General features: G+C 44.0%; 2 protein-coding genes across 4 annotated transcripts in view; both read left to right on the top strand.

Annotated features, from left to right (window-relative positions):
- The first annotated feature begins 16697 nt into the window (after positions 1-16697).
- On the top strand, positions 16698-57662 carry LOC115128521 (CMP-N-acetylneuraminate-beta-galactosamide-alpha-2,3-sialyltransferase 1-like). 3 transcript variants are annotated; one of them, XM_065017783.1, is made up of 7 exons: positions 16698-16972; positions 40153-40656; positions 44187-44380; positions 54036-54215; positions 55844-55889; positions 56113-56232; positions 57049-57662. In XM_065017783.1, exons 2-7 carry the CDS (start codon positions 40366-40368, stop codon positions 57220-57222), a joined length of 1005 nt encoding a protein of 334 aa, XP_064873855.1. In that variant the 5' UTR covers positions 16698-16972; positions 40153-40365; the 3' UTR covers positions 57223-57662. The 3 variants fall into 3 exon arrangements, with proteins under 3 accessions (XP_064873855.1, XP_029514280.1, XP_064873854.1); XM_029658420.2 differs by having other exon boundaries at positions 39833-40656; XM_065017782.1 differs by lacking the exon at positions 16698-16972 and adding an exon at positions 30170-30302 and having other exon boundaries at positions 39833-40656.
- A 7533-nt stretch (positions 57663-65195) lies between these two features.
- The window catches only part of LOC115128520 (protein mono-ADP-ribosyltransferase PARP10-like), an 18280-nt gene continuing 11386 nt past the window's right edge, over positions 65196-72089 (top strand). The window contains exons 1-5 of the mRNA XM_029658419.2: positions 65196-65771; positions 67045-67220; positions 67454-67696; positions 69128-69358; positions 71046-72089. The exon at positions 71046-72089 is cut by the window's right edge and continues 2 nt beyond it. Of these exons, the coding sequence (XP_029514279.2) occupies positions 67046-67220; positions 67454-67696; positions 69128-69358; positions 71046-72089 (1693 nt within the window). The 5' untranslated portion in view covers positions 65196-65771; position 67045. The remainder of the gene's footprint in view (positions 65772-67044; positions 67221-67453; positions 67697-69127; positions 69359-71045) is intronic.

Raw genomic sequence — 72089 nt, 5'->3', positions numbered from 1 at the left:
GGTGCTAAAGAGTCCTTTTTACAATTCCTTGTACATTTTTATTTAGACCTTTTTGGCATTACATGCCAGCCATAACAGGAGTAAATTAAGATAGTTGCTCAGCGAAACTCCATATTTGGACATTATAATGCTTGCAGAGCCGGTGAATGGGAGTTTGAATCAGAGTTTCCTGGGAGTTAGCTAGTTCTCTAACGCACAGATACTGGTTCAATGAACACCCAGCACTGTTATTATTGCAGGCCAGTCCTCAGGTCTCTGTGTGAAGCTACTAACGGGCCAGTCCTCAGGTCTCTGTGTGAAGCTACTAACGGGCCAGTCCTCAGGTCTCTGTGTGAAGCCACTAACGGGCCAGTCCTCAGGTCTCTGTGTGAAGCTACTAACGGGCCAGTCCTCAGGTCTCTGTGTGACGCGACTAACGGGCCAGTCCTCAGGTCTCTGTGTGAAGCTACTAACGGGCCAGTCCTCAGGCCACGGGCCAGTCCTCAGGTCTCTGTGTGAAGCTACTAACGGGCCAGTCCTCAGGTCTCTGTGTGTGAAGCCACTAACGGGCCAGTCCTCAGGTCTCTGTGTGAAGCTACTAACGGGCCAGTCCTCAGGTCTCTGTGTGACGCGACTAACGGGCCAGTCCTCAGGTCTCTGTGTGAAGCTACTAACGGGCCAGTCCTCAGGTCTCTGTGTGAAGCTACTTACGGGCCAGTCCTCAGGTCTCTGTGTGAAGCTACTAACGGGCCAGTCCTCAGGTCTATGTGTGAAGCTACTAACGGGCCAGTCCTCAGGTCTCTGTGTGAAGCTACTAACGGGCCAGTCCTCAGGTCTATGTGTGAAGCTACTAGCGGGCCAGTCCTCAGGTCTCTGTGTGAAGCTACTAGCGGGCCAGTCCTCAGGTCTCTGTGTGAAGCTACTAGCGGGCCAGTCCTCAGGTCTCTGTGTGAAGCTACTAGCGGGCCTCAGATCTCTGTGTGAAGCTACTAGCGGGCTAGTCCTCAGGTCTCTGTGTGAAGCTACTAGCGGGCTAGTCCTCAGGTCTCTGTGTGAAGCTACTAACGGGCCAGTCCTCAGATCTCTGTGTGAAGCTACTAGCGCCTAGCCTAGCGTACTGCTGCTGCCTCCTTCCCTTCTTACCAGGGACTCCCTCCTTCCCAGGTGTACACGTCAAACACACTTTGATGTTCTCACCCATCTGGTGAAAGAACATTTTAGGAATTACTGCTGCTGCACTTCCAGTAGTCTCTTTCTTTTTTTTTAGAAAGTTGAGAGAGATGGTCTTGAAAAAGAAAGAGACTCCTGGCTGGTGCTCCTTTGAGAGTAGAACAGTTCTTAGAGGGGGAGGAGGAGAGGGAGAGGAGGATGGGAGGGGGGGAGAAGGAGGAGGGGTTGGTGCTTATGTTCTCTGATGTTATGTGAAAGATGCTGCTGTCGAGGGAATAGATCTGTTAAGAAGCGTTTATATCCTCAGTCCTGTCAAGACAATTCTGGTCTCCTCACAATCATGACAATCTTGACAGCTCCACTGCAACTCTCCATTTTAATAATAGATGATGAGCTTTAGTGCAGCTTACCATTGTAATAACACATGCTGAACTTGCACTGTCTATTGTACTGTGCTATCCTCCAAAACTAAATCCTGGTTTCAAACCCGTCATAAAACACCTCGTTACAATAATAATACCCCTTACTCGTATTGTTCAGTTACTGCATTTTTTATTCCTCATTCATTATATAGAAGGGTAAAACAGACGAGGAGCACGTTGTGGCAGTGATTATATAGAATAGTAAAGAACTACTGAACAGATGGAGCCGAGCGGACGATGAGAATTGTTAGGATTATTACTGATTTGTCTCCATGAGAGTAATTATCTCATATCTCCACATGTATCCAACGGTGCCATTAGGCCATACCTTGTTTATGTGCATGGGAGAAAAGAACGCATTTGAATCCTAAATAAGAAAGAGAACAAAAACATGGGGACAAATAAATAATATTATTTTCACTTTCACGCAAAAGGAAGGCAATTATGTTCTTTCCGTTTCTCTCTCTTGAATGTAAACCTTGAAATAACAGTCATGTGGCAAGCGCAGGCAACCTGTGGTGCTGTCAATAACTACCACAATAAGGAGAATCACAATGACTTGTTGTCCCTTTCTACTTCCTTGACATTATTCTTCAATAAACGATGAAAAGGTTTCAGTAAAATGGGTATTAGGGTTAGGGTTAGGCAAGAGAATGGTGGTGCACAAGCAACGTACAGTCCAACAGGTATAGAAGGGCAGGCAGATTCAAGGTCAGGACAGGCAGGATGATCAGGCGGGCGGGAAAGTAGTCTAGAGTCAGGCAGAGGTCAGAACCGGGAGGACTATCAAAAAGAGAATAGAAAAGGAGTACGGAGAAAAACACGCTGGTTGACTTGACTAAACATACAAGATGAACTGGCACAGAGAGACAGGAAACACAGCGATAAATACACTGGGGGGAAAAGCAACACTTGGAGGGGGTGGAGACAATCACAGGGACAGGTGAAACAGACCAGGGCGTGACCGTTACAGACTGGTAATTTTGTAAAACAGCCACCATTCTCCCAGTAACAAATAGCATAATAAACTTAAACTGGAGGTCTCATAAATGTCCATTAAAAACAGTACACAATATTCACACTGCTGTTGTAACGAAGATAGTTCAATGAAGACTTGCGTTAGCTCCCCAAGCCAATGCCTATAGACTTTCGCTCAGCGGCCGAACACCGTGTTGTTCCACAGCAGGTCTCTTGACAGAACCACCTGCACTCTGTTCCACTGTGTCAGATGAGACAGAGCATACAAATGAATCTCATTTAATAATGAAAAAAAAAATGTAATTGCCTCAATCCTAATCCTGGCTGAGGCTCTCCCCTCCACAGAGATTCTGTTCCTGGCCCAAACATCAAAGGAGGAAGATACACACACACACACACACACACACACCAGACGTGTGTCTGAACCCAAGGTTTTATCTGGGGTGTAGACACATTCCCCCTTGGTCTGAATGCTGTTGTTTAGGATGCTGTAGTAACACCTGGTCCTCAGCAGAGGAACAAATCACAGTGTTTGGTGTCTGTCCCTCCCTGGAGGCTCGTCCTTCTCTCATCATGTCTCCTCAGAGACAAGAGGGAGCTTTCTTCACTGGTTTTCAAGAAGGATTTGTGTTGTACATTAAATGCTACTTTAAAATTCATATTTTCTCTCTCCCTCTTCCCTTCTCTCCCCCTCTCTCTTTCTTTCCTGCAATTGGAATATAATTGGCCAAAGATTTCAAATAACGGCACATCCCAGTGGATTGCTAGCTTTTCTCCTGGCAGTCAGCGGTGAATAGATGATCTGCTCTTTTAAAGGCTTCTGTGGTCTCCTCTTTTCGCTCATCCGCCTCTCCTCTCTCATCATGGGGCTCAGCGCCAGGCTGGCTGAGACGTTTTCAGGGCCACAGCCGCCTGGATCTCAAGCTGTCTAATCCTAATGACAAAGTCGCCAGAAAACATGGCCACAAAACAACAGCGTGTAAACACATGATTAGAGACTTTACACTCTGAATTCTGTATCTTTGTCCTCCGTAACGGAATGGAGTCCTCTGGGATTTCCTTACAGCGGGTTGTTACAGAATGTAGGAGATACAGTTCAAGTGTGACTGACTAGACGAGGCAGTAATCCTTGAGTTCTCTGTCTGGAAGCAGCCTACAGACAAACTTCACCTCAACAATCTCACTAGTCGCTGGTGAACATTGCCATTTCAATGCTCTCTGATATACAGTATCATCTCATCCAAGGGATGAAGCGGTTTTAGAATATTACTTTAAGTAGAACCAGCACCTGGTTTGAGGGACAGCACAGAGGCAACAGTACAGGACCAAAGTGGAGAAGAGAGGAGAAACCAACCAATAATATTCATCCATCTGAAGGGACTGTTAATTTAAAGCACAGTGATAAGGATGAAGGGGAGGAATAGGAGGCACTCATGAAGAGAGGCTTGGCACAATACTGTTAATCCTTCAGCATTGTGATGAGATGAGAAGAGAGATGCCAGTTCGCCAGATGACCTTGGTGCTCAGTGAAAAGGGTATTGACAAAGGGCTGTAGGCTACATGCTGCTCAGTAGTTAAACCAGAGGCCTGTATGCTACACGCTGGGAGACAGAGTTTTGGTTCACATCCATCCTTCTCTCTCTCTCTCTCTCACTCACTCACTCACTCACGTTTGTTTTACTATCATTGTGGGGACCAAACAAATTATTCCCATTCAAAATCGTATTTACCTTAACCCCTAACCCTTACAGCAAATTTATGCTTGATCAGAAAATGTGATCAGAGTCGCCTTATGGATGGTGTGACATAACTGCGGAGTCTCCGGAGTCATGCTCAATACTCAGTACTGCGCCTCTCAAATGTTTTGACAATGCGTAGGGCTCCATATAGCTCCACATTGACATGATTGGTTGAAGAGGAAGGCCCAAAGAATTGTCAAAGACTCCAGTTACTCAAGTCATAGACTGTTCCCTCTGCTACCGCACGGCAAGTGGTACCGGAGCGCAAAGTCTAGGTCCAAAAGGCTCCTTAACAGCTTCTACCCCCAAGCCATAAGACTGCTGAACAATTAATCAACTGGCCACTCGGACTATTTACATTGCATTTGATTTAATTTGAAGGTAGGTAGGTGTGGTATGTCCTGTTTAACATAAAATAAATTTCCTTCACAACAGCTCTGCGCTGCTCTGCGGAGCGCAAGACTTCTGCAGAGGCTGTGTCATCATAAATGCTGCACGGCCAATGCAGACGGAATGACCATGCAGCGAGTTTTACTCTTAACCTAACCCGTACCCTAAACCTAACCCCTAAGCCTAAAACAGACTTTTTCCTTGTGGGGACCAGCGAAATGCCTCCACTTGTCCAAATGTTCCTTGTTTTACTGTTCTTGTGAGGACTACTGATCCTCACAAGGACAGTAAAACCAAAAACACACAGACACTGCTGCTATAACGGTGTCAATCTCCTTAATTTTCTCATACAACCTTTCCGTACAAAGAGCTATGGACAAATATGCCAATGTTGTAACTTTATTAGAAGTAACCTATCATGTATACCTATAATGCACTTTATCAGGGCTGAATAACAATGCACTCTTTCATGATAATGAGCTGCAATGAGTAAAGTTTTTCAGAAGTTTGAAAGAAGACACTGTTCCTCTGCTCAGATGATGAGGAGAAGGTGGCAAAGAGCTTCCTAGGGTTAGAGGCAGATGCTTGGAATTTAGAGTGGTAGAAAGTGGCTTTAGCAGCAGAGACAGAAGAGGAAAATGTAGAGAGGAGGGAGTGAAAGGATGCCAGGTCCGCAGGGAGGCGAGTTTTCCTCCATTTCCGCTCGGCTGCCCGGAGCCCTGTTCTGTGAGCTCGCAATGAGTCGTCGAGCCACGGAGCGGGAGGGGAGGACCGAGCCGGCCTGGAGGATAGGGGACATAGAGAGTCAAAGGATGCAGAAAGGGAGGAGAGGAGGGTTGAGGAGGCAGAATCAGGAGATAGGTTGGAGAAGGTTTGAGCAGAGGGAAGAGATGATAGGATGGAAGAGGAGAGAGTAGCGGGGGAGAGAGAGCGAAGGTTGGGACGGCGCGATAGCATCCGAGTAGGGGCAGTGTGGGAAGTGTTGGATGAGAGCGAGAGGGAAAAGGATACAAGGTAGTGGTCGGAGACTTGGAGGAGTTGCAATGAGGTTAGTGGAAGAACAGCATCTAGTAAAGATGAGGTCGAGCGTATTGCCTGCCTTGTGAGTAGGGGGAAGGTGAGAGGGTGAGGTCAAAAGAGGAGAGGAGTGGAAAGAAGGAGGCAGAGAGGAATGAGTCAAAGGTAGACGTGGGGAGGTTAAAGTCGCCCAGAACTGTGAGAGGTGAGCCGTCCTCAGGAAAGGAGCTTATCAAGGCATCAAGCTCATTGATGAACTCTACGAGGGAACCTGGAGGGCGATAAATGATAAGGATGTTAAGCTTGAAAGGGCTGGTAACTGTGACAGCATGGAATTCAAAGGAGGCGATAGACAGATGGGTAAGGGGAGAGAGAGAGAATGACCACTTGGGAGAGATGAGGATCCCTGTGCCACCACCCCGCTGACCAGAAGCTCTCGGGGTGTGCGAGAACACGTGGGCAGACGAAGAGAGAGCCGTAGGAGTAGCAGTGTTATCTGTGGTGATCCATGTTTCCGTCAGTGCCAAGAAGTCGAGGGACTGGAGGGAGGCATAGGCTGAGATGAACTCTGCCTTGTTGGCCGCAGATCGGCAGTTCCAGAGGCTACCGGAGACCTGGAACTCCACGTGGGTCGTGCGCGCTGGGACCACCAGATTAGGGTGGCCCGCGGCCACGCGGTGTGGAGCGTTTGTATGGTCTGTGCAGAGAGGAGAGAACAGGGATAGACAGACACATAGTTGACAGGCTACAGAAGAGGCTACGCTAATGCAAAGGAGATTGGAATGACAAGTGGACTACACGTCTCGAATGTTCAGAAAGTTAAGCTTACGTAGCAAGAATCTTATTGACTAAAATGATTAAAATGATACAGTACTGCTGAAGTAGGCTAGCTGGCAGTGGCTGCGTTGTTGACACTACACTAATCAAGTCGTTCCGTTGAGTGTAATAGTTTCTACAGTGCTGCTATTCGGGGGCTGGCTGGCTAGCTAGCAGTGATGATTACGTTACGTTGCGTTAAAAGAACGACAATAGCTGGCTAACTAACCTAGAAAATCGCTCTAGACTACACAATTATCTTTGATACAAAGACGGCTATGTAGCTAGCTATGTAGCTAGCTACGATCAAACAAATCAAACCGTTGTACTGTAATGAAATTAAATGAAAATGTGATACTCCCTGTGGAGCGAAGCGGAATGCGACCGGGTTGTTGAGTGCGGAAGTTCTATTCGGTAGACGTTGGCTAGCTGTTGGCTAGCTAGCAGTGTCTCCTACGTTAAGGACGACAAATAGCTGGCTAGCTAACCTCGGTAAATTAAGATAATCACTCTAAAACTACACACTCTAAACTACACAATTATCTTGGATACGAAGACAGCAAAGACAACTATGTAGCTAGCTAACACTACACTAATCAAGTCGTTCAGTTGAGTGTAATAGTTTCTACAGTGCTGCTATTCGGTAGACGGTGGACGTTTGTTAGCTGGCTAGCTGCTGGGCAGATAGCAGTGTAGACTACGTTAGGACGACGAAATACGATAATTACGCAATTATCTTTGATACAATGACGGCTATGTAGCTAGCTAAGAAGAAATTGCTAAGATTAGACAAATCAAACCGTTGTACTATAATAAAATGTAATGAAATGTAATGAAAAGTTATACTACCTGCGGACCGAAGTGCGGATGAGACCGCTCGCTCCAACCCGGAAGTACATCAAAGGTAAGTGAATATTTACAATGCTATTTATGACTTCTGTTGACTACGCAATATGGCGGATATCTTTTTGGCTGCTTTGTTGTCTGAAAGCTGTACTCAGATTATTGCATGATTTGCTTTTTCCATAAAGTGTTTTTCAAATCTGACACAGTGGTTGCATTAAGGAGAAGTGTATCTATATTTCCATGTCTAACATTTGGATTTTCATCAACATTTATGATGAGTATATCTGTAAAATGATGTGGCTCTATGCAATATCACCAAATGTTTTTGGAACTAGTGAACATAACGCGCCAATGTATACTGAGATTTTTTTATATAAATATGCACTTTATCGAGAAAAAAAACATATGTATTGTGTAACATGAAGTCCTATGAGTGTCATCTGATGAAGATCATCAAAGGTTAGTGATTCATTTTTATCTCTATTTGTGCTTTTTGTGACTCTTTGGCTGGAAAAATGGCTGGGTTTTTCTGTGTCTTGGCAGTGACCTAACATAATCGTTTGTGGTGCTCTCCCTGTAACGCCTATTTGAAATTGGACACTTTGGTGAGATTAACAACAAGATGACCTTTAAAATGGTATAAGATATATGTATGTTTGAGGAATTTTAATTATGAGATTTCTGTTGTTTGAATTTGGCGCTCTGCACTTTCACTGGCTGTTGTCATATCAATCCCGTTAAGTTTATGATTTTTTTTTGTAAAAGATGAATACATCATAAAAGTAATTGTTCAAATCTACACAATCGATTACAAATAAAAATACATGATAGATTAGGAATATCAAAGATGAAGACATGTTAGGTAAATTAATATTATTACAATCCATTTCAATCATTATTTTCAAAGATTTGAGACACCTTTAAGAGAAAAAAAACTAGGCCTGGTTATCTGAATGACATGTTATTGTGTCTGGGCTATCATAAGACGGGTCCTATTAACTGGGCCAGTCCTGTTAACTGTCATCTCTAATCAGAAACACCAATACATGGTTCACATCATCCAGAATGTTGCCAAAGGTCGGGTTTCCAAGACTGACCTTTTGAGTAGCTCGCCAATTCTGAATTGACATGTATTTTTCACTTGTTCCAATGCAGACTGTCATAAACAATCTCACCAGTATCATAAACAAATCTCCCAGTATACTATCCAATCAAAGCCACTTTGATATTATCCCACCACAGGTTAGCCAGAATAGGCTTAAATAGCCAAACGTAACACAATATCCAGTGGTGTAGTGGTGCCTGGAAAAGTGGGTAAACTCAAATTTTGCCAAACATTTCCCAAATAACCCACCCAGCGATGCCCTGTGTGAAAAAGTATGTTTTCCTATAGCTTGTTCAGGTTCACTCTCAAAATCACACTTTACATTTTTTTTTTTTAAGAAGTCCACAACAATACTTAAACTATACCAGGAGAACATATCTGAGGTCTGGGAAAAAGTTTAAAAATATATTTTTTTGCTGTGGGGTGTAGCTGTTCTTTAATTCAATTGCACCTAGCAAGAGACGATTTGGTTGGCGGTGTTTCTGTACTGTACAATGTTGGCCTACACAGGCGCGGTTCCAGGAAGACATGCCTGAGGGAGCACAACTAGAGCCCCAATAACACAGGGTAGATTGGTCCTACTACTGATCAAACGTACAACAAGGCATCTGAGATGTAGCCGCACACATCAACAACCATCACTTTCTATGGTAACACAAGAAAGACATGCGCCCCACTAAGATATGTGTATCCGAAATGCAGCAGTCGCTACAACATACACAGATCAGCTCGACAGGGTGAGCACCACTAGCTAATCTAAGATTCTTACAGGCTTCATAGCCTAAACTTCAATCGTTAGAACTATAGGAATTTGTGACACTAAGATGCCACTTCTCCAGGTGCGCAATATTGTCTGTGTTGGAGAGTGCTTATGTGACGTTTCCTACATGACAGTAGCTCATTTGAATCTGCTGCGAATAAAAGTAAATGCCCGTTCCGAGAGCAACAGACACACACTCACGCTATAACAAGAGAGCAGAGGGTGCACAAAAGTAAGCTGTGTCGTTTTCATAGTATTGACATCATTTTTACAGTAGCCTATCACACAATGACTGTGTAATGCAAATGAATGACATGAGTGAAAGTTTGCCTACTTGTTTTAGTAGGCTACACGTGGTATTGGTCTTACAAACAATATGTACAAAAATGTAGGACTATCTGAAATGCAGCCATATTGACAATAACTGTCATTTTGCACACAAGAACACACTCAATGTTGAAGAGAAGCCCCAATGAAGACTGGTAGCCCCAGCTGCGCTCATTAACGGCCCACACCATAGCCATCGATTCAGGACCATGGACAGAAGGCTACCGCCAGTCAGCGTCACCTCATTGTCCCTAAACCTGTCTAATAAGGAAAAGCTGTATATCTGTCAATAGAAATTAGACCCGCAAAAGCAAGCAATGACATCAAGAATGAACGCAAAGGACACAAATAAAAGCAAAGGCCTAAACTATACATTAGATTTAAAAAATGTGCCAAGCAACCTGTAGGCTTACATATGAGAAGACCAATGTATGAAATGTCTATATTTCTTAGTGTTTTAGAATTAGTTGTTTATTAGGCTTTATATCGATGTGATGCCGCCCCTCATCTCTGATTCTCCGCTGGGTGCGCAATAACAAGTGTGCCTATAGGCTATTTAGTGTGGTCTCAATCAAATTATCCATAGCATATAGGCTACGAAGTGCATGTTTGGAGAAGCATAGGGCAAAGTTGCATTTCAAAGATTGGTGCTGGGATGGTGTAAATAAACTAGGCTGCATTACACACCACAGTGGATATTCCAACCCTGAGCCCCGGCCTGCTTTGCTCTTGCTGATCACATTTTTTGTGTGTGCTAACTAACCAATGGCTGTGCTCTGTAGGCCTAAGGTGGCAGGTCAGTCAAAGGCTTCTTACAAAAATCATTTTGGATTAGGCCTATTCCCAAAAAATCACTATCTTGCTCGTGGACAAGCCTATAGCCTATGTTCTGTTCAGTTTGAGAAGGAGTGTGAAGATGAGGAGGAGCAGAGGTCAACTTTGATATTTTGCTACTACTGTAATAGATTTTATTCAAAACAATATGCTTCTTGCTCATTTTATGTATTTATCAGAGTTATTGACCTCACAATAAGCCAGATTCGAGTAACTTACATTGTGGTGCTGAAAAAGGGTGAAAGGATCTGATCGTAAACTACAGGAAAGGGAGGGCTTCAAGTTCCTTGGTGTCCACATCACTAAGGACCTATCATGGTCCAAACACACCAACACAGTAGTGAAGAGGGCACAACAATGTCTATTCCCCCTCAGGAGGCTGAAATTTGGCTTGGGACCTCAGATCCTCAAAAGGTTTTATAGCTGCACCATCCCTGGGTCCAGCACCGCTTAGTATGGCAACTGCTCGGCATCTGACCATAGCTCTACAGAGGCTAGGGCATACAACCCATTACGTCACTGGGGCCGAGCTTCCTGCCATCCAGGACCTCTATACCAGGCGGTGTCAAAGGAAGGCTCTAAAAATTGTCAAAGACTGCAGCCACCCAAGTCATAGACTGTTCTCTCTGCTACCGCAAGGAAAGCGGTACCGGAGTGCCAAGTCTGGAACCAAAGGCTCCTTAACAGCTTCTAAAGGCTCGATGTACACTCATTGGACCACACACTCATGACATACTACACTGACACTCCAACACACACGCACACACAAAACACACACATGCATATTGACACCACACACACATACAGTACATTCATATTTATTTACACTCTTCACATACGCGGCTGTTACTCTACATACCTATCTACAGTTAATATCATGTTTCAGGTAAGACCCAGATGCAGACAATGTCGAATTAACAACAGTTTATTAATCAAACAGGGGCAGGCAAAAAACAGGTCAAGGTGCAGGCAGAGGTCGGTAATCCAGATAGGTGTGCAAAGGTACTGGACGGCAGGCTCAGGGTCAGGGCAGGCAAAATGGTCAACAGTGGGAAAACTAGGAAACAGGAACAATCGAGAGACAGGAGCAGAGGGGAAACCACTGGTAGGCTTGATGAAACAAAACGAACTGCCAACAGACAAACAGAGAACACAGGTATAAATACACAGGGGATAATGGGGGAGCTGGGCGACACCTGGAGGGTGGTGAAGACAATCACAAAGACAGGTGAAACAGATCAGGGTGTGACAGTTACATATTACCTCATGTACCTTGACTAGCCCGTACCCCCGCACATTGACCCGGTACCCCTTGTACACAGCCTCGTTATTGTTCTTTTATTGTGTTACTATTTTTCCTTTAGTTTATTTAACAACATTTTCTTTCTTACTTTTTAAAAAACTCTGCATTGTTGGTTTAGGGCTTGTAAGTAAGTATTTCACGGTAAGGTGTATTGGTCTGTTGTATTGGTCTGGGGGTAGAAATTATTGGCCAGTCTTCCAGTTTTTGCCATAATGCTACCCGCGTCTGAGTAATGGAAACGGGTAGAACAGGCCATGGCTCGGATGGCTGAGGTACCTGATGTTCTTCTTGGCCTTCCTGTGACACCTGGTGTTATAGGTGTCCTGGAGGGCAGGCAATGTGCACCCAATGGTGCGTTCGGCTGCGTGTATCACCCTCTGATACAATATAGTTTATGAAATGAATTGAGGCATTGAATAAATACAAAAAAGACTATAGCCTGCCCTACACAATATCACAGATCATTTTACCAGACTCACAACATTTTCCTTTCTCACTGTGCCACCAAGTGATTGCAAACTACTGGTAAAGTGAACAAGTTTTGCAAATACTGTAACATTATGGAACAATGTTTTTAACATTTTAAAAATGGTTAGCGGGAGAGGCCATATGGACAATCCTGGCCTACAAAACGATGATTTATGTAGCGCAGATGAGAGCCAAGTGAACCGAATCAAACATAGGATTGTGACAGCGGAGGACACAGTGTCCTGGTGTTTTAGCCATTTATGCTCTCCCATTGAGTAGACTATATCACGGTGACATCTAGATGGCTACCAATATTAGTAATTTATTGTGTCCTGGGAGGGGAAATTCACCTCGACACAATATGGTTCATTCGCATCAGCTTTAGCGGCTTATGAGTACGGCCCATAGCGTGGTTTGTGTGTGAAATGCGGCCCGTCAATCCGAAAAAATATGGGTAATCCTTTGAACTGCTAGAAACAAGCCATTTTCTCTGTAGTAATATTGGAAACATAACGGCCACGAGTCTGCACTAAGAGTATTCTTTATAGCACTCAGAGGCTGAGATACAGAATATAATTACAATATTCTTTCAGTGATGTTTTCTATGTCGCACAGCTAGATATCTACGAGCAATTTAGAGCAGACCGAAATGGCTTTTGTCAACTTGAGCTAACAAACGTTAGCCAACTATCTAGCTAGGTTAGCTAAGGAAACATGCAGCAATTCAACGTTGGCTAGCAATAAATATGCTTATAAACAAAGCAAGGTACCTACCCAGCAGCTGCTTAAATTATTCTTCCTCTTCACAGCCGCTTCAAGAAGATATTTACTAAAATAGACTGAGCTTCATGTGTCTCACCTGACAGCATAAGTTTGGCGCCTGAAACAAATTATTTGAATCTACAGTAGGCATAAGCTATCACTGTAAATAAATACAGTATGTTAGTCATTTTTACAGGAGGCTTCTGAATTACAATTACAGTGTTTTTCAGCTTTTTACCCACAATGCAGTGCAATCCACAGCATGAATGCTGTAAAACACATGTATGGTATTATACAGTGCATTCTACAGTGTTTTACTGTTGAAATGACAAAAGTCTTAGGCCTACCTGTTTGACAGACACAATTAGGCTATAGGCAGCTACTGTATGGCTTTTGTCGATCAATTCCTTCACCCACCATGCACTCCTTTGTCGATCAATTCCTTCACTCACCCACCATGCACTCCTTTGTCGATCAATTCCTTCACCCACCATGCACTCCTTTGTCGATCAATTCCTTCACCCACCATGCACTCCTTTGTCGATCAATTCCTTCACCCACCATGCACTCCTTTGTCGATCAAATCCTTCACCCACCATGCACTCCTTTGTCGATCAATTCCTTCACCCACCATGCACTCCTTTGTCGATCAAATCCTTCACCCACCATGCACTCCTTTGTCGATCAATTCCTTCACCCACCATGCACTCCTTTGTCGATCAATTCCTTCACCCACCATGCACTCCTTTGTCGATCAATTCCTTCACCCACCATGCACTCCTTTGTCGATCAATTCCTTCACCCATGCACTCCTTTGTCGATCAATTCCTTCACCCACCATGCACTCCTTTGTCGATCAATTCCTTCACCCACCATGCACTCCTTTGTCGATCAAATCCTTCACCCACCATGCACTCCTTTGTCGATCAATTCCTTCACCCACCATGCACTCCTTTGTCGATCAAATCCTTCACCCACCATGCACTCCTTTGTCGATCAATTCCTTCACCCACCATGCACTCCTTTGTCGATCAATTCCTTCACCCACCATGCACTCCTTTGTCGATCAATTCCTTCACCCACCATGCACTCCTTTGTCGATCAAATCCTTCACCCACCATGCACTCCTTTGTCGATCAATTCCTTCACCCACCATGCACTCCTTTGTCGATCAAATCCTTCACCCACCATGCACTCCTTTGTCGATCAATTCCTTCACCCACCATGCACTCCTTTGTCGATCAATTCCTTCACCCACCATGCACTCCTTTGTCGATCAATTCCTTCACCCACCATGCACTCCTTTGTCGATCAATTCCTTCACCCATGCACTCCTTTGTCGATCAATTCCTTCACCCACCATGCACTCCTTTGTCGATCAATTCCTTCACCCACCATGCACTCCTTTGTCGATCAAATCCTTCACCCACCATGCACTCCTTTGTCGATCAATTCCTTCACCCACCATGCACTCCTTTGTCGATCAATTCCTTCACCCACCATGCACTCCTTTGTCGATCAAATCCTTCACCCACCATGCACTCCTTTGTCGATCAAATCCTTCACCCACCATGCACTCCTTTGTCGATCAATATCCTTCACCCACCATGCACTCCTTTGTCGATCAATTCCTTCACCCACCATGCACTCCTTTGTCGATCAATTCCTTCACCCACCATGCACTCTTTAAATCGCCTACCTCCATGTCAGTGAAGCGCTGTTAAGTTCAAACCAAAACTCGAACTGAAGGGGTTTGACAGGGTATGCCATAGGTTATTTTATTAAAGAAAATGGAAAAAGGCACAGGCCTACCCTTCGTTAGTTTAAGATTTTGAAGAAAATAAAGCGGATCCTGTTATATAAAGTGATCTATAACAGCGCTTTGGTCCGAGATGCTTTCTACTAGAAACAACCTGTAAAATTCCCTGGAATGACGTGACTCTGATGTATATGGAATATCATTGTTTTATTTCTTTGACATTCAGAGGCTGAGCCACAATCTTCTGTAGCCGAGGAAACAAAAAACATGTACTTTGATTGGAAAGCAATCTAATTCTGTCACTATCAATTGATTATGTTTAAACCAAGATGTTTAAACCAAGACAGCTTTTAGGGAAACACCTGTGACCAAGCCATGAAAGAAGAATAGCCAGCAGTAAATGCTTACATTTTTCTGTGTCAGTAGGCCTATTCTGTCTGGGGTGGAAAGGTCGTCGTAACTTTGAAAGTACCATGATCAGCAACCTGTTTTCAGAGCATTATTATTATTATTCTTAACGTAAATCCGAGACACTCAATTTCGTATGGTATGTATTAATTGGTGGATGTCCATCACCCATTTCATATGATATGTCACGAATTACAATTTGTATTATATGTTACGAATTTGAAAAACGTACGTGTTACAAATTCGCAAAATGTGTTACAAATTTGCCAAACGTACAGTATGTTACGAATTTGCCAAACGTATTATATGTTACAAATTCTAGCTAGGTGGCTAACCATAGCTAGGGATTAGGGGTTATGTTTAGGGCAAGTGTTGGCTAAAAGGGTTAGCTCACACGCTAAGTAATTGCAAAGTAGTTAAAAATAGTAAGTAGTTGAAAAGTTACTAATTAGCTCAAATTGTCTGTGATGAGATTCAAACTCGAAACCTTTGGGTTACTAGAAGTTTGCATTATCTAAATATTCTGCTAATTATGTAAATTGAATGAATTGTTTGTAGAACGTATGTTTTTCTTGGACCTGCAAATACAATGATAGATTCATGCAATGCTTTTACTATAAAGGAGAACGGTGGTCTGCGAACCCAGAATCTTCTGGCGGCAGCCCTGTGTGCTATCAAAATAATAAAACAAAGAACAGTTTCTAAAACTGCATATATAAGGCTCTGGTCTGTCTAAGAAGTGAGAGTAAATGGTAGACATGTTTTCTGCTATCCACTTCGTTTCAATTATTTAATTGAATTGCTGATTATTCCGCACACCTGTCACCATCGTCTCGCGCACCTGCGACTCATGACACTCACCTGGACTCCATCACCTCCTTGATTATCTTCCCCATATCCGTCACTCCCCTTGGTTTTTTCTTCAGGTGTTATTGACTCTGTTTTCATGTCGGTGCGGTGTTTGTGGCTCGTGTTCATTTGATTGATTAAAACACTCACTCCCTGAACTTGCTTCCCGACTCTCAGCGCACTCGTTACAGTTGGGTACACCATATGGCTGCCAGTCCACCCATTCGTCACATTCCACGGGGCACAGAGGTCGTTTCAACCTCTAGTTTTGATTTACTTTTGGATTAGTTCTCAAATAATATGAAATCAACTAAATAATCGCCATGTCATTGGAAAAATAAAATGCGTGAAAAAGAGACGAATGCCCTTACTTTAACGACTTTTTGCAAATCCAATCAGTTTTCCACGTTGATTTAACGTCATCGCAGGGATTTTTGTTGTTGTAATGACCTAGAAACATGATTTAAACCGATTTTGCCCAGGGGCATAACTTGAATTAGAGAAACCTTTTCTATGATTTGAGTTGTTTTTCAAAGACATAGTATATCATTACTGGAAATTAAAAAGTTGCCTAGGCCTACTCCTTTCATTTGCTTATTTCAATGTTTCCAACACATCCTATGCAGTCAACCCCATTATTACACCTCTGTCCAAACCGCTATACCTAGTCAGGATGAAAAGGGGCGTTGCGTTGCACTGTTGTGCCTCGCCAATCCACATGGCCGCAAGACCGCTTGGTCGCCACCAGTAGGAGAATAGCGGTCCACTAGCTCTCCATGCGTCGGGGAGGTATCACTGAATAATAACTGACTTGCCGCTTCCAGCCATCCACTCGCAGATATACCTTTTTAGTAGCTTAAGGGTGTGAACATTTCGACGTTCACTGCTCGGTCTTTTAAACTAGGCTACTGTATTCGATGAATATCGGGGTGGTTTCGCTCAGCAGCTCCTTGCTTGGATAACCTTATCGCTGTGCTGTGTGGATGCTCTGGATAACGGGTCTCCCTACCATTCCGATCAGAGCTGTCTTGGAAATGAAAGTAAGTAGCCTATCCAGCCATTGAAGCGTTTTGCATGATCGAATATGCATTTTGTGATTCTTTGATTTGAAATAATTAGTCAGATTATCACAGGACAAATAATAATATCTCTGACAATTTACAAATAATATGTTTTAATCTATAGCTTATACCCTTGTACTGCAAGGGTATTGGGCAACTCTCCTATTCGTTGTATTTCAAACCAATGTTCAAACTTCAATATTGAAACTTTTTTTTTCATCTGATAGAAAGTCTATTAAAAAAAACGATCAAATGCTGGCACCTTTTAAACGGTACCCAGGCTTTACAGCCTTACCATATCTTGGAGTTTCATGTTTGCCTTTATTTAACTAGGCAAGTCAGGCAGTTGTTCTGCCTGTTTTGGGGCAGAACGACAGATTTGTACCTTGTCAGCTTGGGCATTTGAACTTGCAACCTTCTAGTTACTAGCCCAACGCTCTAACCACTAGGCTACCATGCCACCCCGTATTGATCAGGTGAAATTGAAATTGTTGCAACAATGTATTTATTTCCTAAACGCAATGTAGCCTATACATTTCTTTGAGAGTAGTGCTCCCACCCCAAATGTAGTTATGTTGAGTAGTCACCAGTAGAGTTATCTAGTTAGTATCAGCAGTGCAAACTGTATGGACATTTCTACTGCCTCAGTGCTATCTTTTCAAGAACCGTGTTCTTGGGCTAGAGGCAAAACATTTTTAAAATGTAGGCTTTCAGACATCTTTACTAGTATAGAGGCCAGCTGTAATGCTGCATGGCTTAATATCTCTGTAATATCTCTGACAATTTACTCTTAACTGCTCAATGGCACGGTAATGACAGTGAGAACAGACCAACATCTGTTGACTGTATTATCTCTAGCGTAGTAGGGTATAATGCTGCTCTCTCTGCATTCAGTCCACACAATAGTACAGAACATCAGACATTATGCTGTCATCCGAAATGGCACCCTATACCCTATATAGTGCACTACTTTTGACCATGGCCGATGCTTTGGTCAAAAGTAGTGCACTATATAGGGAATATTTCGGATTCACTCTAAATGCTGCTATTATAGACCTCTTTGTCTTACTGGGATTAAAACCCAGGGTGGTTATGTTATGGTTATGTGTTCTAGAAATTAATTTGAAATTGCATCTGAATTATTAATCGTCTTTCCCATTCTATTTGGAGTAATGACTGAGGTCCTTTATGTATACTAATGATAGTGTGTCCGTTAGAAGGGTTACCTTTTCATTCAATCTCCATTAGAAGTAATAAGCAAGTACAATGTCATTGCCAATATATTGTATATCAAATCACATTTTATTTGTAACATGCGCCGAATACAACCGATGTAGACCTTACTGTGAAATAAACTAACGTAAAAAATACAATTAAAAGTAACAATAACAAGGCTATACACAGGGGGTACCGGTAGAGAACAGTCTATGACTTGAGTGGCTGCAGTCTTTTACATTTTTTTTGGGCCTCCCTCTGACACCGCCTGGTATAGAGGTCCTGGATGGCAGCAAGATTGGCCCCAGGGATATTGCTCTCCTTCTGTGATGTGACTGGCTACGGAGTGACCTTGGTGGACCAGTGTGTGCCCAGAGAGATGGAAGTGGAGGCCAGGTGTCATTTCATATTAAGGAAGAGTACAGTGTAATTACAGTAGGCCCTATGTAACTGGTGGTAAAAACAATTCAGAATGTTGCTGATGTTGGAGAAACTCGGAACAATAACCCTCACCAACTGTCGATCACTCGTGCGGCTCCGTTGGTAGAGCACGGAACGCCAGGGTTGTGAATTTGTTTCCCATGGGGGACCAGTATGAAAAATGTATCCACCGGATAAGAGCGTCTGCTAAATGAATGAAATGTCAAATGTAACCAGAGAAAAAGACAAGCTGTCTGATGAGCATAAAGAGTTAGATTTACAGTAGTTGCCATACAGTTAGACACAAAGCTATAATTACACATTTAGGTACTGGCCTAAAAACCTTTCCCAAGATACTATAATTTATTCCTTTGATAAAACAACTATGTTCCCGAGACTACTGTAGGCTGAGCCCGACTCAGTACAGTTGTTATGCTGAAAAAAGTATCGTAGTCATAAGTCACATTGTCATCTAGTCAGCACTGTAGTCATAAGTCACATTGTCATCTAGTCAGCACTGTAGTCATAAGTCACATTGTCATCTAGTCAGCACTGTAGTCATAAGAGCCAACTCATGTGGTCTATGCAGCTCAGCATCCTACACTGTGGAGACTCCATGCTTTAACCACAGAGCCTTTCAGAGCGTTTCAGCACATCATTATATTGTACTGTAACTGCACGGTCTGGTCTGGGCACCAACCCTGCTGCAAAGGAGACGGAAAAAGAGAGAAACCCATCCTGTGAACAGTCAGACCTCATAGCTGTGGTTCCTGGATGTGGTTATCTGAAGTGGTTACAGACAGCTTGTGAGGTGGTATATTTCCCTAGTAACCAGAGCCTGCGTCCCAAATGGCACCATATTCCCCATATAGGAATATATATTCTGTAAGGTCGCCCCGGCAGAGAGCTCCTGTACATTTTGTAAATGTGTTTAGGTATTTGTTCTCTGAATCTTTGAACTTTATTTTTTGTTTTGAATAGCCAAATGTGTATGGATGACATCTATTTGTTTCCTGACCGTGAATTCATGGCAAATCAGTTTTCTCATGATAGCTAGCTAGCTATGCTACCAAGCCAGCTAGCTAGTGTATTTTGATTTGAATGCACCAGCCTATTTCTGTTATTCCTACGGCCTCCTGACACAATGAGGAGTAGTTCAATGCATGCCAAGCTGACAGTGGCGATTGCATCCCTAAGGAGGTTTCCTCCAAAGTTCTGAGCGGGCTATCACCGTCCTCATTATCAAAAAACAAACTTCATCTTGTTCTGCAAGACCAGAGAGAGTCAACGGCTACAGAGAAGTTGTAGCCAGACGTCGGGGACGGCAAGGCGCCGGTGAAAGGGAACTGTGCTGCTGGCTTCCGGATGACCTGCTCATCTCCCGGCGTTTACCACCTCCCTTTGCTCAAGACATGTGTTTCCCTCTTGACTGTCACCATCTTTTGGGGGCTTGTTTTGCTTTTTCAAGCGCTTTCAGAATCAGACTTGATGTTCCTTTTATGAAAAATGTGTCAACCGCTACAAAGACGTCCAATAGTTCTAATCCATATAATCTCATTTCCTGTTGCAGCAGGATTATTTTCCTGCTATAGCAAACTGGCTCAAATTAAGATCCTATATTAGTAGGGAATATGGTGCCATTTGGGACACATCAGAGTCTCCCTCCAGACAGCAATGCCATAGTTGTCTCCATTCTAACCACTCAGAGCGGTCACAGACACTATTTTCCCTCCACAGTTTCTCTCAAGAGGAATTCTCTCCGGGCTTTTGGTTCACCCTCTGTTTTCATTTACAGTCTTGGCTCTTTGCCAAACACACATTTAAAGCACAGTGTCCTGCGTGGCACACTTTACATACCAATACACAGCTTTTTACAGCAGACTGACGTCATAAAAAATACATATTAACGTATCATTGTCCTCTTTCCCAGACGTCAAGGCATGACACATGCAATTAATTGTATTGTCTTGAATATTTTAATAAGCGGTTATAAACTGCTGTTGTGTTGAGAGAATGACCAAATGTCTGTTTTCCTTGGTACTAACCACTGTTTCTTGGAAGTGTTTTTACCAATGCAATCAAAGTGAACCACGTCTCTCAATTAAGACTGAATACTACAAAACTTCTGTCTCCAAATAAACAAATGCGGTGCCCATTTGATCACACTAGAAGACGGGCAGCTGATTAAGGAGAGGACGTGTTTAAAAGGCTTAATACAGCTGCTCAGTTTCAGGCTGTATGGATGCATTATGTAGAACTGTAGATACCACCAGATGTTGTATCCTTTTGATGCCCTCACATCACATTTCATAGATTGCTGCGAGGAATGAGATGAGATTGATGTTTTTTTCCTCTCGTTTAGGTGGACAGATGTTCTGTCCTTGACTTGTATCAGGCTGATGTGTGCATCCCAAATGGCACCCTATTCCCTTTATAATACCTTACTCTTGACCAGAACCCTATGGGCACTAGGGTGCACTAGGTTGCCATTTGGGAAGCACCCACTGTCAGGCATAGCCATTCTCGTGTCATTATTTCATCGTGTGTGTCTTGTGAATTGGCCAAAGCTTACATAAAGCTTCTTCCTGAACTTTTTTATTCTTATTTAAAGTCATGTTGAAAAGGTCACACAGACCCGGACCCTGTCTGTCAGATCAAATGAAACACATTTATGCTTCCTATTATAGACTGACTCCATTTAATAGCACACATTCTGCCTGACAAAGATCGTTGAGTGGAAACATTGCACAATCAACTATAGCAGCATTCCTCAGTTTGTGGGAATGTCTTTATTTCACACTCGTTTAAAAAAAAAATGGGTGTAGGACAGATTGATACTGAACACTTTCTGATCACCTTCACCCGAGGGCAATAGTTACATGGCCTTTCTTTGCTTCTAATACTGTACATAGAATTCACACGACATACTGTACAGTACAATGTAAGGTCAATAAACACATCATTTCAAAGGATGTGCATAGAAATACTGTAGGCCTTCACTAATCTTAAATAAATTATGCCTTTCCTGTCAGCAAGAATCATTCCATTTACTTTGTCATGTGTGAACATACATTTATAAACATAAGACCTCTATGGCCTGATCACCAACGGCGATGAGACAGCATACAGGGAGGAGGTAAGAGAACTGGCAGTGTGTGTGTGGAGGGGGGGGGGGTCAATAGCTAAGTTCCTCAGTGTCCACATCACTGAGGACTGAACATGGTCCTCTCACACCAGAACACAGTCATGAAGAACGCATGGCAACGCTTTTTCTCTCAGGAATCTGAAATGATTTGGCATGGCCACTCAGATCCTCAGGAACTTTTACAGCTGCACTATTGAGAGCATTTTTTTTTTTTTAAGTTCGTCAGCAATCTACACACAATAACATATAATGACAAAGTGAAAACAGGTTTAGCAATTTTAATAAATGTATTAAAAATGTAAAAAACAAATAGCTTTCATAAGTATTTAGACTCTTTGCTGTGAGACTCGAATGTTGAGCTCAGGTGCATCCTGTTTCCATTGATCATCCTTGATATTTTTCCACCTGTGATTCCACCTGTGGTAAATTCGATTGATTGGACATGATTTGGAAAGGCACACTCCTGTCTATATAAGGTCCCAAAGTTGACAGTGCATGTCAGATCAAAAACCAAGCCATGAAGTTGAAGGAATTGTCCGTAGAGCTCCGAGACCGGATTGTGTCTAGGCACAGATGTGGGGAAGGGTACCAAAACATTTCTGACCAAGCCCCTTCTCCCCAGATTACTCAGTTTGGCCGGGCGGCCAGCTCTAGCAAGAGTCTTGGTCGTTCCAAACTTCTTCCATTTAAGAATGATGGAGGCCACTGTGTTCTTGGGGACCTTCAATGCTGCAGAAATGTTTTTGGTACCCTTCCCCAGGTCTGTGCCTTGACACAATCTGGTCTCGGAGCTCTACGGACAATTCCTTCGACCTCATGCCTTGGTTTTTGCTCTGACATGCACTGTCAACTGTGGGACCTTATCCAAATCATATCCAATCAATTGAATTTACCACAGGTGGACTCCAATCAAGTTGTAGAAACAGCTCAAGGGTAATCAATGGAAACAGGATGTACCTGAGCTAAATGTCATGTCTCATAGGAAAGTGTCTGAATACTTATGTAAAAAAAGTGTTTCTGTTTTTTATTTTTTATAAACTAGAAACAAATTCTAAAATCCTGTTTTTGTTTTGTCATTATTGGGTATTGTGAGTAGATTGCTGAGATTTTGTATTTAATACTTTTCAAAGGCACTGTATGTCCTGGTCCTCCCAATGTGTCTGTCTTCCACCTCTCTGTCCTGCTTTCTGTTTGTTAGAAAGAGGCTAATTGTCATGCCTCGGAGGTGTATTGTTAATTAGGAGTTATCTCTCTCAGCTCCCAGCTCTTCATATGGTCACAACTTTAATTGACAGTCAAAGCTGAGCACCACCTGTCCTCCCCTTTAAAACCCATGGTTCAGCCAGATGTTCCCCCTTAACATCCCAGCCCCAGGTGCTTCCCCAGACCTTAAGGTTCCAAGCAGATGCGGGTTTTTTATATAAGGACAAATGATTAAACATGAAATGCCATATCTGCCAACTGCCTCAGAAAGGTGATACAAAACAGGGTTGTTTCACACTGCGTCTCTAAACCATGCTGCCTGTGTACAAACTATACTGCTGCTTGTGTATCTGTCTAAACCCGGGAGTGGTGTGAAGCTGATGGAACAACCATTGCTGTTTGAGAGATCAGTGTAATCCTATTGGTTACACACATCATCAAATACCTCTTCTGTGATCTGCTATTGGTTACACACATCATCAAACCCCTAGTCTGGGGCAGCAGGTAGCCTAGTGGTTAGTGTTGGGCCAGTAACCATTTACATTTACATTTAAGTCATTTAGCAGACGCTCTTATCCAGAGCGACTTACAAATTGGTGCATTCACCTTATGACATCCAGTGGAACAGTAGTGCATCTAAATCTTTTAAGGGGGGAGGGGTGAGAGGGATTACTTTATCCTATCCTAGGTATTCCTTAAAGAGGTGGGGTTTCAGGTGTCTCCGGAAGGTGGTGATTGACTCCGCTGTCCTGGCGTCGTGAGGGAGTTTGTTCCACCATTGGGGGGCCAGAGCAGCGAACAGTTTTGACTGGGCTGAGCGGGAACTGTACTTCCTCAGTGGTAGGGAGGCGAGCAGGCCAGAGGTGGATGAACGCAGTGCCCTTGTTTGGGTGTAGGGCCTGATCAGAGCCTGGAGGTACTGAGGTGCCGTTCCCCTCACAGCTCCGTAGGCAAGCACCATGGTCTTGTAGCGGATGCGAGCTTCAACTGGAAGCCAGTGGAGAGAGCGGAGGAGCGGGGTGACGTGAGAGAACTTGGGAAGGTTGAACACCAGACGGGCTGCGGCGTTCTGGATGAGTTGTAGGGTTTAATGGCACAGGCAGGAGCCCAGCCAACAGCGAGTTGCAGTAATCCAGACGGGAGATGACAAGTGCCTGGATTAGGACCTGCGCCGCTTCCTGTGTGAGGCAGGGTCGTACTCTGCGGATGTTGTAGAGCATGAACCTACAGGAACGGGCCACCGCCTTGATGTTAGTTGAGAACGACAGGGTGTTGTCCAGGATCACGCCAAGGTTCTTAGCGCTCTGGGAGGAGGACACAATGGAGTTGTCAACCGTGATGGCGAGATCATGGAACGGGCAGTCCTTCCCCGGGAGGAAGAGCAGCTCCGTCTTGCCGAGGTTCAGCTTGAGGTGGTGAACCGTCATCCACACTGATATGTCTGCCAGACATGCAGAGATGCGATTCGCCACCTGGTCATCAGAAGGGGGAAAGGAGAAGATTAATTGTGTGTCGTCTGCATAGCAATGATAGGAGAGACCATGTGAGGTTATGACAGAGCCAAGTGACTTGGTGTATAGCGAGAATAGGAGAGGGCCTAGAACAGAGCCCTGGGGACACCAGTGGTGAGAGCACGTGGTGTGGAGACGGATTCTCGCCACGCCACCTGGTAGGAGCGACCTGTCAGGTAGGACGCAATCCAAGCGTGGGCCACGCCGGAGATGCCCAACTCGGAGAGGGTGGAGAGGAGGATCTGATGGTTCACAGTATCGAAGGCAGCCGATAGGTCTAGAAGGATGAGAGCAGAGGAGAGAGAGTTAGCTTTAGCAGTGCGGAGCGCCTCCGTGATACAGAGAAGAGCAGTCTCAGTTGAATGACTAGTCTTGAAACCTGACTGATTTGGATCAAGAAGGTCATTCTGAGAGAGATAGCGGGAGAGCTGGCCAAGGACGGCACGTTCAAGAGTTTTGGAGAGAAAAGAAAGAAGGGATACTGGTCTGTAGTTGTTGACATCGGAGGGATCGAGTGTAGGTTTTTTCAGAAGGGGTGCAACTCTCGCTCTCTTGAAGACAGGAGGGACGTAGCCAGCGGTCAGGGATGAGTTGATGAGCGAGGTGAGGTAAGGGAGAAGGTCTCCGGAAATGGTCTGGAGAAAGAGGAGGGGATAGGGTCAAGCGGGCAGGTTGTTGGGCGGCCGGCCGTCACAAGACGCGAGATTTCATCTGGAGAGAGAGGGGAGAAAGAGGTCAGAGCACAGGGTAGGGCAGTGTGAGCAGAACCAGTGGTGTCGTTTGACTTAGCAAACAAGGATCGGATGTCGTCGACCTTCTTTTCAAAATGGTTGACGAAGTCATCTGCAGAGAGGGAGGAGGGGGAGGGGGAGGAGGATTCAGGAGGGAGGAGAAGGTGGCAAAGAGCTTCCTAGGGTTAGAGGCAGATGCTTGGAATTTAGAGTGGTAGAAAGTGGCTTTAGCAGCAGAGAGAGAAGAGGAAAATGTAGAGAGGAGGGAGTGAAAGGATGCCAGGTCCGCAGGGAGGCGAGTTTTCCTCCATTTCCGCTCGGCTGCCCGGAGCCCTGTTCTGTGAGCTCGCAATGAGTCGTCGAGCCACGGAGCGGGAGGGAGGACCGAGCCGGCCTGGAGGATAGGGGACATAGAGAGTCAAAGGATGCAGAAAGGGAGGAGAGGAGGGTTGAGGAGGCAGAATCAGGAGATAGGTTGGAGAAGGTTTGAGCAGAGGGAAGAGATGATAGGATGGAAGAGGAGAGAGTAGCGGGGGAGAGAGAGCAAAGGTTTGGACGGCGCGATAGCATCCGAGTAGGGGCAGTGTGGGAAGTGTTGGATGAGAGCGATAGGGAAAAGGATACAAGGTAGTGGTCGGAGACTTGGAGGGGAGTTGCAATGAGGTTAGTGGAAGAACAGCATCTAGTAAAGATGAGGTCGAGCGTATTGCCTGCCTTGTGAGTAAGGGGGGAAGGTGAGAGGGTGAGGTCAAAAGAGGAGAGGAGTGGAAAGAAGGAGGCAGAGAGGAATGAGTCAAAGGTAGACGTGGGGAGGTTAAAGTCGCCCAGAACTGTGAGAGGTGAGCCGTCCTCAGGAAAGGAGCTTATCAAGGCATCAAGCTCATTGATGAACTCTCCGAGGGAACCTGGAGGGCGATAAATGATAAGGATGTTAAGCTTGAAAGGGCTGGTAACTGTGACAGCATGGAATTCAAAGGAGGCGATAGACAGATGGGTAAGGGGAGAAAGAGAGAATGACCACTTGGGAGAGATGAGGATCCCGGTGCCACCACCCCGCTGACCAGAAGCTCTCGGGGTGTGCGAGAACACGTGGGCAGACGAAGAGAGAGCAGTAGGAGTAGCAGTGTTGTCTGTGGTGATCCATGTTTCCGTCAGTGCCAAGAAGTCGAGGGACTGGAGGGAGGCATAGGCTGAGATGAACTCTGCCTTGTTGGCCGCAGATCGGCAGTTCCAGAGGCTACCGGAGACCTGGAACTCCACGTGGGTCGTGCGCGCTGGGACCACCAGATTAGGGTGGCCGCGGCCACGCGGTGTGGAGCGTTTGTATGGTCTGTGCAGAGAGGAGAGAACAGGGATAGACAGACACATAGTTGACAGGCTACACAAGAGGCTACGCTAATGCAAAGGAGATTGGAATGACAAGTGGACTACACGTCTCGAGTGTTCAGAAAGTTAAGCTTACGTAGCAAGAATCTTATTGACTAAAATGATTAAAATGATACAGTACTGCTGAAGTAGGCTAGCTGGCAGAGGCTGCGTTGTTGACTATGTAGGCTAGCTGGCAGTTGCTGCGTTGTTGACACTACACTAATCAAGTCGTTCCGTTGAGTGTAATAGTTTCTACTGTGCTGCTATTCGGGGCTAGCTGGCTAGCTAGCAGTGTTGATTACGTTACGTTGCGTTAAAAGAACGACAATAGCTGGCTAGCTAACCTAGGAAATTGCTCTAGACTACACAATTATCTTTGATACAAAGACGGCTATGTAGCTAGCTATGTAGCTAGCTACGATCAAACAAATCAAGCCGTTGTACTGTAATGAAATGAAATGAAAAATGTGATACTACCTGTGGAGCGAAGCGAAATGCGACCGGATTGTTGAGTGCGGAAGTTCTGTTCGGTAGACGTTGGCTAGCTGTTGGCTAGCTAGCAGTGTCTCCTACGTTAAGGACGACAAATAGCTGGCTAGCTAACCTCGGTAAATTAAGATAATCACTCTAAAACTACACACTCTAAACTACACAATTATCTTGGATACGAAGACAGCAAAGACAACTATGTAGCTAGCTAACACTACACTAATCAAGTCGTTCAGTTGAGTGTAATAGTTGTGCTGCTAATCGGTAGACGGTGGACGTTAGCTAGCTGGCTAGCTGCAGGGCAGATAGCAGATAGCAGTGTAGACTGCGTTAGGACGACGAAATACGATAATTACGCAATTATATATGATACAAAGACGGCTATGTAGCTAGCTAAGAAGAAATTGCTAAGATTAGACAAATCAAACCGTTGTACTATAATGAAATGTAATGAAAATGTAATACTACCTGCGGACCGAGTGCAGATGCGACCGCTCGCTCCAACCCGGAAGTAAGTAAACCGAAAGGTTGCTGGATTGAATCCCCAAACTGACAAGGTTAAAAGCAGTAGTTCTGCCCCTGAACAAGGCAGTTAACCCACTGTTCCCCAGGAGGCCGTCATTGTAAATAAGAATTTGTTCTTAACTGACTTAGTTAAAGGTTCAATTAAAAAATTAAATAAACAAAGTCTGTCAGCACTCAAAGTAAATTTTGTTTTGTGAGACTAGTTCAACTCACATGGCTGTTACGTGTTTTCTAAATGGGGTGGTGACACCGATCATAAGAACGTCTATATTACGAGTCTCTAGGCTACAAGCATGACATCCATCTGATCTGAATATTGGGTGTGTTGTTGTGTACAGCAGGCTGCAAACATAACCCATCCGTTTGTGTTTGGAAGATCTGCCATGGTTTGGTTTTGTGTGGAAGAAAACAGAGCGAATGTTGAAGGATTTGGTATAATGATATTGCGGCATTGTTGTCTTTGTTCTCTATGACAATAGACTTTTTGTATTTTCACCCCAAAAAAACTCAATAGGGTGCTTTGTGTCTGGGTCTGAATCCAGTGGCTTGGATCAGCAGCATCGCAACGTATAGGCCCCTAGGTCCTGGTCAAGGAGTGTACACTACACAAGGAATAGGGTACAATTTGGGACAGTTTTAGGTTTGAAAAAGTAGAGACATTCAAGTAGGCTAGTTTAACTGACACCTAGTTTTAGTTTTACACTAGAACTAGATTATAATTGATTAAATGTGTTTGGCAGAGCCCCATTTCTAAAACTCGGGGATAAAGGATTTCAGAAGTCAGACCAAGGAAGCTGATGGTGGAATCCCTATGGGTGAAATAAAGGCGGCAACCTGAACGGATTGGTCCATTGCTGTTGCCAAGGGCCTTAGTGTTGTTGTAGATTTCCCCTGTTAAGCTGGGCTACAGCTGTGTTGGGCCCCATGGTTTGGCCCCTGGGCTGTACTACCATGTGTTTTCTCCATCTCAGACCACATACAGAGAACAAACATTCTTACCCGTTAGGTTTTTGTCCCAAATGGCACTCTATTAGTGCACTACTTTGATTATAGCCCTAACAAAAGCAGTGCACTATATAGGACATAAAGTGAAGCAATCTAGGAGAACAGAGGGTTCACTCCTTTTCATAGAAGGAGAAGAGAATGCCAACTCAGCACAGTACTTTTACTGCGCTGCCATGGAGTGGAGGTTGATGTTAACATGACTTGCTTTACAACATTTACAAGATGTACTTTGCAACATTACAAACCAATTACACAAACAACAAATGCCGAAATAAAAAAAAGAGTTCACAAGAAAGGCATTTCACTGTACTCTTTGGTATGATTCACCCGGGGATCAAACACCCAACATTCCAATCTCAGGGCAGACACTCTAATCACAAGACCACTGAGTTGGTGCATGTTAAATTATACATCCCATATAATATGGGAACATGTTTTTTTTTAGGGAGGTAGTGAAACAAAGTAGTGAAACAAAGTATAAATACCAATGTCAGCAACAGCATAACATACTGTACACGCAACAACCCACCAACAAAACAAAACAGTTGGTCTTCAAAATGGAGAATAATAATATAAGCCGTTTAGCAGACGCTTTTATCCAAAGCGACTTGCAGTCACGCCACAGAGGACCACTGTAGTAAGTCAGACTCAAACAAAACAATTACAACGGTAAATCAATTCCAAACGAACACAGGCAGTTTACTGCGGAGTAGAGGGGAATTGTAGCGTCTGTACATAATTGAAGAAAGGCTGCCACATATGGTGGAATTTCCTATATAGTAAACTACTTTTGACCAGAGGCCTATGGAGAATATGGGGATATTTGGGACACGCATATATACTATCAGTTACTCATTATGTACAGTCTCATGGTTTCACTTCCTGATTAAGACTCATATTTGTAGTTTATCAGTGGACAGACTACATGACTTTATACTAACGTAATGTAATACTAGCATGCTAAACTCCCACAGACATTACACTACATGCCTTTTGGGGACAATTAAGTTAGACATTTCTGTTGTTACCTAAATGCCTGTTATTAAGCAGTTCATGTATGATACGTCTTAACTTGCTGCACTTCTTCGTTCCTTTTTGTACGGTAGCCGATCTGTTGTGAACCGCAAACCTGGTTGGAAAAAAATGAAATAAAGCAACACGACGCGGCTCAACGAACACCTCTCCCCCATGTGACCTCCTTGTTGTGTGTATGTACTGACATGTACATTACCCGTCAAAAGTTTGGACACACCTACTCATTCAAAGGTTTTTCTTTATTTTACTATTTTCTACATTGTAGAATAATAGGGAAGACTTCAAAACTATGAAATAACACGTGTGGAATCATGTAGTGACCAGAAAAGTGTTAAACAAATCAACATATTTTATATTTGAGATTCTTCAAAGTAGCCACCCTTTGCCTTTGACAGCTTTGCACACTCTACGGCGTTAGTCTGAATCTGTTCTTAACTGACTTGCCTGGTTAAATAAAGGTAAAATAAAAATAGTCATCACATTACTGTTTTTAAAATGGTCACTGGAAAAACCAGCTAGGCGGCCAATAGGTGCCTGAGTAGATGTCACTCCTAAACTCTGTAATTCTGCTCTTTCACATCGATTACTTGTTCTATGTGAACTTGCTCTAAACACCTCCTGCTGTGTGCTGTTGGACTCAAACAAGCTGCACCTGAACCTGGGTGAGTAATTTGATTATCTGTCATAGCTGTATTAGCTGTGAGGGGTGAGTGAGTGAGTGAGTGAGTGAGTGAGTGAGTGAGTGAGTGAGTGAGTGAGTGAGTGAGTGAGTGAGTAAATGTAATCTGTTATAATCAAATCATATCAAATTTGATTGGTCACATACACATATTTAGCAGATGTTACTGCGGGTGTAGCAGATGCATGTGTTCCTAGCTTCAATATGTAACAATTCACAACAATACACACATCTAAAAGTAAAGAAATGGAATTAAGAATTATATAAATATTAGGACGAGCAATGTCGGAGTGGCATTTACTAAAATACAGTAGAATAGAATAGAGTATATACACATGAAATGAGTAAAGCAGTATGTAAACATTATTAAAGTGACTAGTGTTCCATTATTAAAGTGACCAGTGATTCCATGTCTATGTATATAGGGCAGCAGCCTCTAAGGTGCAGGGTTGAGTAACTGGGTGGTAGCCACTTAGTGATGGCTATTTAAAAGTCTTATGGCCTTGAGATAGAAGCTGCTATTTTTCAGTCTCTCGGGTCCCAGCTTTGATGCACCTGTTCTGACCTTGCCTTCTGGATGGCCCCTTGCCAACGAGAGCATACAGGTCGCAGTGGTGGGTTAAATTTAGTTCCTCAGTTAGGTGGTTAACTGATTTTTGTCCTCTGACGTCCTTGGGTAGGCAGAGGGAGTCTGCCATAGTAGACCATAGTGGTGAAATAATGACAATTTAGCATTAACACTGGAGTGATAGATGTGCAGATGATGATGTGCAAGTAGAGATACTTGGGTGCAAAAGAGCAACAACAAAAAAAGAACAGTATGAGGATGAGGTAGTTGGGTGTGCTATTTACAGATGGGCTGTGTACAGGTACAGTGATCGGTAAGCTGCTCTGTCAGCTGGTGCTTAAAGTTAGTAAGGGTGATACGAGTCTCCGGCTTCAGTAATTTTTGCAATTTGTTCCAGCTATTGGCAGCAGAGAACTGGAAGGAAAGGCGGCCAAAGGAATTGTTGGCTTTGGGGATGACCAGTGAAATATACCTGCTGGAGCACGTGCTACGGGTGGGTGTTGCTATGGTTACCAGTGAGCTGAGATAAGGCGGGCTTTACCTAGCAAAGTTTTATAGATGACCTGTAGCCAGTGGGTTTGGCGACGAATATGAATCGAGGGCCAGCCAACGAGAGCATACAGGTCGCAGTGGTGGGTAGTATATGGGGCTTTGGTGATAAAACGGATGGCACTGTGATAGACTACATCCATAACAGGAAGTCACTCAAGACATACTTCCCCTAACAGTAGATCAACAGTTCCCCCAAGGATGGACAAGCAAGTGCCTTTGACTGTCGGCCCAGATTATGTATGGTCGTACTGGTCACACACACACACACACACACACACACACACACACACACACACACACACACAAATAAGGTGGTGTGTGTGTGTGATGTGGTTCAACATCCCAGCTATGCCAAGTTCTGCGAACATCAAGCATACTTTCCGGGCAAATCCACATCTAATTTTGATGTTGATGTCAGCAAATGTAATTTCAACATGATTTAAACTAACCTTTTAAATTATGTTGACCTGGGGTTTTAATCTGGTTAAAGTGACAAATAAACTGTGTATATTCGAGGTTACCGTCAGTCGGATGAAAATAACATAAATTTTTTTCCCTGTCGGAAAAGACTGTTGACTACCACTCTCTAAAATGAGAGGTGTTCTCTACTCCCCTCCCTCCCAAAGATTAATCGGAAACATCCATCTTATCCTGTGTCTAAGCTGCGTCTCAAATGGCACCATATTCCCGATATAGTGCACTACTTTTGACCAGGGCCCATAGTGGTGCACAATAAGGAATAGGGTGCCATTTGGAATGCAAGCCTAGATAACATGTTTGGGAGGCAGCCATCTTGCTTGGTCTAAAAGCTTTAACTTTGGGAAATGCTTATCATTCGTCAAACTGACCAAATTTGAATTTTCTATCAAAGTAACATTTTGATGGGATGTAAAAACAACCTGATCAAAGTCTTGTAAATGACTGTAAGAGAAACTCATAAATCTGAATGTAATTTCCATGAGTGAGGAAACTCACTACATAGTATGTAATGTGTTTAATAGCTTTATGTTTTGGTGGGGGTTATTTTTTTGTACACTACAGATGTGCTGTCAGACAAGTAATAAAAAAGAGATTCAAGGGCTCATCTCTGCAAAATTTTGAGACATGAAATTGCTCACAGGAAGCATGAGAGAAAAAACTCTCTCAAAACACAATCCAGAGCACTTTTCTGTTGCTCCATCCTGTAAAGTTGATGACTTGTATAAGCCTGAGATTAGAGAAAGAACCTCTAGAACTCCTCAGCCTTCACAGCTTTCCTCTCTCTCTCTCTCTCTCCCTCACTCGCTCCCTCCCTCCCTCTCTCTCTCTCTCTCTCTCTCCTCTCTCTCTCTCTCTCTCTCTCTCTCTTTCTCCCTCCCTCCCCTCTCTCCCTCTCTCTTTCCCTCCCTCCCCCTCTCTCTCTCTCCAGCTCTCCCTCTCCCTCCCCCTCTCTCTCTCTCTCTCTCTCTCGCTCTCTCTCGCTCTCTCTCTCTCTCTCTCTCTCTCTCTCTCTCTTTCTCCCTCCCTCCCCCTCTCTCCCTCTGTCTCTTTCCCTCCCTCCCCCTCTCTCTCCCTCCAGCTCTCCCCTCCCTCCCTCCCTCCCTCCCTCCCTCCCTCCCTCCCTCCCCTCTCCCTCCCTTTCTTCCTCCCTCTCCCCTCCCTTCCTTCCTCCTTCATGCTCTGAAGTTTAGGCCACAGATGCTCTGTTGTTTCAGCTTTGGGAACTTTGATCAATCCAAAACTGCCAACCTCCAGCAGGACAAGGTCAGGAAACTAGACGACACACACCATTGTCAAACACAGCCAGCCACCATCTGTTATAGCATACAGTCTGTTCAGTCTGTCATCTACGGTACCTGGCCTTATGCCTCCAAGGACTCCCTGAGTTTAATACACCACCTCTCACATTAATGTGTCCATTAACCCCACCACACACACACACACACACACACACACACATTAACACACACACACACATATTTCCTACAAAGTCTCGTTTAATCCTTAGGTGGATATGCGCTGAGGCCTGCAGTTCAGCTGTGATTGTCAAATCAAATGTTATTGGTCGCATACACATGTTTAGCAGATGTTATTGCGGGTGTAGCGAAATGGTTGTGTTCCTATCTCCAACAGTGCAGTAATATCTAACAATACACAACAAATCTAAAAGTAAAATAATGGAATTAAGAAATACAGAAATATTAAGGGCGAGCAATTTCAGAGTCCGAATTATAAATATATAGTATATACACACAGTATACAGTATATATGTGATGGGATGTATAGACATTATGGACCATATGTAGATAGAATATATACTATACCTGAAGAATACATAGGCTGGAATAGTATATGAACAGCAACAGTTGAATAGGATGGCATTGACTAGAATACAGTATAAACCTACGAAATGAGTAAAACAGTATGTAAACATTATTCAAGTGACCAGTGTTCCATATCTATGTACATAGGACAGCAGCCTCTAAGGTTCAGGGTTGAGTGACCAGGTGGAAGCTGGCTAGTGACAGTGACTAAGTTCAGGGCAGGGTACTGGGTGGATGCCGCCTGGTAATGGCTATTTAATATTCTGATGGCCTTGAGATAGAAGCTGTTTTTCAGTTTCTCGGTCCCAACTTTGATGCACCTGTACTGACCTCACCTTCTGGATGATAGCGAGGTGAACAGGCCATGGCTCGGGTGGTTGAGGTGATGATCTTCCTGTGACACCGGGTACTGTAGATGTCCTTCAGGGCAGGCAGGGTGCTCCCGGTGATGCGTTGTAGCCGTACCAGGTGGTGATACAGCCTGACAGGATGCTCTCAATGGTGTAAAAATGTGTGAGGGTCTTAGGGCCCAAGCCAAATTTCTTCAGCCTCCTGAGGTTGAAGAGGCACTGTTGCGTCTTCTTCACCACACTGTCTGTGTGGGTGGACAATTTCAGATTGTCAGTGATTTGTACGCCGAGGGACTTGAAGCTTTTCAACTTCTCCACTGCAGCCCTGTCAATGTGGATGGGGGCGTTCTCCCCCTGCTGTCTCCTGAAGTCAGCTCCTGTTTTGTTGATGTTGAGGAAGAGGTTATTTTCCTGGCACCACTCCACCAGGGCTATCACCTCTTCCATGTATGCTGTCTCGTCGTTGTTGGTAATAAGGCCTACTACTGTTGTATCGTCTGCAAACTTGATGATTGCGATGGAGGCATGCGTGGCCACACAGTTATGGGTGAACAGGGAGTACAGGAGGGGGCTAAGCATGCACTCTTGTGGAGCCCCTGTGTTGAGGATCAGCGTAGTGTAGGTGTGGTTTCCTACCTTCACCACCTGGGGGGGCGGCACATCAGGAAGTCCAGGACACAGTTGCACAGGGATGGGTTCAGACGCATGGCCCGAGCTTAATGATGAGCTTGGAGGGTACTATGGTGTTGAAGGCTGAACTGTAGTCAATGAACATCATTTTTACATAGGTATTCCTCTTGTCCAGATGGGATAGGGCAGTGTGCATTGCGATGGCAAATGCATAATCCGTGGATCTATTGGGGCTGTATGCAAATTGCAGTGGGTCTAGGGTGTCGGGTAAGGTGGAGGTGACTAGCCTCTCAAAGCACTTCATGATGACAGAAGTGAGTGCTAAGTCGCGATAGTCATTTAGTTCAGTTACTTTATGAGAGTGTGATGTTTTTCTCAGACTAACCCATCCACAGAGCAATCACGATCCCTCCCACACAGCCTCGAGATGGTACGACAGAGCCCTTATCGACCACAACCGCTGCAGCCTGCGCAAGGATGTTCGTCGGGAGTTGGCCTGCAGGGATACCACCCTCACTTTCAACCAGCTGGTAGACCTGTCCATTCGGTTGGATAACCTGCTGGTCACCCGCGGACGTCCAGAGAGGGCTCTGTCGGTTCCCTCTCCCAGCACCACCGCTCCGGTGCCTATGGAGCTGGGAGGTGCTGCGCTCAGGGAGGCCGGAGGTGGGGCTTTCACGTGCACCATCTGTGGCCACAGAGGTCACACTGCCGGTCGGTGCCGGGTTGGTTCCTCTGGGGTCAAGGCAGCAGGCAGGGCACTCTGGCGTCACCCCAGGTGAGCCTGCACCACTCTCATCCAGAGCCCTCTGTTGTACACCTGTTTGTGCATGTTTACTTTCCTGAGTTTTCCCCGCATTCCCAGCATAAGGCGCTCGTTGATTCAGGCGCGGCTGGGAATTTTATCTACAGAGCATTCGCCCAGAGGTTAGGGATCCCTATTGTTCCAGTGGTTAGGCCTTTCCCAGTTCATGCTCTGGACAGTAGACCATTAGGGTCCGGGTTGATTAGGGAGGCCACCACTCCCCTGGGCATGATGACGCAGGGGGGGTCACGAGGAGAGAATAAGTCTCTTCCTCATTGACTCTACTGCATTTCCTGTGGTACTAGGCCTTCCCTGGTTAGCTCGTCATAACCCCACCATTTAATGGCAACAGAGGGCTCTCAGGGGTTGGTCGCGTGAGTGCTCGGGGAGGTGTTTAGGGGCTTCTGTTGGTGCTACTACGGTGGAAAGTCCATACCAGATCTCCACCGTACGCATTCCCCCCGAATATTCCGATTGGCTCTCACCTTCTCTAAAAAGAGGGCGACTCAATTACCACCCGTAGGGGGGATTGTGCGATAAATCTCCTGGTAGACGCAGGAGTCACGTGTATCCCTTGTCACAGGCGGAGACTGCGGCTATGGAAACCTATGCCTCCGAATCCCTGAGTCAGGGGACATTCGGCCCTCCACTTCACCCGCCTCCTCAAGTTTATTTTTTTGTGAAGAAGAAGGAGGGAGGTTTGCGCCCATGTATTGACTATCGAGGCCTAAACCGGATCACTGTGAGGTACAGTTACCCGCCACCTCTCATAGCCACAGCGATCGAGTCAATGCACAGGGCGCGCTTCTTCACCAAACTAGATCTCAGGAGCGAGTACAACCTGGTGCGTATCTGGGAGGGAGACGAGTGGAAGACGGCATTCAGTACTACCTCGGAGCACTATGAGTACCTCGTCATGCCGTACGGTTTGATGAATGCTCCATCAGTCTTCAAAGCCTTTGTAGACAAGATTTTCAGGGACCTGCACAGGCTGGGTGTAGTGGTGTATATTGATGACATTCTGATATACTCCGCTGCATGAGCCGAGCATGTGTCCCTGGTGCGCAGGGTGCTTGAGCGACTGTTGGAGCATGACCTGTACGTCAAGAATGAGAAATGCCTATTCTTACAGCATTCCGTCTCCTTCCCAGGGTACCGCATAATTGGCCGATTCCCACCACGGTAAAGGAGGTGCAGCGGTTTTTAGGGTTTGCCAATTACTACCGGAGGTTTATCCGGGGTTCTGGCCAGGTAGCGGCTCCCATTACCTCACTGCTGAAGGGGTGTACGGTACGTTTGCAGTGGTCAGCTGAGGCGGACAGGGCTTTTGGTCACCTAAGGGCTCTGTTTACCTCGACTCCCGTGCTGGCCCATCCGGATCCTTCTTTGGCGTTCATAATGGAGGTGGACGCATCCAAGGCTGGGGTAGGAGCCTTGCTCTCTCAGTGCTCGGGCACGCCACCGAAGCTCCGCCCCTGTGCCTTCTTCTCGAGGAAGCTCAGCCCGGCGGAGCGAAACTATGATGTGGGGGACCGGGAGCTGTTGGCTCAGGTTAAGGCTTTGAAGGCGTGGAGACATTGGATTGAGGGGGCTAAACACCCTTTTCTCATCTCGACTGACCACCGCAACCTGGAGTACATCCGGGCAGCGAGGAGACTGAATCCTCGTCAGGCAAGGTGGGCCATGTTTTTTACCCGTTTTGTGTTCACCCTTTCCTACACCCCAGGTTCCCAAAATGTGAAGGCAGACACACAGTCCCGGCTGTATGACACAGAGAAGCGGCCCATGGATCATACTCCCGTACTCCCGGCCTCCTGCCTGGTAGCGCCGGTAGTGTGGGAGCTGGACGCGGACATTGAGCAGGCGTTACGTGCAGAGCCTGCTACCCTCCAGTGTCCCGCTGGGTGTCTGTATGTTCCGTCTGCTGTCCGTGACCGGTTGATCTACTGGGCCCACACTTCACCCTCCTCTGGTCATCCTGGGATCGGTCAAAAGGTGCGCTGTTTGAGTGGGAAGTACTGGTGGCCCACCTTGGCTAAGGACGTAAGGGTTTGTTTCCTCCTGCTCGGTGTGTGCCCAGTGTAAGGCTCCTAGGCACCTGCCCAGAGGTAAGCTCCATCCCTTACCTGTTCCACAACGGCCTTGGTCGCACCTGTCGGTGGATTTTCTTACCGACGTCCCCCCTCACAGGGTAACACCACAATCCTGGTCATTGTGGATTGTTTCTCTAAGTCCTGCCATCTCCTCCCTCTGCCCGGTCTCCCTACGGCCCTACAGACTGTGGAGGCCTTGTTTACGCACGTCTTCCGGTACTACGGGGTACCTGAGGATATAGTGTCTGATCGAGGTCCCCAGTTCACTTCGAGGGTCTGGAAGGCGTTCATGAAACGTCTGGAGGTCTCGATCAGCATTACCTTGGAGTTTCATCCCGAGAGTAATGGGCAGGTGGAGAGAGTGAACCCGGATGTGGGCAGGTTTCTGCGGTCTTATTGCCAGGACCGGCCGGGGTAGTGGGCAGAGTTTGTGCCCTGGGCCGAGATGGCTCAGAATTCACTCCGCCACTCCTCCACTAACCTCTCCCCCTTCCAGTGCGTACTGGGGTACCAGCCGGTTCTGGCGCCTTGGCATCAGAGTCAGACCGAGGCTCCTGCAGTGGACGACTGGTTCAGGCGCGCGGAGGAGACATGGGATGCCACCCAGAAAATCAGCGCAGACTCACACCGTAGTGAGGCCCCGGTGCGGACCGGGTCTGGCTCTCGACCCGAAACCTGCCCCTCCGCCTGCCCTGCCGGATGCTGAGCCCACGGTTTGTGGGGCCATTTAAAGGCCGGAAGTGAGTGAACGAGGTTGGTTACAGGTTACAGCTTCCCCCCAATTACTATATTAACCCCTCGTTCCATGTGTCTCTCCTCGGGCCGGTGGTGGCTGGCCCGTTCCAGGAGTCTGAGGTGCGGGAGGTTACTACTATATGGCCTGAACTACAATAGCCCAGAGAAACACATTGAACAACACATTCATAAATTACAAAAAACTTTGTCAAAAAATGTATCATAAGAAACAAGGTTTTGTAGTGTCTGCCCTATATCTAGGAGATATAAGAAACGCTCAGGAAATGAGTTTCCTTTTTTTTATATACACATATTTAACCCCTTTTTGGGGTTGGCACAAAACTACCTTCATACTTCCGTACCAGTTCCTTTCAGATGAGTCCCGTGACACTTGTGGGGTTTGTAGAGCATCTCCGTGTCCATAGAGTCATAATAGTTTGTAGGTCAACCTGTACGGACGGCACAGACTTTTTTGTGAGAAGACTGATTTTGGGGACGTCTCATAGTCTGACAAACACCGGTCTAGCTCTGCTAGACATCTCTAGCTTAAATTGACGGATTTTGATGGGGATTTTTTAATTCAAATGTATTTGTCACATGCGCCGAATACAACAGGTGTTTCACCTTACCGTGAAATGCTTACTTTCAAGCTCTTAACCAATGGGGGGGTCAATGTAAATAGTCCGGGTGGCCATTTGATAAATTGTTCTGCAGTCTTATGGTTTGGGGGTAGAAGATTGCACCAGTGCGACAATCGACCCTAGGGGCTTAAGGAAAGTGAGAATAGGTATTGAGGCAGATTAGCAGTTAGTAGCAGCTGGAACTTGTTTGAGGAGTTACGTTCAAGACAACTAGTTTAGTGTTGCAAACGGTCTTTGAGGCTGATTGGCAATAGTTAGCAGCTACTGCTTGTTAAATTGCTAGGAAGCTGCATTCAAGACAACTAGTTAAGTGTTACATTCAAGTCTGTTCCTTTCTCTTACATTTTTGTTCATTCTTGACACCATCAAAAAAACACCCCCAACCTCTGGTGTCTTGTGTCCTTTTTGAGATCTATGCTAGACTAACATGCCACAGATTGTAAAGAGAAAAAAGGTGAAGTTAGTATGTTTGTGTGCTAAATCCTAATTTTAACACCTTGGCCTATAATTTGACAAGAGCATTTTCGGTGTGGAGAATGGCCATAGACTTGCCTTGGCTGAATGTGAACAATACTGTGAAATGTTCTGTGTTTCTGTGCATTTAACAGTAAACCCAGACCTTTCTGCTGGATGGTGGAGCTCTGATGTCCTTTCATGTAGAAATAGATCCCAGGGGGTCTTCCTGCTTTTCTGTTTTTAGTATAAAGCTAGAGTTGGTTCTGGGAATACTGAAAGTTGAAAGCTGTTGAAGGGAAATGTTTTTATCACATATGATCATTCATTTACTCGGCGGTGTTTGTATTTGCATTCATGCCTCTTGTTTGTTTGCTGTCTAGGGAAATGATTGACTGGACAGGCAGTGAATGCTAGACGCACAAGTCACTGACCTCACACTGTCAACCGCAGAAGAGCAGCTGGATGCAGTTACTCGGCCATCGTTAAGTTGACAGGACCATCCTGGATTGTGGACCACCGTTTAACTACGGTGTTATTGTTCAGCAGACGTGTCATGGACATACACAAGGATTCCTCATCTATGTGATTTTTGTCTGACCGAACATTTTTTCTACAGAATGCCAAGGCTTTCCCTTCAAAATATAAGGAACTAGTATTCTGGTCATCTTTTTTACTCTGAGATGTTGTTGTTTTCCAACAGAGTGAAGAGGAGCCTGTAATTGTGATGAGGAAGACAGGGACTGTTTCTGTTCATCAGAGGAACCCGGCATTCAGCCTGTTAGAGCCACGAAATCTCCAGGGGAGGAAATATTCTCAGACATCACTTGGAAATTGGAATTTTCAATAAGTTTTTCTCTGTTTTTCCCTTCCTTCCACCTCCCAGACAACTAAGTTTTTAATCTACCACTACACCATGTCTCTATCGAAGTGGAGGAAGATCAGGGCATTTACTGTGTTTTCATGCATTGTAACTTTCACCACGTTCCTCTTCAGTTACACGTTGAGAGATCCCTCTCTGTACTTCTTCAAATACGCCATCCGCAAGTCGGACAGCTTCTTCTCTAAGGGCCAGTGTGGCTGTCGACAGTGTATGACCGAGCTGGAGGACGACCCCTGGTTCACTGAGAGGTTCAACCTGTCTGTCCAACCTCTGATGTCTAGGAGGAACAGCCTGCTGACTGACGACACATACCGCTGGTGGCAGGTGAGATGTTACCACTGCTAGGGTTAGGATTGAACTGGGATGTGGACATGAAGCTAGGGTTAGTTTGAACCAGGATGTGGACATGAAGCTAGGGTTAGGGCCAAACCAGGATGTGGACATGAAGCTAGGGTTGGGGCTGTGCTAGGGTTAGGGTTGAATTGGAATGTGGACTTGAAGCTAGGGTTAGGGTTGAACCAGGATGTGGACATGAAGCTAGGGTTAGGGTTAAACCAGGATGTGGACATGAAGCTAGGGTTAGTTTGAACCAGGATGTGGACATGAAGCTAGGGTTAGTTTGAACCAACCAGGATGTGGACATGAAGCTAGGGTTAGGGCTGAACCAGGATGTGGACATGAAGCTAGGGTTAGGACTGAACTGGGATGTGGACATGAAGCTAGGATTAGTTTGAACCAGGATGTGGATATGAAGCTAGGGTTAGGGCTGAACCAGGATGTGGACATGAAGCTAGGGTTGGGGTTGTGCTAGGGTTAGGGTTGAATTGGGATGTGGACTTGAAGCTAGGGTTAGTTTGAACCAGGATGTGGGCATTAAGCTAGGGTTAGTTTGAACCAGGATGTGGACATGAAGCTAGGGTTAGTTTGAACCAGGATGTGGGCATTAAGCTAGGGTTAGTTTGAACCAGGATGTGGACATGAAGCTAGGGTTAGGGTTGAACCAGGATGTGAACATGAAGCTAGGGTTAGGGTTAGGGCTGAAACAGGATGTGGACATAAAGCTAGGGTTAGTTTGAACCAGGATGTGGACATGAAGCTAGGGTTAGTTTGAACCAGGATGTCGACATGAAGCTAGGGTTAGTTTGAACCAGGATGTGGACATGTAGCTAGGGTTAGTTTGAACCAGGATGTGGACATGAAGCTAGGGTTAGGGTTGAACCAGTATGTGGACATGAAGCTAGGGTTAAGGTTGAACCAGGATGTGGACATGAAGCTAGGGTTAGGACTGAACTGGGATGTGGACATGAAGCTAGGTTAGTTTGAACCAGGATGTGGGAACCAGGATGTGGACATGAAGCTAGGGTTAGGGTTAGGGCTGAACCAGGATGTGGACATGAAGCTAGGGTTAGTTTGAACCAGGATGTGGACATGAAGTTAGGGTTAGGGTTGAACCAGGATGTGGACATGAAGTTAGGGTTAGGGTTGAACCAGGATGTGGACATGAAGCTAGGGTTAGGGTTAGGGCTGAACCCGGATGTGGACATGAAGCTAGGGTTAGTTTGAACTAGCATGTGGACATGAAGCTAGGGTTAGGGTTGAACCAAGATGTAGACATGAAGCTAGGGTTAGGGTTAGGGCTGAACCAGGATGTAGACATGAAGCTAGGGTTAGGGCTGAATCAGGATGTGGACATAAAGCTAGGGTTAGTTTGAACCAGGATGTGGACATGAAGCTAGGGTTAGTTTGAACCAGGATGTGGACATTAAGCTAGGGTTAGGGTTAGGGCTGAAACAGGATGTGGACATAAAGCTAGGGTTAGTTTGAACCAGGATGTGGACATGAAGCTAGGGTTAGGGTTAGGGCCGTACTAGCATGACATGAAGCTAGGGTTGAGGTTAAGGTTAAACCGGGATGTGAACATGAAGCTAGGGTTGAGGTTAGGGTTAAACCGGGATGTGGACATGAAGCTAGGCATGAGGTTAGGGTTAAACCGGGATGTGGACATGAAGCTAGGCATGAGGTTATGGTTAAACCGGGATGTGGACATGAAGCTAGGCATGAGGTTAGGGTTAAACCGGGATGTGGACATGAAGCTAGGCATGAGGTTAGGGTTCAACCGGGATGTGGACATGAAGCTAGGGTTGAGGTTAGGGTTCAACCGGGATATGGACATGAAGCTAGGGTTGAGGTTAGGGTTCAACCGGGATGTGGACATGAAGCTAGGGTTGAGGTTAGGGTTCAACCGGGATGTGGACATGAAGCTAGGGTTAGAGAGTTTGGATTAGTCCACCCTCTGATGACCTGGAGGAACAGCCTGCTGGCTGATGACACGTACAGGTGATGTCAGGTTCTGAGACTTACAGGTGAATAACCACACAGGTGAGTTTGGTTCAGTCACATCAGGTTAACCGTCCTAATGATAATCAGGACAAGGAAGAAAACATTGTTTCCATGACGACGTTATTAATGATACTGTACATACCAATGCCCATGAACGATACCATCTCCTAGTCAGCTATACTTTGAGGTGGCTAATTTCTAAGATTCCACCAGATAGAACTGAATGACTACTTAATGAATACCATTCAACACTACTAGAGAAGTCTAGATCCAATAAACTGAGGGAAAAAAACGTTACACGTCAGTATTTCAGAGACGAGAGATATTCTATTTTTGAACCTAATCCGTGGCCATATTGAGTTCAAAGCGTAGGCCGATGGTATGTTGAGCTCTAAATTATTCTTGCCTCAACCCTGCATCACAATTTGTCAGTTTATTCTTGGTTTTTCTATAGCAAGGTCACGTACAATGAAGAATGAGCTGCCGATCACTTAGGAACAGCCCGGTTACAACGTCTAACAGTCAAATGGTACGCCGTTGTTCGTTTTAATTCAAACATCAAAAGTCCATTCACCCTTCTTAGAAGTCAGTTAGGAACACTTTCTTGTAAATTAGAATTGATCCTGGGGCTATTACCAGTGGCTGTCACCATCGTGACTCCATTAAATTAAATCCGGAGAAACACGTTGGAGGTGGAAGGACCACATGCCCTGAGGGGGTTCTATGGAGATGAGGTTATCACATTCACCTTGACCAATTAGATGTAAGAGTAGATGGAATATTAACTAGAAGGTAACATCCTGTTACTCATAACTTGTTTCATAAGAGGTGAGGATTGATGAGTACTGTCTTGGTCCATCTACTGGCTCTGTTAAAGAAAGTGTCTTGGTGTGTGCTAGGGTTGAATGGTGGTAACCCGGTTACTGAGATTTACTGGGATTTACCCCCAAAACCACTCCCTTTTTCCGGGATAAATAACTGTTTTGAAAGCCAATACTAACTCGCATTAGCGCAATGACTGGAAGTCTATGGGTATCGCTAGCATGTTAGCCGACTTCCAGTCATTGTGTTAACGCTAGATAGCAACTTACTTCAAACTGCACTCAGACATAAAAATGGTATCTTTAAGTTCATCTGACTCTGGGGAAGTAGATAAAGGGCCTCATTGCCGAAATCCAAATGTGTCCCTTTAACAAGAGTTTTTTTTTATGCTGAGAACTGAAAGTATGTTTTTAAATAACATCCTTAGAATGTTCTTTAAACGTTACTAATGTTTTGAAAACCTTCTTTAAATAGAACCATGAGGAAACCTGTAGGAAACGTTATGGGAAGGTTGTATGCAAAATAACCATATGACAATCATTCTCTCACCAAGCTCTAAGAAACATATGGTTCTCAGATAATTATGTGCTGGCTGGCCTGTCTCTGCTGTGTCCCTACCTCAACTGTCTCTGTTCTGGCCCGAATGCTTAAAGGCTGAGCTGAAAGGCTTGAAGGTCTCCCTCTCTCTCCAGTGGTTGCAGGCAGAGCAAGAGCCGGCCAACTTCAGCGAGGTGGTGGAGAAGTTGTTCCAGGTCATCCCTGATGCTGACCTTTACATGGATGCGGGCCCTGAGCGCTGTAGGACCTGTGCTGTGGTGGGGAACTCTGGGAACCTTAAGGGCTCCCGCTACGGAGCCCTCATCGACTCCAGTGATGTCGTCATCAGGTGACTCATTAAGCTTGTTTTTTGTTTATGAGTTACATAAAGCATTATGTCAGGAATTGAATTGCAAAGCCACATAAGAGTGATTTTGTTCTGTATAGCATTCATGCCTGACCAATATCTAGGCTTTGGTGTTAATTACAAGTGTAATCATTGTAGTCCAGTTTCTTGATTCCCACCCCCACCATTGATAAGATTACACCTGAGCAGGGATACAAACGGTTTTGTTCTATCAAGGCGTGTATAGCCTACAATTATCATCACAATAGCTCATGAAAGGTTATATTGGAACAAACACAAGTCTGTGATCATTGTGACATGTAGGTGTAGACGCCCCATTTGGTTTGATGTCAATATGATTTCCCCCTAACATAGACCGTTCCTTTCAGCTGCCCTAGCTGTTGTTCCCATGTCAGTTTGTCTCATAGAAGTCAAAGCCACTTGGCCCAAAAACCTGTTTTAGCATGATGTGCCATGCGATTTAGGGCTTTCGCTATTTTGTATTAGTCAACTGGGTGGGACTTGATATAGGTTAAGGAAGAAACACAGAATTCCATCCTGGTCAGCTAATGAAATTGACTCCTGAGAAAACTTTCCTTAACTGCAGGTGGCAGTTAATCACCCTTGGTTTTATGTGTTCAGACTATACACACTCCGGCACATAGATGGGGGTAGGGTTAGTGCCAATTCGTCCCTCCAGGATTTTGCTGGGATTTTTTTTTCTATTTGAGGGCAAAAATGCTTGATTTTTCCATGGCAATATGCAATGATTTTGGCCAATTCGTTGCGAAAGTGCGCTGATGAGGGAAAACGTTTGTTTGTGTGGCTTGATTGAACCATATTATGCGGAAAATGTGCAGCGATTGGTTTAAATTGCAAGCCCTCTTTTTGTACAACGTTGATGGGTCAGTTTAACGCGATACCTGAGTGTTTTATGCTGACAATAGTGCAGTGATTGGGACCTGCCAATACACTCTGAGAAGAAGAAATAGGGTTAGGGTTAGAGCAGGAAGGGTAATGAAGCCGACTGTAGACGAAGGTCGGAGAGTGAAACCGGGGGAGGTGCATCTGCGACAGCCGAAAGTTGAACGCTGGTGATTTTCCAACAGCAAGGCTCAGATCAACTTGGCAGTGTCAACATACACTACATGACCAAAGGTATGTGTACACCTGCTCCTCCTTATTCCAAAATCATGGGTATTAATATGGAGTCACTCTTCACTCTTCTGGGATGGCTTTGCACTAGATGTTGGAACGATGCTGCGGGGACTTGCTTCCATTCAGCCACAAGAGCATTAGTGAGGTTGGGCACTGATGTTAGGCGATTTAGGTGTGGCTTGCGGTCGGCATTCCAATTCATCCCAAAGTTGTTTGATGGGGTTGAGGTCAGGGCTCTGTGGAGGCCAGTCAAGTTCTTCCACACTGATCTCAACAAATCTTTTCTATATGGACCTCACTTTGTGCATGGGGGCATTGTCATGCTGAAACAGGAAAGGGCCTTCCCCACTGTTATCACAAAGTTCGTCTAGAATGTCATTGTATGCTGTAGCGTTAGGATTTTCCTTCACTGGAACTAAAGGGCCTAGCCCGAACCATGAAAAACAGCCCCAGACCATTATTCCTCCTCCACCAAACTTTAAGGTTGGCACTATGCATTGGGGTAGGTAGCGTTCGCCTGGCATCCGTCAAAGGGTGATTCATCACTCCAGAGAACAAGTTTCCACTGCTCCAGAGTCCAATGGCAGCGAGCTTTACACCATTCCAACCGACGCTTGGCATTGTGCATGGTGATCATAGGCTTGTGTGTGGCTGCTCAGCCATGGAAACCCATTTCATGAAGCTCCCGACAAACAATTATTGTGCTGATGTTGCTTTGAGGCAGTTTGGAACTCTGTAGTGAGTGTTACAACCGAGGACAGGCGATTTCTAAGGAGTTATGTGCTTCAGCACTAGGCAGTCTCGTTCTGTGAGCTTGTTTGGCCTACCACTTCGCAGCTGAGCAGTTGTTGCTCCTAGACGTTGCCACTTCACAATAACAGTACTTAGAGTTGACCGGGGAAACTCCAGAAGGGCAATTAAGGTCACAGTTATGAACATTTAGGACACTAAAGAGGCCTTTCTACTGCCTCTGAAAAACACAAAAAGAAAGATGCTCATCTGCATGAACGTGCCTTAGGTATGCTGCAAGGAGGCATAAGGACTGCAGATGTGGCCAGGGCAATAAATTGCAATGTCCGTACTGTGAGATGCCTAAGACAGCGCTACAGGGACAGCTGATCGTCCTCGCAGTGGCAGACCACGTGTAACAACACCTGCACAGGATTGGTACATCTGAACATCACACCTGCAGGACAGGTACAAGATGGCAACAACAACTGCCCGAGTTACACCAGGAACGCACAATCCCTCCATCAGTGCTCAGACTGTCCGCAATAGGCTGAGAGAGGCTGGACTGAGGGCTTGTAGGCCTGTTGTAAGGCAGGTCCTCACCAGGCATCACCGGCAACAACGTCGTCTATGGGCACAAACCCGCTGTCGCTGGACCAGACAGGACTGGCAAAAAGTGGTCTTCAATGACGAGTCGCGGTTTTGTCTCACCAGGGGTGATGGTCAGATTCGTGTTTATCATCGAAGGAATGAGCGTTACACCGAGGCCTGTACTCTGGAGTGGGATCAATTTGGAGGTGGAGGGTCCGACGTGGTCTGGGGCGGTGTGTCACAGCATCATCTGACTGAGCTTGTTGTCATTGCATTTAAATCTCAATGCTGTGCATTACAGGGAAGACATCCTCCTCCCTCATGTGGTACCCTTCCTGTAGGCTCATCCTGACATGACCCTTCAGCATGACAATGCCACGACCCATACTGCTTGCTCTTTGCGTGATTTCCTGCAAGACAGGAATGTCAGTGTTATGCCATGGCCAGCGAAGAGCCCGGATCTCAATCCCATTGAGGACGTCTGGGACCTGTTGGATCGGAGGTAAAGGGCTAGGGCCATTCCCCCCAGAAATGTCCGGGAACTTGGTGGTGCCTTGGTGGAAGAGTGGGGTAACATCTCACAGCAATAACTGGCAAATCTGGTGCAGTCCACGAGGAGGAGATGCACTGCAGTACTTAATGCAGCTGGTGGCCACACCAGATACTGACTGTTACTTTACAGATACAGATACACATTATTCCATTTATGTTAGTCACATGTCTGTGGAACTTGTTCAGTTTATGTCTCAGTTGTTGAATCTTGTTATGTTCATACAAATATTTGCACATGTTAAGTTTGCTGAAAATAAATGCAGTTGACAGTAAGTTCTCCAATTGTGCACATGGCTGGCTGAATTTTGCTAACATCGGAAACTTCGGGAAGATGGCCCATTATTTTGTTTTTCTAAGGACCCAGAAAACGGCGATGTGAGAACCTATTCAAGTAAGTAAATATTTTTTGAAAATGGTTGTTTTTAGCTAGCTTGCTACAGAAACTTAAGTGTGCAGGCTGACTCAAATTAGCTGCTAATGTAATGTTCGCTATTTAGCAAACTGTATAGCTAGCTAAATTAATTAAATATCACCAGCTTGCTAACTTCATATTAGCTAATTAGCTAGCTATCTTGATGTATTTATCGTTTTAACTAAATTCATTTGTAGCTAGCTAACAGCCATGGAAGAGGGTGAAAGATTATCTATCAATTCAAGCTGTCAGAGAAGGGAGATTAATTAATTAATTAAATATCACCAGCTTGCTAACTTCATATTAGCTAATTAGCTAGCTATCTTGATGTATTTATCGTTTTAACTAAATTCATTTGTAGCTAGCTAACAGCCATGGAAGAGGGTGAAAGATTATCTATCAATTCAAGCTGTCAGAGAAGGGAGAGTAGGCTACTCTGGATAGGGAAGATACCTTTTGCGGGAGGACATTTTTGAAAATATTCTCCAGTTCTAGTCAATAGCGAGGAAAAACGTAGGACAGAGAGATATAGTAACATAATATTCAGTGCTGTCTAATTTGAGTGTAATGCAGCCTGTTTCTTTAGAATGTTTTCTGTTCTCAGGTACAGAGAGCTGTGAAACTCTGTCTGCAGATGAAGAGGTCCCAGTGAATGTCCCAAGAGAATAAGGGTACATCCTTGTATACCATGGATTATATGTGTACCTATGTTAGCACATGTTGTGAACAGAAATACAGTTTAAAAGTCACACACAATGTTTAAACCTATTACAACTGGAGCAGGCCAACTCTGCTGGGCGTGCAGGTTTCTGTTCCAGCCCAGCACTAACACACCTGATTTTAATGTATCAAAATGAATGAGTTAATAATCAAGTGTGCTATTGCTTGGCTGGAACAGAAGTCTGCTCCCCAGTAGATCACGGATCAGTGGAGCGAGATTGGCCAGATCTGATATGGACTTTTATTTGTTCACCTGAAATTATGCTTTAGTAATAATAGCCTACTTGTTACAAAAATGTCTAACCTTTACATATGAGTTAGCTTACTTGTACACTTTGAAATAATATGAGATAGTGTTGAAGTTTAGTGTTTAAACTTGTTTTAATTGTAAACTGGCCTACAGTATGATCGCATTAGCCTTATGGGCATTTGCAAAAGACTCCTTGACAATGTGCATCTGAAGCAGAGAATAGCTTAACTCACACATTGTTTACACATTGTTAAGCTCTAGGTTCTCAATTTAAAAACAATAACAGTAGACAATGTATGAGGCTAATCATTATCCAGGGCATCTACAAGTCTATGCTAGGTAAAGCTCCGCCTTATCTCAGTTCACTGGTCACGATGGCAACACCCACCTGTAGCACGCGCTCCAGCAGGTGTATCTCACTGATCATCCCAAAACCTCATTTGGCTGCCTTTCCTTCCAGTTCTCTGCTGCCTGCGACTGGAACGAATGACAAAAATCTCTGAAGTTGGAGACTTTTATCTCCCTTTCAAACTTTAAACATCTGCTATCTGAGCAGCTAACCGATCGCTGCAGCTGTACATAGTCCATCGGTATATTGCCCACCCAATTTACCTACCTCATCCCCATACTGTTTTTATTTTATTTACTTTTCTGCTCTTTTGCACACCAGTATCTCTACCTGCACATGTTCATCTGATCATTTTTCACTCCAGTGTTAATCTGCTAAATTGTAATTATTCACTCCTATGGCCTATTTATTGCCTACCTCCTCATGCCTTTTGCACACAATGTATATAGATTCTTTTTTTCTACTATGTTATTGACTTATTGTTTATTGTTTACTCCATGTGTAACTCTGTGTTGTTGTCTGTTCACACTGCTATGCTTTATCTTGGCCAGGTCGCAGTTGCAAATGAGAACTTGTTCTCAACTAGCCTACCTGGTTAAATAAAGGTGAAATATATATATATATATTTTTAAATACTAGACTTTTGTACATGCCTTGTGCTGACATGAAATTGTTTAGTGCAAATCGAACCCTTGTAATCTAGGTGATGAAATGTCTGGAAACAGGAGATGATGGGGGTCCTTCTCTTCAAACATACAAACAACTACTACCACCAAGTTCGATGCCAGATACTTTTATCCCAGAAGGTCTGAGTGTCACTTAGTCGGGCTACTGTGACAATGAAGATGGTTTGCCTAAGACTACCACAACAATTACGTTTGTCTATGCCAAATGTGTTTAAATTGTAAAATAAAGAATATAAGAAACCGTTTTTATTCAATGGGGCTAGGCAAAGCAGAGATGACAATACTTTTAATTTCACCCAGACAACAATATAGCGTATTATCTACAGTATGTTTACAATATCATAAACAGAAGTATTTTACACGTTCCAAATTACATTTAATATATTCATATGGTTTAAGGGGACACTTTTGTCAGGACGGCAAGGTGCTCTCTGCTCAAATTGCACAACAGAATCATTGATTGACCAAAGCACAGCATATGACAACCATCTCGTATGACTAAGGAATGTCTCCTTTCATACCTGAAAAGGGACAAAGTATAGCTAGATTGTAGAAACTGATGCTGCTGCAGCATTGCTCATCTTCACGTTGGGAATCCGGTCGACGTGGGTGTCTTGACAGAGGTCAGCTGGTTGAACCTACAGCAGTACATACACCAATGAAAAGCACCCCTGATGTTAGAATAGCACTTCTTTAGGTCACTTATACCATCGGGGCTCTTCATCGTTTGGTTGTTTAATTCATTCAGGTGTTTTAGTGTCATATAAAGATTAAATCTATTGTTGGGCTGGAACAACCAATAGTCAACACAGCAGGTTGACCTATCCTATGGAGGCCTTTGTCCTATGCTGTAATGTCCATACATTTTCCCTCTTTATGAATAAAGCTCTCAACAAATTATCAATGAGTTATCATATGAGTTTTGTCCCCCAGACTATAAGGATGTCATATTGTATAATTTGCGCCTCGCCCTTTTTCATGGTCATGGCTAGGAGGGATCCAGTTTTTGTCAAATTAATGTCATATTCTAGATTACATGGTTGCATTCAAGACAAAGGTCGTTTTTTATTGATCTGTTGTCAGTAGAGTAGGACCAGGCTACCATCGTATTAAAACAATATTCTGCTAATGTCTCCATTCATATAAAGTGTAGTAGAATTGCATCAATTGTTTATCGAAGGCCACATTTTTCCTGTGCAAAGGAAAGAAATCTCTTTAATATGGCCTACAAACCTCTGTCACTACGCGCTTATTAATAGCCAAAATGATCACTTTCCAATCTGCTCATCACATTAGGAACAGTAGGCTTACATTAGTCTGCAGATGCGATGATCGAGGGCATGCAGTCATTTGTAATAAAGGTTCCATTTTATGGTGAAAAAAATAGCTTGACATATGCTAATGGCTAGACTACAATCTAGCTAGCTAATTTAGTGTTCACACCTGTTTCGCATAACAGACAAACTAAACTCAAAATCAATCAGACTTGACTTACCAGTTATGAAATGATCATAGCAGACCCTGTACTGACAGCTGTCAGGGTTCAGGTCTTGACAGGCAAAAAGGTTTTACTTGCTTTTCTGACAGTTCTCGAGTCTTCTCTCATTGGTGTCATCAATGTTGTTTCATGATTGCGAGGAATCTGTAAATATATCCACAGAAAATTACCTTGGTGATGAATCAACTAGTTTTAGGCACTGCTATCATGCAGTTTGAGGCAGAAACTCGGCTGTTGTTGTCAGAAGAAGTAATGAAGTGGTCTTCCAACATGGCCGCCCGGCGGTGTCATACATCAACTGCAAGCCCTCAATACTATATCACACACACTCACAAACTGAAAACATAACGTGTGTAGGCTACAATTAATTTGGTTAGACAGAGGACGCAAATATCACTTTCATTTGTGTCCCCTGTAGCTTTAGAATCACGGCAATGTTGGTTCCTGTTTGTCACTTCTTTGGCCATTTTCGCTTGGGTCAACCAAAAGCAGCCTAATGATTGGTTGACAAATAGTGCATCCCACAATGCAGGTAATGGCTGCATGGTACAGTTTGTGAGAAGCAACTACAGCAACTTGAAGGCGACTAAATAAAAAACTGCATTACCTTTGCTTACAAGGTATTTGTAAAGTTCATGCAGTTGATGTGTAGGCGCAGTTTTTATCCCCATAATGCAACACACTGTATCTGCTCGAAGGTACCCATTGACTACTTTAAAATGGAGATAGCCCTCAATGGTGCTGGCCATTCTGTCACAGAAGCATGGAAAAACAGGAGATGAGCTCTCTGGTACATCTCCGGGCGGCAGGTAGCCTAGCGGTTAAGAAAGTTGGGCCAGTAACCAAAAGGTTGCTGGTACGAATCAAAAATATGTTGATGAGCAATGCACTTAACCCTAATTGTTTCTGTAAGTCACGCTGGATATGAACTCAAATGTAAATGTAATGGTTTTTCTCCACTCACCAGCAGTTCTGTACAAATGTTCCTCAATGTAAAGCTGTATGACTGCACTTATCTTCTACAACATCCCATGCTGTGGAGCAGCATGCTTGCTGATTTAATTACACAGAGACTGGGACAAGAGACGCGGGACTTATTGCTTTTCTTTTAACACAATCCTTCTCTGCAGTACAGGCTTACAAGCACAGGAATTATGTACAGTTCATATCATCCTGCATCCCCTGTGGGCCCTGGTTAAAAGTAGTGCCCTATAAAGGTAATACCGTGCCATTTAGGACGGAGCCCGTGTGCTGCTACTCCAGTGACTTAGATGAACGCTCGATTGCCAGACCCGACTCTGCAAATGAAAAACATGTTGTATGTGCTCTGCTTCAAAATTATAGTACCCATCCCGTTCCATGTAATGAAAATAAATATTTACCAGCAAAATCCATAACTCTTTTTTTTGTTTTTTTTGTTAAAAACCTATTTATTCTGGTTCTACGAGAGCTGGTATATCACAGGTGTCAAGGAAGCACCGGGATATTTTATTAAAACATGATTAGCATGTCTGGATAATAAGACACTGACAGCATTGACCCACTACCAAGCGCATAGCCCAAGGTAATGTAAATTTATAGAACCCATCCCCTTTCATGTAATGATAAATATTTACTGGCAAAACCCCTCACACTTAAAAAAAAAAAAGAAAAAAAGCCTATTTATTCTGGTTCTACGAGAGCTGCTATATCACAGGTGTCAAAGATGCACCGGGTTCTTTTATTCAAACATAATTAGCTTGTCTGGAGTATAAGACGCTGACAGCGTTGGATCAGCGGTGGATTAAACATCAATCGACTTCTGATCCGTGTATGATGGGGTAAAGCCTCAGCAAGTAACTTCATTAGGTTGGATCCTAGAGCCCAACAGATGTAGTGATAGCTATGCACCTCACATCTGTGAGTGAAAAGCCCACTTTTAGATTGGATTTCTGCGCTATGTTTTTCAATGAGGAGCCAGACCAACTATCAGTGTGTAAATTAGGAGGGAAGTCCTTGGCTGAAATTGATTATACTGCTCACCCCACACTCACTTAACTCACACACACACACACACACAAAGATCTCCCCTTGGAAGAACAAACTAACTATATTAATTAAACAGGCAGAATCACAGCTATAGCTTTCCCCTCAATGCACTCACTGTAACTGGGACATAAATATTAACTGTATGATGTGGAGAAGCAGGAATTCCACAAACTGTCACATGCCATGGCACTACTAGGATGTGGGTATTCAGTAGATATTTACAGGAATGTCGTGAAGACGGTTCATCCCAGAGCCTGATGTTGAGGATATACAGTAAGCCTCTGGTTCATCACCACATTCAAGTTCCAAATGACAGAAATGTCATTTAGATACAAATTCCAGTTTTGTACCTCCAGGCATCCCACCTTCAACAAAGCAGATATGTTGATTAGTATGTGAAAGCATTGTCATCCATTTGTTATATTTAAGTTATAAGGCACAGAGGGGTGTGGGGTACATGGCTGAGGGCTTTACAGCCCTTAGCCATGGTATATTGCCTTATTGCTATTATAAACTGGTTACCAATGTAATTAGAGCAATACAAAATACATGTTTTGTCATACCCGTGGTATGCGATACGATAAACCACGGCTGTCAGCCAATCAGCATTCAGGGCTCAAAACCACCCAGTTTTTATAATGCAGGACAACCCACTTTGACTCTTACCGTAACCCTGCTCCTGCAGAATGAACATGGCTCCTACCTCTGGCTATGAGGAGGATGTTGGGAGCCGGACCACCCATCACGTCATGTACCCAGAGAGCGCCATAGATCTGGACAATACCACCAGTCTTCTGCTCATCCCCTTCAAGACTCTGGACCTTCAGTGGATCACCAGCGCCTTGACTACAGGCTCCATCAAACAGTGAGTGATCAATGACCACGCGCCACACAGTCACTACACGTTCATCAAGTTCACCTGAGAAAGTGTAGTAAGTGCACCTTAGCGAAACCTTCAATGCGAACTGTAGTGGATGCCTGTGGAAATGTTTGTAATGAATGGAAAGATGAAACCGCAAACTACGTTCTCATCCCCGTGAGGTCTGGTATCCTTTATGCTGTGTAAACAGTCTTTGTAGAAGTGCACCCGATGCCTCCTTCAGGGCTGTTTGTCATAACCACAAGTATCCACATGTTGGCACGTACTGATATAGACCTCTTCCAGCGCCACAAGGTCGATGTTCTCAAGCTCTGTGTTAGACAATTATTACACATTACATGAATCATCTCAATTAATCACCTCATTATTACCACAAGTTAAGATTCTAAGAATGTGGATTCCTTCAACTGGGTCATACATATGGCTTCAGCTGGAACGCTTTTGACAGTTACATCCTTATGGTGACGTTCTTGTGTTAATGATCTAATGACTGCTGAGGATGAGTGGGATGTTAGGAGGAAGAGGAGGAGGAGAGTGAGGAGGTTGTGGAAGTGCTTAGCTGCCTGTAGGAATCTTTACTGGCACCTTGAGTATCCGCAGGGGTGGCCTGGCCCATTCTTTGCCCAGTGGGCCTGTCTAACTTATGTTTTCTGCACAAAATGATCCTTATATCTGTAATAATGGGGGCCTCAAGTAAGAACTGGGCCAGTGTGGGCCATCGAGAGGGAAAAATGGACTGGTTTGGGGGCCTCAAAGAAAAAAATGGGCCAGTGTGTTAGAAATGCCAGGGCCGATTTCTGGTCCCAGTCCAGCCCTGAGGATCAGGGTTGAACTGTAGCCTAATAATGTTATGGGTCAGATGGTCAATAATTCTTAGCGCTATAGTTATATCACAGCACAGCTTGAATCCTGATGAAGGCAGCATAGCTATCGAAACTTTGATATCTATTGCACTTATTTAATCTGACCTAGACTGTGCAGCTTTCTTTTCATACAGTCTACCCTACCGGTGGGTAGACTGTGTGAATAGCATACCTGTAGTACAAATCAAATCATTCCCAAATCAATATTGGTTATATGACCTCACACATCACAATAGCGTATGACCCTTGACCTTGATGGGAAACAAGCCTCTGCTGTTTACGATGGTATCTGTCACTGTGATCATCTGTAAAAACATAAATAATGTGAGAATTACTTTGTTTGCAAACTGTTACTATACCAACACAAACATAAAAAAACAAGTATCAAAACAGTAACCAAAACAGTATCAGTATCACAAATACACTGTGAACTGTAACATATATTTTCTAACCTGAAATCGGGTTTCTTTTCCAGACGTGACAGCCTTTTACTGAACGTATTACCGGTATAGGCTACTAGTTTGTCGTGAGGAGCTCATAGTCAGTATGGCTAATGTTAGCCAATGCTGATAGCCAACCGGATGGCCACCACAAAGTAAACAAAGATGGCGGCGCCTCTGTCAGAAATAAGGTGAATTTGATCAACGATGGTGGTTTAAACTGACAGTACCAAAGGTTCTTTGGTTTCCCCTTTTATCTGTGATAATACTTTGATATTTCTTATATTATGTCGTCTTTTGTTTCTTGCAGCACGTACATTCCTGTCCAGTCCAGGATTAAGGCAAACAAGAACAGGGTGAGTGAACCCTTGGCTGCTTCCAAAATGGCGCCCTAAAGTAGAGTATTACTTATGACCAAAGCCCTATGGGTTCATCTGCTTTAGTTTACCTTACCTGGAGACAATATAATGCAGATTTTGAAGAGCTAGTGATTGGTTGGTTGGTTCATTGATTGATAACGTTCAAGATTTGAATTATTTTCACTTGTCACAAGGTCAAAGCTGTTGTTATGTTTTGCAGGTGTTGATATACAGCCCGACCTTCTTTAAATATGTCTATGACGCATGGCTGGAGAGTCATGGCCGGTATCCCTCCACTGGCTTCCTCAGCCTATTGTTTTCCATTCATATCTGTGATAAGGTGAGCCCACCCACTTCCTTTTGTGTCTGTCTGACAAAGTTCTGTACATTATGAGAGTGTTCTGTGACTGTGAAGCATGCGTTGGGTTCGCACTGAGGTTTTACAGAGTTTAAAGCCGGAAAAAGTGTCCCAAGTGCCCAAAAAATGTAACCGCTGATGGAAATGAAGTAACCCCTTGCGTCTGCGAAATGGCCACACGCTGTGCAGCACTGTGTTATCTACCCCCCACTGCTCTACAAACAAACACATTTTGGGTGGGAAAGAGGGGCAGAGCGCCGAGTGTTCTGCTTATTATCTGCATCTACACGGGAGGTGTGAAATACAGGCACTTACCATGTGCTACCCTCTTAGAAAAAAGAACCTGAAAGAGGTTGACTCTAGAAAAACTCCACAGTTGCCCCAAGTGATGCAGACGGCATCCCAGTGTCCTATAATTGTCCTATAGTTGTTACATAGAGGTCAACTGATTCATTTAGAAGAGAAGAAAAATAAATCCTAGTAACTGTATAAGGACGTTTTTCTAGTAACTGCATACTGTCATCTAGAGTTGAAGCATCATCAATAGGCATGTTTTGTAAGTTTCTCGAAAAAAAACCTGCAACTGGAGAAATTAGCTCTACAAAGTCAACTGTATGTGTCAGAGTACCAGAACATCATATCAACGCATCAATCAGTACAGCAACATTCCACCTCATCAGTTCTGTGGCACATGGCATTAGGCCAAAGCATATAAGTCACATAGAAGAGTCTGGCACCATGATGACCAATTCCGGGGCGGACGAGTACCTCTGTATAATGGTGTGTTGTATCATTTAGGTGAGTGTGTACGGGTTCGGAGCGGATCAGTACGGGAACTGGCACCACTACTGGGAAGAGAATCACCAGGGAGGAGCATTCCGCCACACCGGGGTGCATGATGCTGACTATGAGTACAACGTTACCCTGCTTCTGGCTGACAAACACAAGATCAAGATTTTCAAAGGCTTCTGATGTCTGGAGATGTTACTGGCCTGAGACCATCAAGCCTCTTGAATGAAATTCTGTCGACTCAGAGGTTAACCACTGGGTATAAACTGGTTGAATCAACATTGTTTCAACGTAATTTGTCAACGTATTGTGACGTGGAATCTGTGTAAAATTCATTGGATTTGCAAAAAGTAATCAACTGTTGTTTTGAGGGTGAAATTTCAACCACAGGATTTTGTCATCATTGTAACCAATGTTCAACATAGACAAAGCTTGTATAAAATATGTTGAATTTGTACCTTTTGAAACAATGTCAGATATTCAATGTTATATCCATTATCAGGAGAAAAAAACTATAGCTGGGCAGCAAATCCTTCTGGAAAATTCTACAGCTATCTATAGCTATTCCTTTGGTCTCCCATCCTGCTAAGCTTTGATATGTCACTGACAACCCCCCCCCCACAAACAAAGAGTGTTTTGTGAACTAACACTCACACTTTACTTTGTTCCCCCTTACTAGCTCTGACTTTGCTGATAGCTACTTCATTGAGGATAAATGTACTGACTATGCCTGTGATATGTGGTTGTTCCAACTAGCTATCTTAAGATGAGTGCACTAACTAAGTCGCTCTGGATAACAGCGTCTACTAAATGACTCAAATGTAAAAATGTACAAGCTAAATAGATTCACTTTTGCTATCGGAAGTCATTCCAAGGGGTAGGTTTAACAAAGCAAATTAAATGGAACCATACTTTATCAATCATATACCATCAATGATGCTATTTAGGCCTATTGTTTCAATTCAACCCAGGATTCAACTAAAAATAGACGATACATATAGGCATAGGGTTTAAAGCTTTGATTGATTTTAAATGTAATCTAAAACGTTAATAATGTACTGTATATGTTGGATTCATGTCTCCATCTTAACCAAAAATCGAAGTTAAAGAATAGGACTAAATCCAACTTCATTTAAATTCCATTTACAGTTTGATTTGATTTTGTCCTATTCTTTAAGTTCGATTTTTGGTCGAGTTGGAGAAGTGAATCCAACATCTTGATTACTTTTAGATTTTTTAAAACTTTTTGGGGGGGTATTTTGCCACCTCTGTCTCATTCGATCTTGTCTCATCGCTACAACTCCCCAATAGACTCAGGAGGCGAAGTACGAGTCATGCGTCCTCTGAAACATGACCCGCCAAACAGCGCTTCATAACACCCGGCTGCTTAACTCGGAAGCCAGCCGCATCCATGTGTTGGAGGAAACACTGTTCAACTGACGACCGAGGTCAGCCTGCAAGCGCCCGGCCACAAGGAGTCGCTAGAGCCAGATGAGCCAAGTAAAGCCCCTCCGGCCAAACCCTCCCTTAACCCGGACGACACTGGGCCAATTATGTGCCGCCCTATGGGACTCCCAATCACGGTTGGTTGTGGTACAGCCTGGGATCGAACCCAGGTCTGTAGTGAAGCCTCTAGCACTGCGATGCAGTGCCTCAGACAGCATAACAATTATTAATGGAATTAAAGCTCGACTAAGTCAGTGGGACATATTAAACTATTCAAGCAGTAGATGAATCTCCTTTAAATGCTGGTTATTTGTTGTGTTATCAACCAAACACAATTCACTGTTACTTTTGTAATACAGTAGCCTAAAGGTAAGGCTAACTTACAGACTAACGTAACAGTATTTATTCAAATGGGTAACACATCCATAGCCACATGTTGACGCTAATGTAACTATAAATGTCTTAGCAATTAAAGAGTGCATGTTCAAGATCACAGGTCTGTGGAGATCTTCACAATTTTTATAATGAATGTCTATAATAAACGGCATTGATCACTTGCACCATGTACTATTAATGTAATATATTCTCAACTGCAATCCATGTTATTTGGTTGTGCTATTAGAAGAAGAACAGGGATAACACATTAAGTTGTATAAATAAACAAAATATCTGACATTGTATTCCCATTTGTTGTGCTATTAAATGGTCTTCGGTGCAGTGATACACATTTACAGTGCCTTTCAGAAAGTATTCACCCATGACTTTTTCCACATTTTGTTGTTACAGCCTGAATTTAAAATGATTTCTATTTTGTGTCACTGATCTACACACAATACCCCATAACGGCAAAGTGGAATTATGTTTTTAGAAATGTATAAAACAAAAAAATGAAAAGCTGAAATGTCTTGAGTCAATAAGTGATCAACTCTTTTGTTGTGGCAAGGCTAAATAACTTCAGGACTAAAAATGTGCTTAACAAGTCGCATACGTTGCATGGACTATCACTGTGTGCAATAATGGTGTTTAATATGAATGTTTTGGCCCGCAGCTGATTTTATTTGCCCCCCCCCCCCCACCAAGTAAATAAAAAAGAAATAAGCTAATCAGCTCCAAGTGATTTTAATTTTGGAAATCTGTTTGAAAGTGTTCACACACATAGTAGAGAGATGTGATCGTCTACAAATGGAAGCAAGGTTTGAATTGATTATGTTTTAGTCAAATATATCCGTTTGGGTCTTCTTACGGCCAATTTGCAATCTCCAAATTATTTGTAATTATGTTCAGGCCCCCTGACCGTGCGCTCAAGAAAAATTGGCCTGCAGCTGAATGTAGTCGATGATCCCTGCTGTACAGAATACACGTACTCAAACATAGGCATCCTGTTAGCAATAAAGCATAAAAATAATACTGCAAAAAATGTGGCAAGGAAATACATTTTTCTGTCCTCAATACAAAGCATTATGTTTGGGAAAATCTAACACAGTACATTGAGTACCACTCATATTTTCAAGCAGGATGGTGCCCGCATCATGTTATGGGTATGCTTTCATCGGCAAGGACTTCAGAGTTTTTTAGGATAAAAATCAAAGAAATAGAGCTATGCGTAGGCAAAGTCCTAGAGGAAAACCTGGTTCAGTCTGCTTTCCAACAGACACTGGGAGACAAATCTACATTTCAGCAGACAATAACCTAAAACGCAAGGCCAAATATACACTGGAGTTACTTACCAAGACAACATTGAATGTTCCTGAGTGGCCTAGTTAGTTTTGACCTAAATCGTCTTGAAAATCCATGGCAACACTTAAATGGCTATCCAGCAATGATCAACAACCAACTTGACAGAGCTTGAAGAATTGTTTTAAGAATAATGGGCAAATATTGTACACTCCAGATTTGCAGCAATTTAAGAGACTTACCCAGAAAGACTCACAGCTGGGTTGAATATTTATGTAATGAAAATATATTAGTGATTTATTTTCCATTAATTAAAAAAATAAAATAGACATTTTCTTCCACTTTGACATTACAGAGTATTATGTATAGGTCGTTTACAAAAAAAACAATTTTAATCCCACTTCGTAACACAACAAAATGTGGAAATAGTCAAGGGGTGTGAATACTTTCTGAAAGCACTGTAGGTGACCACTCAACCAAAAACCAGACATTGTTTTTCCATTGGAATTTGGCTGTGCTTTTAGATGGTTGAAAGCATAGTGATAAGACGTTGGGAATTCAACAACGTTTCTGCTGTCTTTTTGAGAGTGAATTTAGGTTGTAATCTCATTGAGCAACATCTCAACCATATATTACCCAATTTTCCACATTTACATTTTGTGATGTGGGTATGGTTTTGATACAGAGCTGATGCTGGTTGACTCATACAGATGACTGAAACAAAACCATTTTCACATTCGCATTTAGCCACCTCATGATTGATATGTAGAAGTAAACCCAGAAAACAGAAGTGTGTTTTTCCAATGAAGTGACCTTCTGTAAAATGTTGATCCAAAACCAAAACTTGACTTCTCCCCTTGCCCCTCCCACCCTCACCCCACCACCTCCTTGAGACCACAGACACCTGTCTGGGAAGTCAGGTCCAATGATCATGAGGATGAGAGCGGTCTCTAGCTCGTTGCCTCACTGCGGCCCTGGCCGAGGCAAACCTCTCCAGATTGCTGCTGGTAGGAGCGTCTGTCATCTCTGTATTGAGCTACCCTTCTAAAGTATATACAGTATTCCCATCTTAATTGGCCACCGGGTGTGGCATTGACTGAATGGCCGTCCTATGAGGGAATAGTGCAACAACCAGTATCTGCTTTATTATCAAGGTATCTTTGCTGCTCAAAGAACCAATGTCTGGTGGATCGTACCGTGTATCATTCTACAAAGTAGAAGGACTAAATGACTGACTAATGATAATGTGTCCATTTTAAATGAAGTGCCTTATCCATGATATTCATATTACTAGTTAAACAGGTCCAAAGTGCCTATGATCTTCTTGAGAGGAATCAGTGCAATATTCTTTGATAAATGATTGAACATGTACAGTGTTACAAGTTGCTGCTCATCAAGGCTCTGCAGTAACTCATGACCAAATGTTTAATGTTTTATTACAGGTTTCTCAAATGTTTAGGGACTTCTCCAAATACAGCTCTACTAGTTGGGCTCTGACACAGAGAGATGCATCAGACCTTTAACGATGATGGGAAACTGTAGTGACCTAGCACTGAGGGGAATATTTGTTTGAAGTTTATTAAATGTGATATCATTAAAGACAGTCAGATTCAGAACCACTCAACGTTTTCTTTTACATGGGGTGCTTGAATCTTATGCTATTGCACTCATTCATACATTTTAAATACATTTGAGATTTCTTTCTCTTGTTTATTTTCATTGAACCTTTTAGCCGGCAAAGAACATTCTCACAGGAGAAATGGCATGGTAAGATAATTGATATTCCTGCATTATTGTATTTAAAGTATCATGAGATAAGCTGAAGGATGCCTTTGTGATTTATCTATGTTTTGGGACATTATGACTTTTAACAGTATTTCTGTGTTATGTGCCTTGAGACAACTCTGCCAGTCAATGGATATTTTTATTGCTCCCCCCCACCATAAATGGTTTTGAGCCGTGGGAAAGATCTCAATTGCATACGCCTCACGTCCTCGCTTCTTGTTTCCTTCTCAAAACCCATTGAATAAGAAAGCCAGAGGTCCTTCCCCTCTGGCATTCTCCTCCAATAGGTTTTGAGAAGAGATGCGGAGAGAGGACATGAGTATGCAATTGAGATCTTTCCATCATTTATTTTGCAAGTTTTGAGACCATGTAACATGTTTAATTTGAATAAAGATGTGTTTGTTTAAAAAAGGAGACCAGGAGTATAATTATTGATGGTCAATGAATTGAATATCAGTGATGATAACATGCATTAGAGGACACTGTCACCTAGTGGATAATGGATAAACTGTTTTATTTGCCAATAGTTCTGCTTTACAAGATCATAATGAGAATACCATCTTTGTTCCCCTGAGTCTCTCTTGTTGAAGCTATAAACATATGTGGATACATACGTTAGGCTACAAATGATAGTGTAGGACTACATTACAGTCATGAACAAACTTACTAAATGACCTCGCTAGGATCATAAGTGTCCTCTGACTCTCTCCCCCTCCACATGACCTCATGTTCCAGGAAAATGTGCATATTTAGTCAAACCCATTAGGATATTCTGACTAATTAGGCCTGTTTATTCAAGTGGCCTTGCTACCGAAAATGTAATGCATAAATCCTGTAGCTGACGCAGAAGCACCACTACCTGGTGCACATGACGAACAACCAGGAAGTTGCCAGTGGTGAATAGGAGGATGTATATCTTGGAAGCTAGGGGTGTGATGAGCGTGGCACAGAGTGGGTTCAGTAGACGAAGGTCTGCCATGAAGGCCCTGGTGACAGTTAATACAGAGATAGTACAGAGATAGTACAGAGATAGCCAAAGAGGTGATGAGTGTCGTGTATTTTGACATTGAGAAAGTTTACGATACCATTTGGAGGGAAGGGTTGTTGATCAAGTTGAGTGCATTAGGCATTGGGGGACGTCTGCATAACTGGATCATGGACTTCCTGTTCGATCGAGTCATGTTGGGGTCGGAATTGTCAATGGGGTAGAAGAGAAGTGGGAATGTGAAATATGTGATGAGGAAGAAGCTGTAGGAGTTGTGGAAGATTGGTCTCTAACATGGGGGTTTAGGATGTCTGTGGCCAAGTCCTGCTTCATGGTGTATTCTAGAAGGACGGTTAAAGATGTTATGCTGAAAATATACAGTCAGGATATAGGTAGGGTGTCTGAGTTTAAGTATTTAGGTATGTGGTTTGATGAGAGGACTACATCGAAGAGACATGTTGAGCATATTAAGTGTAGTAAGGTGATTGGGGGTCAGTTAGACAAACACTGTTGTATATGTACCACGTATTGATCAGGTCATTTTTGGATTATGGGTGCTTTGTATATGAATCGGCAGCCAAAACTCCGGGATAGGATACATTCAAAGGTCCTGAGAGTGTGTGTGGGAGAGAGGGTAGATATGATTGCTCAATGGCAAAGACGGTAGCACGGAAGCAGGGCATTGTAGAGGAAATGGCGGCGTGTAGTGTGGAGGAAATGGAGAAAGCGTTTGAAGAAACAGCTGTGCTGGAATGCAAACAATACGGATGTTAGTTCTGATCAAGGACCGGAATGGTCGGTAGTGACAAGACACAGGAAGAAGAGAGATCATGGTACAGAAAGTAGTGGAGCGTCTAGTAAAGAAATCATGAAGAGAGCCAAGGTAGGAAGCAAGAGTAATAATGTATTGGAGTGGAAAGTGGTGATAGTGTTTGATGAGACCACAGGGCCTCACTTACACCCTATCAGACTAACTAATGTCGTAGAGAAAGAGGCAGGTGAAGTGAAATTAGCTCGGCTCATTGGAAATGGTTGATTGTTAATATTATGTGGCTGCCAGGCTCAACAAGATAAGATTTTCTTTTAATGGAAAAGCTTAATGGGAAGAAGATTAAAGAAGATTGAAGCCGCCCCATGTGCACTGTGGTGTTTTAAATGACAAAGAATGGGACATGTAGCTGCTCAGTGTAAAAGAAAGAAAATGTGTGCCAAGTGTGGAGGGGCACATGGTTACGGTGAATGTGAAACAATGTGAAGGTTAAGTGCTGTAATTATGGGGCAGAACATAAGTGCAGCATTTGTTGGATGCCAGGTACAGAGAGATGCTAGAGGCTCAGAGATACGGGATCAGTCATGATGTATCGAATGCAGAGGCCATAAAATAGATTGGTAGAACTACCGTGTGGACTGATGGATCTTACATGGATGTACCTGTAGTAAGTGGACCTACTGTCTGGGCTGGTGCTTCTGATGGTCCTGGCAGTGTGGAGGCCCAGTTCAGAAATCTTGTGCTCGTGAATGTGCGGTGTCAAAGGACTTTGATAATGAATGAAGTTGACTTCATAGCTTTTATTGGTAAGGTTATCATTACCACTCGGGTTGAGGAAAGCAGAAATGCCAGGTACAGAGAGATGCTAGAGACTCAGAGATACGGGATCAGTCATGATGTTTATTTGGTAAGGTTATCAATACGACTCGGGTTGAGGAAAGCAGAAATGCCAGGTACAGAGAGATGCTAGAGACTCAGAGATACGGGATCAGTCATGATGTTTATTGGTAAGGTTATCAATACGACTCGGGTTGAGGAAAGCAGAAATGCCAGGTACAGAGAGATGCTAGAGACTCAGAGATACGGGATCAGTCATGATGTTTATTGGTAAGGTTATCAATACGACTCGGGTTGAGGAAAGCAGAAATGCCAGGTTGAAGGTTATTGTGGAGGCGGTAATACAGATGGGGGTAACAGGTAAATGTTACTGATAAATGGTTACTGACATGCTGAACAATCCTAAGGGCGCAGTGTTTCAGCATGATATATAAGTTTAATGGGGTAGGGGAGGGGTTTTGTGGGGAGGGGGAGGGTTTGGTAGAAGTTAAGGATTTATTTGGTTTAGATAACTTAATACTTTTCTTTATGCTAGTACAAAATTGGGCAGATCGTGATTGATCGTACATTCCAGAGCAGTAGGTGGCGGCATGCACATAAACCATTGTTTTCGGACCACCATGATATCATAGAAGAAGAAGAAGTTGTTAGATATTCAGGTCCCGCTGGGCCGTAGGGAAGTGAAGTCCTTGATCAGGGCAAAAGGGCTTAATCTTTGGCAAATGGAGTGGGATATTAGTAGTAAGGGGAGGCAATTTTATTGTGTGCTCTGGTCATTAAAGGAAGAGGTGGGGTGTAAGGGATGTAGAAGAGGAAGTTGGGTGGAGTAAACTACGGGTTGGGAACACAGGTTTGAATGCCACGTTGTGGATGGTAGGGAGACATGAAACAGGTCTGTGGAGTGTTTAGAGGAGGAAATGGTGTAGCATGTGTTGATATTTTGTGAACTGTATGATGTAGATATTGTGTGAAAGGGTTGGAGAGGCTGGATGGGGTTTGGGTGGTGTATTGGGGGGAGGGAAGTGGTGTCAAGTCTCTTTCACCTTCTTCGAAGAACGGGAAAAATGAAGAGAATTTAATGTATGTAGGCTGTGTCTGGCTTCGCAATCCAGTACAGTAGGTGGCAGTGTATGCACCTTAAAGTTGTATGCGACCCGCCAACCCAATCTCAAAGAAGAAGAAATCGCCAATGAAGCCATTTCTGTGCGTCGTGATCTGAGAATGCTTGTATTCCAGGTAAGTTTTTCCTTTAAACTGCGAATAAAGGTGTTTCAAAGCTAAGGGCAAATTCATATTTATACCCAGCGAGAGTTATTATTCCTTTATGTAATTGTGCCATTTGCTCTTTGTGCTACTTGCGATGTTGTGCGCCGTGGATAGTTTCAGTTTATATTTCATCGAAAATGAGTGACGTTACTAATGTTCATAAAACCCACCACATTCTATTATATTCAGCGATGTATTTGTTTGATTTTTAGTTAAGTCAACTTAACTCCTGACTTTTGTAGCCAAGTAGGATACATTTTGTGATCAATGCACATTACACAATCAATACACACCTGGCTGTAGGTGTGTTCATACTAGCCCTGTCTGTGCTGGCTATGATACAGTACGTACACTACATAACCAAAAGTATGTGGACACCTGCTCGTTGATCATCTCATTCCAAAATGGGCATTAATATATGGAGTGAGAATTTTGTGCGGTATCATGTACACGTTTAAAGTAGCCTTTAGGGCCTCCGAGTGGCGCAGTGGTCTAAGACACTGCATCTCAGTGCAAAAAGTTTAAATATTCTCAATGAAAGATTTGTAAAACAGTCAGTATTGTACAATAAAAGATCCCAGCATTTTGGTAAAGTACAGTCTCTTATGAAGCGTATTGTAGATGAGGGCTACATTTGAAGCTTATTTTGATATTTGTATTACACCACTCCAGCTGATGCTTGGCATTGTGCATGATGGATTTTAGGCTTGTGTGCTGCTGCTCGGCCATGGAAACCCATTTCATGAAGCTCCCTGACGAACAGTTATTGTGTTGAGGTTGTTTCCAGACGCAGTTTGGAACTCGGTGATGTGTTTTTCAGCACTCGAGGATCCTGTTCTGTGAGCTTGTGTGGCCTACCACTTCGCGGCTGAGCCGTTGTTGCTCCTAGATGTTTCCACCTCACAATAACAACACTTAACAGTTGACCGGCACAGCTCTAGCAGGGCAGAAATTTGACGAACTGACATGTTGGAATGGTGGCATCCTATGATGGTGCCACGTTGAAAGTCACTGAGCTCTTCAGTAAGGTCATTCTACTGCCAATGGTTGTCTATGGAGATTGCATGACTGTGTGCTCGATTTTATACACCTGTCAGCAACGGGTGTGGCTGAAATAGCTGAATCCATTAATTTGAATGTGTGTCCACATACATTTGTAGATGTGTGTGTGTGTGTGTGTACTTACACCTTGTACTTTGCAAGTCAATCAATCCCATTGATTATTCCTGTGCCTGTATGTCAGGATGTCTGCTGAAAGCCAAGAGAACCGGACAGTGGAGGTGCTGGGAGTACCAGAGGAGGTGGAGGATGAGCTGTTGTATTTGTACTTTGAGAACAAGCGTCGTTCTGGGGGAGGTAATCTGGTGTCTGTGAAGCTGGAAGGGAGCCGCGCCTTACTGCTGTTTGAAGAGGCGGAGGGTAAGAATGCATTCAGTCGGTGTAATTATTGGGATCTGATATGTTTTAAGGCCAATAAGTTTCACATTATGAACCTACACATCATAATCAGATTTCCTTTCTTTATCTGGATCCACAGAAGTCTGATGTCTTAGCAACAACTAGTCATCCTGTGGTCCACAAATTCATGATAATATTGCACCAACAAACGATTCATCCATGGCATGCTGATTATGTCTTTGTTTGATTGCCAGTTGCATCAAGGGTCCTGTCTAAAAGAGCACATGTCCTGAGCAATGCTGAGCTGACCGTGAGGAAGCCTGCGTGTAAGGATCCACGGAGGCTGCTGCTGCGGGGGGTTAACCCAACCAGCTGTCAGGAGCTGGTGGAGCTGTATGTAGAGAACATGATGGGGATGGACATGCACGACTACACTCTATACCCCTCACCTGGCAGGGACCTGGTCCTAGTACACTTCCATCAGGCCTTCAATAAAGGTTTGGCCTTTTCCTATTAAGTTGAACCCCCTATGCCTAATTAGCATAAATGTATCTCCATAAAAATCTGCCAGTTTAAGCTAGAGAGTTTTGTTTTTTTGTTTTTTTGCATTGGGTGAGCCTCAATCCACCGATGTCGCACTTCCACATCTGCGGTTAAAGGTGACAGAGCCAGAGCGGTGTTTGTTAGACCATGAGACCAATGTTCCATCTAAGCTGCGGCAGGCGCGCAGCTCACCAGAACTGCCATGCAGAAGAAATATCAGCCCGTGTCAGAGAAGCACTAAACTTTCTAGAGTTTTCCCCCTTAGTTAACGCTATAAACGTTTCCCTTTACTGTGTCAATTGTGATCGAATTAACGCGATTGAATTATCCACTTTCAATGCAACATATCGAAACAAAACTAACTATGCAAGAGATTTTGTAGGCAGAACGCATCTGAGTAGGATTGTATTGACACGCACGACTCAGCCTGAACTCTACACAGACCGGTGTGACATAACTAATCAGAACTGCAGTAGGCCTATATGCAAATAAACCATTGCCATATATGGATCTGTGCCATTCACTTTGAACTGGACTGTGTTTACAGTATGCGTAGACGCGCTTGTTTTGAGATCAAAGCGAAAGTTGCGTGTAGCCATGTGCAGGGCCGGTTCGGTCCTTGCCGTTCTGCCGCCATAAGCGAGACCCAAAAATAGCATGAGACATCCAGAAAATTGGTCTTCTCACAAAATTCTCTCTAGCGTCCGAACGGTTTGACCTAGAAACTGTTATGACCCCTCTCGGACACGAGGGACTTGTCTGAAGTCGGTACTGCTGATCTGCCAACTTCTGTCTCTAGTGTCCGAACATTTTGGGCTACATGTCGGTTGTGTTGCTATCGGATGACCACAGTCCTTACAAGACTCATCTGAAGGTCCCCCGGATACCAGTTCCAACATTTTTATGGAAGTATTCTGAGCAAAAATATAAACGCAACTAGGGCTCAGCGGTATACCATATTTTACAATATACCGGTATTGATGCAAAGACCGGTTAGAGTTTTTACTTTACCTTCCATAATGGAATTTCAAGGTTTGGTTTGTTAAATCTGATACACAACTCCGGCGCTTATAATGTACGTTTTCTATAGTTCTGTCATCTCTCCCTTCTGCTGCTGCTGCTGCTGAACACACAAAGCCACGCTCCCTGTTGCTCAAGGAGAGAGTAGTTGCTCGACCACAGTCACAAGCACACCTCATTCAGGGGAGTTGAGCCCCCCCTTTTGGATAAAAGTTAAGTATCATCACAATCAAACCGTAGATTTTAAGTAATTGAGGACGGCTCATGATTTGGGAAACAACATAATTACAAATATATTGTAATTGGCTATGCTTTTGCATACAATATAGTTAATTTGTGAATTCTTCCTTATTTTGCATGCACAGACTTCCAGAAGCTTTGCTCAAAGATCTCTAAGAAGCCTCTGGATGGAGCGCAGATCGCTCTGGAACAGATCGATCAAACTGACTCCATCCTAATGGAGAACGTGCACCCCAGCATCACAGCAGACATGCTTACTCTGTACCTGGAGAGCCAACGGGGCGGGCGCCTTGAAGTTAAGGAGGTCACCATGATGTCAGAGGGGGTTGCCAGGGTCTCCTTCCTGGACTTTGACTGTAGGTTTAGAAATGTTTTTATGTACTGTATCTCTACCGACTGTTTGTTTGGATGTAAGTTGTTAAGGACGTCATCCACAAGGGCTTCATCTGTTTGTGTACAAGCGGTTACATTTTAGCTGTTTTATATGTTTTTAAAGTAATTATGTTAGGTTTTGTAACTACCGGTCAAACGTTTTAGAACACCCACTCTTTCAAGGGTTTTTCTTTATTTTTACTATTTTTTACTATTTATTGTAGAATAATAGTGAAGACATCACAACAATGGAATAACACATATGGAATCATTTAGTGACCAAAAACGTGTACAACAAATACAAATATATCTGAGATTCTTCAAATAGCCACCCTATGCCTTGATGACAGCTTTGCACACTTGGCATTCTCTCAACCAGCTTCATGAGGTGGTCACCTGGAATGCATTTCAATTAACAGGTGTGCCTTGTTAAAAGTTGTGGAATTCCTTTCCTTCATGTGTTTGAGCCAATCAGTTGTGTAGTGACAAAGTAGGGGGGGTATACAGAAGATGGCCCTATTTGGTAAAAGACAGAGTCCATATGGCAAGAACCGCTCAAATAAACAAATAGAAACGACAATCCATCATTACTTCAAGACATGAAGGTCAGTCAATCTGGAAAATGTTAAGAACTTTGAAAGTTTCTTCAAGTGCAGTCTCAAAAACCATCAAGCTCCATGATGAAACTAGCTCTCATGAGGATCTCCACAGGAAAGGATGACCCAGAGTTATCTTTGATGCAGAGGATAAATTCATTGGAGTTACCAGCCTCAGAAATTGCAGCCCAAATAAATGCTTCACAGAGTTCAAGTAACACACACATCTCAACATCAACTGTTTAGATTGATTCACTATGTGAATCAGGCCTTCATTGTCGAATTGCTGCAAAGAAACCACTACTAAAGGACACCAATAAGAAGGGACTTGCTTGGGCCAAGAAACACTAGCAATAGACATTAGGCAGGTGGACATTTGTCCTTTGGTCTGGAGTCCAAATGTGAGATTTTTGGTTCCAACCGCCGTGTCTTTGTGAGACGCAGAGTAGATGAACGGATTATCTCCGCATGTGTAGTTCCCACAGCATTCTGCAGCGATACTCCATCCTATCTGGTTTGCGCTTGGTGGGACTATAATTTGTTTTTCAATCGGAAGATGACCCAACACACCTCCAGGCTGTGTAAGGGCTATTTTACCAAAAGGAGAGTGATGGAGTGCTGCATCAGTTGATCTGGCCTCCACATTCCCCTGACCTCAACCAAATTGAGATGGTTTGGGATGAGTCGGACCGCAGAGTGAAGGAAAAGCAGCCAACAAGACTGTTGGAAAAGCATTCCAGGTGAAGCTGGTTGAGGAATGCCAAGAGTGGAAAGCTGTCATCAAAGCGAAGGGTGGCTATTTGAAGAATATCAAATATACTTTGATTTAACACTTTGGGTTACTACATGATTCCATATGTGTTGTTTCATAGTTCTGATATCTTCACTATTATTCTACAATGTAGAAAGTAGTAAAAATAAAGAAAATCCCTTGAATGAGTAGGTGTTCTAAAACTTTGGACTGGTAGTGTATGTCAATGCAACATAAAAGCTATAAAGCCGGGTTATAAAGCATGCAAATTCTATGCAGCTGTTGAATGCATTTAATTCCCTTCCTTGTTAATGCATCTAACAGCAGTGGAACGTGTCCTTAAACAATCACATAAACTGGAGGAGACAGATCTGACGGTCAGGCCTTACTTCTCCTTCCTCCAATCAGAGGACGGCTCCTCCTCTCCCCTGACCTCTGTGAATGGAACATCAGATGGTAGCACAACGAACACACAGCAGACAGACAGTGGTGGTCAATCACAGACTGATTCTCTCCCTGCAGACAGTACCAGTGACCGTTCTCAGTCCTCTCACAAGGCTACCTCTGAGCCTCTGGTCCCCCCTCTGTCCCCCCCTGTGTCCCAGGCAGTAGCAGCCCAGGGAGGCATGGGTGACCTAATTTCGACCCCAGAGCCCATGTCTAGCCACATTTCCGTCCCAGACCCGGTGAAACTCGCCCTGCTCCAGGCCAGTCCCCTGCCCCAGAGCCTCCAGCTGGCCCACCAAGGCTGTAGCATCCAGATCAGGGAGGACGGGGTCCACATGGCCGGGCCTGACCAGCCAACGCTGGAGCAGTTGAAAAACGCTGTGTTGGAGTTCCTTGGGGGCGTGGCCCAGGCTCATCTCACCTTTGACCCAGAAAAGGCCCACTTCCTGGCCAAACAGGAAGTGAAGGACAGGCTGCTACAGACGTTGAAAGAAAACGGGCTGCCGTCCATGTACACCGTGTCGGACTGTGTCGTCATGGTAACGTCTCTGTCTCCCAGCTTGGTGAGCCAGGCATGTAGCATGTTGAAGACTCTGCTGTCTGACTTCAGTATCCCCGTGGACAGAGTGTACGAGTGTATGCTGTATGCCCAGGAGTGGACTGGCTTCCTCCAGTCTCTGACTCTTTGCTCAGCTAAGGTGTCCGAAAGAGGACAGATAGATGTCCTGACTCTGAGAGGGTTGGAGGAGGAGAAGCAGGCTAAGATAGTGGAGTTCCTCAGTACACCCATTGAAACGGAGGCTATCATCTCTATGGAGCCAGGCATGTTGAAGTACATCCAGACCCACCATCATCAGCTACTGGCTGATATGAACCAGGTGTCTATCTTCCCTCTAGACGCACATGGCGTCTGTGGACTCA

This window comes from Oncorhynchus nerka, linkage group LG4, assembly GCF_034236695.1.
Source record: "Oncorhynchus nerka isolate Pitt River linkage group LG4, Oner_Uvic_2.0, whole genome shotgun sequence".
Lineage (NCBI taxonomy): Eukaryota > Metazoa > Chordata > Actinopteri > Salmoniformes > Salmonidae > Oncorhynchus > Oncorhynchus nerka.
This window is presented reverse-complemented; position numbering and strand designations above follow the sequence as displayed.

Bases quoted from the DNA above. Each gene is read 5' to 3' on its own strand.
- LOC115128521 (XM_065017783.1), top strand. From the start codon at position 40,366: ATGTCTCTATCGAAGTGGAGGAAGATCAGGGCATTTACTGTGTTTTCA. The intron at 54,216-55,843 runs GTGAGTGATCAA...TGTTTCTTGCAG, and splicing joins ACTACAGGCTCCATCAAACA to CACGTACATTCCTGTCCAGT. The intron at 55,890-56,112 runs GTGAGTGAACCC...TATGTTTTGCAG, and splicing joins TTAAGGCAAACAAGAACAGG to GTGTTGATATACAGCCCGAC.